This window comes from Spinacia oleracea, chromosome 1 (assembly GCF_020520425.1).
Source record: "Spinacia oleracea cultivar Varoflay chromosome 1, BTI_SOV_V1, whole genome shotgun sequence".
Lineage (NCBI taxonomy): Eukaryota > Viridiplantae > Streptophyta > Magnoliopsida > Caryophyllales > Amaranthaceae > Spinacia > Spinacia oleracea.
This window is the reverse complement of record NC_079487.1, coordinates 17565710-17634854: the sequence shown is the minus strand read 5'-3', so window position 1 is coordinate 17634854 and position 69145 is coordinate 17565710. Positions and strand designations below refer to the sequence as shown.

Genomic DNA, 69145 nt, shown 5'->3' with positions numbered 1-69145 from the left:
GAAGTATAGAAATGTAATTTTAACTGTAAAACAATTACTATAAAAATAAGAACAATTATATATTCATTCTTGCAGACAAAAGGAGTATATTATAGAAACTATAGGTTATGTAAAGTAACTATATCTTCAGAATAGTAACTATGAAAAATAATAATAATAATATAGTCATTTCGATAAGAATAATTATTCTATTCAAAGAGTAACTATATCATATAGAAAATTAATTTTAACTATAAAACAATTACTATAAAAATAAGAATAATTATATATTCATTCTAGTAGACAAAAAGAGTAAATTATAGAAACTATAAGTTCAGTAAAGTAACTATATCTTTTTTTTTTTTTGACGGGCTGTAAAGTAACTATATCTTCAAAATAGTAACTATGAAAATAATAATAATCTAGTCATTTCGATAAGAATAATTATTTTATCCAAAAAGTAACTATATCATATAGAAAAGTAACTTTAGCTGTAGAACAGTTACTATATTATAAAATAAACAATATGATATATAGATTCTTTAAAGGTCATATAGTAACTTTTTCTATTATATAGTTACTATTGTATATCACATAATTACTGAAATAAAAAGAGTAACTATATCAAAAGTAACAGTAATTACAACTCCTGAACAGTAATAAAGAAAACATTAACTACTTGGTTAGTTATTATAACTACGACATTATAATTATTTTCATCTATTAAATAAACCAGGTTAAACTCAAATATTTTTTGAACTAAAAAATACTAATCGTCACGTCCACGTCTCTTTTTTCCACCAGCACGTCCTCTCCTTCCTCTACCACGTCCTTGGTTTCCATTGTTGTTAGTGATGTGGGTAAAAATACCCCACCTACGTGGCGCCTGCGTCACGTGACACGTGGCTCCTAATCATTGGCCAACCGCCCAATTTGGCTGCCACCTAAGAATCATCATAGACTGATGTAGGGTTACTTAATATGCTAATCCCTTTTGAGGCCCATGGCCCTTAGGGAATGTTGTGATAGTGACACATGTCATTATCTGGTAAACTAGCCAATCATGTGAGAGGACTCTAGGGTTTTCTCCCCCAAAAGGGGGAGACTATAAATACACCCAATTCCCAAGAAATGTACACAGAATACTAGACAGAGAAACATGATAGGTTATGATACATATGACAATACATAAATCATGCGGAAAAACCTTAATTGCCAGGAAACATATTATTAACACATAATCATATAGCATAATTTAGGTGCATACATTTGTAGCGTGCCCTCCCTTGCTGCGCCCGAACCGAATAAGAACAAGTCTTTAGGACTCCAAGTGTCGTCCCTCCGTAGATAGTCCACAGCACGTCCGGATCCGCCTTAAGATTGACCAACTAGAATCGCCCTTAAGGGACTATGTGCTTCGGTTATTTTATGCAAAATATGTGACTGAATTTTTCACTCAAAATTCTCACTTTTAGAATACTTCAATTGATGTATATAAATTGTGACCCTAGGCACTTATTTATAGAGGTATGGAAAGGGAACTAGAAACCTATTAGGATATTAATTAATTAAACTTAGAATCCTACAAGAGCTCTAATTTAATTAAATAATCCTTTTAGGAATAGGAATTTAATCATATCCTAATATCTTTAAGAATCGTGCATGAACACAAACACACACGAGCACGACCCGCAAGCGTGCAGGCCATGCCCACGCACAGCCCACACAGCCGCACGGCCCACGCGAGCATCAAGCCCACGCGAGCAGCAGCAAATGTCGCAGCCCACTGCTTGCGTGCTGCGCGCGCTGCCACGGCCTGCTGGGCCTGGCCTTGCGCTGGGCCTGGCGTGGCCTTGGCTGTCCGTGTGGCGCGCTTGGCTTGCTGGGCGATGGCCTGGCTTCGTGCTGGGCCTTCGTCCGGCAGGCCTCGTCCGATGCTTATTCGTACGATGCGCTTCGATTAAATTCCCGGTTCCGGAATTCATTTCCGATACGAACAATATTTAATATTTCCGATTCCGGAATTAATTTCCGTTTTGAACAAATATTTAATATTTCCGTTTCCGGAATTATTTTCCGATTCCGATATTATTTCCGATTCTGACAATATTTCCGTTTCCGGCAATATTTCCGATTCCGGCAATATTTCCATTTCCGATAATATTTTCCAATACGTACCATGTTTCCGTTTCCGGCAACATCTACGACTTGGATAATATTTATATTTTCGGTACGATCCATATTTCCGTTTCCGGTAATATCATCGTTTCCGGAGTATTCATTTCTTGCTTGTGACGATCTCAGCTCCCACTGAAACCAAGATCCGTCGATTCTGAATATCCATAGATGGAGTATTTAATGCCATTAAATACTTGATCCGTTTACGTACTATTTGTGTGACCTTACGGGTTCAGTCAAGAGTAAGTTGTGGATTAATATTATTAATTCCACTTGAACTGAAGCGGCCTCTAGCCAGGCATTCAGCTCACTTGATCTCACTGAATTATTAACTTGTTAATTAATACTGAACCGCATTTATTAGACTTTATATTATATGCATACTTGGACAACGTGCATTATTTCCTTCAGTCTCCCACTTGTCCTTAGGGACAAGTGTGCATTTCCTAATTCCTTTGTCGCTCGATGCTTGCTCTTGAACATAAGGTAAGAGTTGTTATCCTTATTATGTCCAGAGGTGTTTCTCGGTTTCAGAGTTCAACTGATCAAATAGACAGATAATCATAGCCTATGATTCATCTGAGCACGGCCATGCATTTCACAGTTTCTAGCTCTCCGAGTGGCCTTGTACAACTTTTAGCATCTCATCCCGATTTATGGGAGGACAATCCCAATCTTGCGATCTTGAGATTAGACTTCGTTTAGTAGGTGATTACCTGAGCGTTGCCTTTATAGCCTCCTTTTACGGTGCGACGGTTGGTCAACGTCAAAGTAACCAGTTCTCAAACAAGTAATCTCAAATCACTCAGGTATTGAGGATTTAGTGTCTAATAACTTTAATGAAATTTACTTATGACAAATTTTCATCTTTTACAGTAAAGTTTCATAGGTCTGTCCGATACTAGTCTTCCCAAAGTAAGTATCTATGCAAATGATTATGACATTGCCATGTCCACATAGTTCAAGAAACAGAACTACTAGTCATCTTGCATTCTAGTCGTCTAACGTTTTCTATGCGTCCATCTTTATAGAAAACTCCGACCAGGGACCTTTTTCAACTTTTGACATTCAAGTTCACTTGATAGACATTTCATAGTCACAGGACTGGTCCTGCCAGTCTATCTTGAATATTTCGTCAATTTGAAGGGACTCATCATTTAACACTAAACCAAGATTAAATGAAATATGAAAATATATATGATTAATGTTTAACCCCAATGTTTTACAACCATGGGCCTCGAACCCATCTTTAAAACAATTCATGGAATTCAAAGCTATGCTTGATTTCCAGTGCCACAATGTGAGTGTTGTTCCTCACTTGTTGCATAGGTTTAGTTATCATGCTTTGCCAATCTTAATATCCTTTTTCATCGAATATTCTTCGAGGTAGATGATAAGATCTTTTGAGTATGTTTATTTCGTGATCTAGTCTTTCTTGCTACAAGAGTGGTTCTACGCATTTTGCAATGAAGAACTATCAAGCCAGCAGACATGTGATCTACCCGAGTTCAGTGAAGAACTCTTTAACATAAACAACCCTGTTTTATTGCTTCTTAGTCAATAAGTACTTTTACTTCAACTGTATAGGTTGCTAGTGATGCTTTGGTTGGATTTACTTATCCAAGCAGTTCACAGATATGTGGAAGACTTTCCAGCTGTATCTTAGAACATTGAAATTAATATTTAATTTCCCACACAACAACTCATGGTCTCCAATCCATGTTGCCATTTCAAAACACGATGCATATAGCTCGTTCTTGCCAATGGTTAACTCCAAAGGGATCTTGCTTGATCCTTTGCCAGTGTTTATGCGTGTAGCATCAACTATTTAGCATATCTTTATTTCCTTGAATCAAGAACTATTCCTATGTACCTTTTCAAGTACCATAAGTTTTTCTTGATCTCAATCTAGTTGATCTTCACTTAGATCAATAGAGATTGGTATATGTTCGTCATGCCTGAAGTCATACGATATGTTTTTGGCGATCCTCATATTATATCATACATGATAAATTCTTTTGAAGAATTATTCTAAATTGAATTCTATTCATGTAACTTTAGCTCATTCAATTCCCGTAGATACTGAATCCAGCTAAACTCTTTGACATATAATATAGGTTTAAGAATCTCACTTGGATCCTTTGATGTTTAACTTAGTAAATGCTTATACATAGTTCAAATATTCTTTACTTAGATTTATTCATATGGGTCGAATATCTCCTATGGAGTCTTTCGTGTCTGATTTAGTAAATGCCATTACTTAATCTAAAACAATATCATAAGATCTTTGTAAATAGATCTTAATACCCAGTAATCCAGTATGTACTAAGTTTCGCCATGGTCCATCATTGATGAATAATCTCAAATCTAAGCCATTAGCATTTGAATGTTATTTCACAATAGTGAGATATGTGTGTGATACACATAGGACCAATTAAGTTTTATGTACTCCCACTAAACTTCTTATATATCTATAAGAATCACGTACATTTTATGAAACTAAAATACTTATTAGTTTCACTAAAATACATTTCCAATTCCCAATTGCTTGCTTAAATATGTACTTAGATTCCATAAGCTAGCTATCATTTTCAAGCATTTATTTGGATCCACAAATCCTATGACATGCCATGTACATAGTTTCTTCCAACATTTGACTGAGGAAGATGTTTTGTCATCCAATTGCCATATTTACCATTATGCAATCATTGCTTGAATTATAGACTTGAGCATTACGATTATGCATGAGGTTTCAACACAATCCATGCCATGAATTTGCTTGTAACCTTTAGCAACTAATCTAGCTTTGTGTTGTGAACACAATTCCGTGTTTGATGGTTTTTATCCTTAAAACTAATTTGCAACCAATAGGTGTTTAATCTATTCTTGCAAATCAACAAAATTTCAATTTTGTCATCAAAACATTGAGTATGTTTTATGGCCTCTAACCATCTAAAACTTTTGAGTCTATATATGGCCTCTAACCATTTTAGGAAATATATATTTCTTCATAGCTTTCTTGCAAATCACAAACTCATTAATGACAATAGTTTGACTGCAAGTTGTAGGTTTCTTCACTATCTAATAGAAGAATCTCATAGTTTCATTGACCTGAACTTTATGTTTCTTCACTATCTAATAGAAGAATCTCTTAGTTTCAGTGACTTGAACTCCATGCCTACTTGGGTATAGAACATCAAACAATAGAATATCAACAACCACTTGAAAGTCCTTTGAATATTCTGTTCTCCTTGAAGCACTTGTAAAGTCTTCTAAGAGATGTCTATTCTTTAAAGCCACTTCTAAAGTCCTTAAAGAATAAATTCGGATTTTCTGAAGCACTTCGAAAAGCCTCCGGAATGTCCGTTTATGTTTGTTGTTCGCCTCGAAGACTTTCGAGGTCTATTTTCTCCCACTTGTCATTTTGAAAACGAATCTCCAAAAGGACATTATTTCGAGCAAACAAACATTATGTTCTCAAAAATTCGTGGTAGAAACAATACCCTTGTGTCTCATTTGAATAAATCACAATGAAACATATATCTATACTTGGGCCTTAGTTTGTTGAATAACAAACGCTAAGCTCCCACTGAGTTTGGCAACTCTCTAGATATATATTATGAAAAGATATTCTGAAATTACTTTTCAATAGCTTTGACGAATTTGGTTTAGTTTGGTGGTAGTTGAGCATTTAGTTTTAGAAATTATAGGAAAATTCTTTATGAATCATCATTGATCGAATAAAGTACTAATTGACTTCGATCATTCCAACTTAGATATGCCATATCTTATGGAGTTAGATCGTGAATTTTACTACACACAATCATTGATGATCATTTTTGACTTAAGTAATCATCAACATGATCTAACCTAGATCTTTATGATTTCTTGCCAAGTGGGATTTATACTTCTGAATCTTTGCACTAGCCAAACAGATTCAAACTTATATCACATTGAGTAAATAAACCTATATTCACTCAAATCTATGTGAAATAATAAAGTCATAAAACCTTTCTTTATCTTTGAATTCTATTGTCTAGGCGTTCTAACAATAGTTCATATCTTTTGTTACTTTCAACAAGTAAGACTAGCTTGTCTTGAATTGATCAACTTTCAAAAGTCCATCAAAATAGAGCTTTTGAATGTTAACTTGTTGATATGGTCTAAGTAACAATGCCAAAGATTAGTGGAACTCAAATCAAGGGGTTGATTTGAACCTAGTAAAGTTTTATTGCTAAAAAGTTGTTTGTTTTAATCAAGCATATTGACTCAACCCGTAATTGACCATTTCATTCAAATAAACAAACAAACATTGTTTTTGTTTTCGTTGAATGTGAGTCTTTCTGTGTTTGAAGCAGAAATATAGGTATGCTGATTATGGAACAAAATAGCCATTAGGTTCCAGCCTTTGAAAGGACTTAAAACAAACTAGATGACCCTACAACTAATGTAGCAATGCCATGCTTCATTTCCCACTTGTAGGTCATTAGTGTAGCCTAGCTTCCATTGTTTGAGTTTTTACCGAAGTAAGAACCTCAAGTGGTATATGATACCAAGGAAGTTTGATTGCTAGGTCACTTCTCTTTAAACATTAACTTTTAGGTAGAAACAGAATTATAAATTCCTTTCACTTGTTCCTTGTTTTCCTATTTCTTGTACCCTTTCTTATAGTCTTAAGAATTGAATTCTCTAGTGTTGACTTTTATACTTTGTTTAGACATGTCCAATGTCACTCCAACAAAGTTCTTACCATTTCAATTTATGTTGAATATTTATTTCAACTAGAATGATCTTACCAGAAGCTTCTAAAGTTCTCTAAGCATCGATCTATTCGAATGTCTAGGGATTAGACTCATTCGAGAATTAAATGGACAAAGATATTTGGTTGTTAACCATTGGTAAGGCTGAGCGTTTAAACTCAATGCTTTATGATCTCAAAACTACATTGTAATTTGAGTTCACAAGAACCAATCGGTTTGCCATTCGACTTTGATACTTGAAAACAACCATAAAAGTCGCTATAAGAAACGTACATTTAAATTGCTCATTTTCTCTCATTTCCGTGAATCGTTCTTAGATTCACTACCAATCGAGAAAATTTACTGTTACCTTTCTAAAAGGATTTACTGCAGTGCAAGATATTTAATTATAAACAATAATTAAAACATACATCGAAGCATGCAACGTCTAAACATTTATCATGAGTAATAACTTGAAATTAAAGCAATCATGCAATTTAAACAAGTTATTGGCATTTTATTCGAATTTATTGTTCCGGCAGGTGTGAATAAAATGATTCCAAGCTCCTAAAATCCTTTGAAGAATTAAGCACATTATGTATTTAGACTCAATTCTAAAATCTTTTAGGTAAGCAAACGCTTTTTGCTAATAGTCTAGAAACTACTCTTGGTTGATAGGTACGTCTAAGAACTTATTAGGTAAACCTATCGATTTTTCCACGACATAAAAGGACTCCTTACTTATATCGTTGAGTTTCACCAAAACTAACATGTACTCACAATTATTTGTGTATCTTACCCCTTTAGCGTCAATAAGTAACACCTCGCTATGGCGGAAAACTATTACTAAGATCGATGTTAAAGGATATCCAAGTAAGTGTTATTTTGGCATGACACCTTTTAACTCAATTTTTAAGTTTGGAACTTAAGGCTCTTACTATGTTGGTTAGATTTTAAGTGAACTAAAATCCTTAATCATGCAACATAATCAAGCCACAATCTCATGCATAATTAAGACATATTTAAAGCAATAAATAACTTAAAACATGCATAAGATAAATGTGATCTAGTATGGCCCGACTTCATCTTGAAGCTTCAACTTCAAAGTCCGTCTTGAAAATGGATCGGAAACTCCGTCTTGAATTTCACCGTGGGAGGCGCCATTTTCTCCAAATAGGATAAGTTATAATTAAAACTAATTACAACTATTTGATGGTACACAGACCATATTTAAATTGAAAAACAAATTTGGTTGTTTAGACCAATTACATTCAAATTAATAGTACGCAGACCATATTTTCTATCCTATTTGGGCCATACTAGTCACTCCATAACCTGCAAAATAGTACATATACAATATATACCATTCACCCATTCATTATCATGAATGACCCACATAATTGGTTAGTTAAAACACATTGTATGCATCACATAAATATTTGCAGCAATTAATTAAGGGCACCAATAATCTACAAATTATTCAGTCCTTATTAATTCTAATCAAGTTGTTTTAACCTTAAGGATTTGTAGACCTAATCAAGAGTTTATGACTAAAAAGGGCTCCCACTTAAACCAATAAATTCATATGCTTTACTAATTTTAAACATAAAAATGTATTTCTAGTCTAACCGGAAACATACAAATTTAATTAAAATTTAAAGCTCATATAAATTTATCATTGAATCCTTATATTTAATTTATTTTCAGTCGCATTTAAATTAATTCAAGATTTTAATTTTAGTAAAATAATTAGAATAAATAAAATTTATTATAATTATGATATTCAAAATTAAAATCCAAGAAAACAATTTAAATTATTAATTTTAAAATTAATTAAAATTACATAAACTGAAAATTTCAAATTAAAATTTTAAAACGATTTAATCGTAACACAAGGTACGCAACATCACCATGCAACGCACAGCCATAGGCCACACGCACGCAGCCATCACTGGCCATGTGCGCGCAGCCTATGTGCTGCGTCGCATCTGTCGCTGCACACCATCGCAAGGCACCATCGAAGCACGCTTGCCAACTGCTCGCTGCGCGCACCTGCCCTTGACGCACGCGAGCTTGCGCTCGCTGCACGCGGCAGTGCTCGTAGCACGCGAGCAAGCGCTCGCTGCGCGCGAGTGTTCGATGCTGGGCGTAGCGCTCGTCGCATGCGAGTTTGCGCTCGTTGCGCGCGAGGCTTCGCTTGCTGCGCGAGGCAGTTGCGTCGTGACGCAGCTCGCCTGCTGCCCACACGCGACTGTCGCTGCCTTACTCTCGCCCTTGCCCACTCGCCCATTGCCATAGCACACGACACAAGGCAGGGCTGCTGCCTTGTGCTCGTGCACCATTGCCTTGCTCGCTGCATTCGTACCGCATGGGCGACGAGCTCCCTTGCTCGTCGTCGCATGCCCGCACTATACAACACCCCTTAAGGGTAACACGTAGCGTCCATTGCTTTGGGCGTGCAAGTTATATGGGCGAATTGCATAAAAATTAAAACTTTTATTTCCAAAATTAATGACAAATTAATAAATCATATTAATTTCATAATTTTAGGGCGAAAAATCTAAAATTTATTAATTAATTAATTTCCGATTAACATGGATTCAAATCTAGGTCATAAAAATTTAAAATTTAACATAAATTAACAATTTTTATGGTGGTTTTTATTCATAGGAATCTAATTAAACTATTAATTAATTATGAAAATCAAATCAATTCTAAATTATTCGAATTTCAACAAATTAATCATAATTACAAATTAGGTTGCATAATTAACAAGGCTAGGCATTCAAACTTGTTAAACATATACAGTAGGTCAATCAAAAATTCAAGATTTATCAACAAGAATCGCAAATAATTAATTTAACATCTTAAATTTACAAACTTTTGCGTTCGAAAAACTAAAACCTCCGAAAAGTCATAGTTAGGCATCGAATTTGGAAATTCTAGGTTTCGGCGAAAAATATATTTTTTGTCAAAATTTTAGAATGCCTTTTACATGCGGAATTGACTCAAAAATCACTCAATTTGGTTGAGTAACGAACATTCTGCCGAAAAAACTGCGTACATATAATTAAATAAACGCAATTTGCAATTAATTAACAATTACGAAAATTAATCACCCCTTTTAATTCTTGCAAATTTGTATAATTTAACCATGTTCATGGAATTTAGATTATGATAATAATAAGAGGCTCGTGATCCCACTGATAGGTTATGATACATATGACAATACATAAATCACACATAATCATATAGCATAATTTAGGTGCATACATTTGTAGCATGCCCTCCCTTGCTGCGCCCGAACCGAACAAGAACAAGTCTTTAGGACTCCAAGTGTCGTCCCTCCGTAGATAGTCCACAGCACGTCCGGATCCGCCTTAAGATTGACCAACTAGAATCACCCTTAAGGTACTATGTGTTTCGGTTATTTTATGCAAAATATGTGACTGAATTTTTCACTCAAAATTCTCACTTTTAGAATACTTCAATTGATGTATATAGATTGTGACCCTAGGCACTTATTTATAGAGGTATGGAAAGGGAACTGGAAACCTATTAGGATACTAATTAATTAAACTTAGAATCCTACAAGAGCTCTAATTTAATTAAATAACCCTTTTAGGAATAGGAATTTAATCATATCCTAATATCTTTAGGAATCATGCATGAACACAAACACACACGAGCACGACCCGCAAGCGTGCAGGCCATGCCCGCGCACAGCCCACACGGCCCATGCGAGCATCAAGCCCACGCGAGCAGCAGCAGTGGTCGCAGCCCACTGCTTGCGTGCTGCGCGCGCTGCCACGGCCTGTTGGGCCTGGCCTTACGCTGGGCCTGGCGTGGCCTTGGCTGTCCCCGCGCTTGGCTTGCTGGGCGATGGCCTGGCTTCGTGCTGGGCCTTCGTCCGGCAGGCCTCGTCCGATGCTTATTCGTACGATGCGCTTCCGATTAAATTCCCGGTTCCGGAATTCATTTCCGATACGAACAATATTTAACATTTCCGATTCCGGAATTAATTTCCGTTTCGAACAGATATTTAATATTTCCGTTTCCGGAATTATTTTCCGATTCCGATAATATTTCCGATTCTGACAATATTTCTGTTTCCGGCAATATTTTCGATTCCGGCAATATTTCCATTTCCGATAATATTTTCCAATACGTACCATGTTTCCGTTTCCGGCAACATCTACGACTTGGATAATATTATATTTCCGATACGATCCATATTTCCGTTTCCGGTAATATCATCGTTTCCGGAGTATTCATTTCTTGCTTGTGACGATCTCAGCTCCCACTGAAACCAAGATCCGTCGATTCCGAATATCCATAGATGGAGTATTTAATGCCATTAAATACTTGATCCGTTTACGTACTATTTGTGTGACCCTACGAGTTCAGTCAAGAGTAAGCTGTGGATTAATATTATTAATTCCACTTGAACTGAAGCGGCCTCTAGCCAGGCATTCAGCTCACTTGATCTCACTGAATTATTAACTTGTTAATTAATACTGAACCGCATTTATTAAACTTTATATTATATGCATACTTGGACCAAGGGGATTATTTCCTTCAAAACACCCTTTACTTTCATACAATTAATGCTTTCTTTAATTACTCCTTTCTAAGAACCCATATCTTACTTAAGCATCGGAGGGAGTATTCCTTCGGGAATATTCTTGTTTTATAGTTTTGCCGCCGACGTGGACTGGACTCGACTTACGTGGAACCTAATACCTCCTCGTCATCAACCAAAGGAAAAACTCCCACAACATTTGGCGCCGTCTGTGGGGAGGTAAGGTAACATGGTAGACGTCCAGCACTTCGGAGACTCGCCCGTCAATCGAAACGAAATTGACGAGACTGCTATGAATGACGAACGTCCTCCTCGAGGGAGGGACGATAGGAGTAACCAATCTATGGGGCAAGGCAGCCGTCCTGAACCCCCGCCTGAATCACAACCTGAGCAAGTCCAAGTGGAAGACGAAACGGGCCAGCCCTCACTTCCCCCAGGCGGTCACTTGAGGGCTGACGCCGATACAGTCAGGGAAGAGAACCCAGATCTGCCGGTGTCTGCTGGGCAACTCAAGGATATTTTAGCCGGATTCAAGGCGCAGGTGGACACTCTCCAAGATGAGATCAAGATCAATCGTTCTCAGTCCCATGGGACAGGGATTCCATTCTTTAATGGACTCACTCGGTCTAATATCTGGCGGCAAGACCAAGCTCGAAATGACGATCATGGCAGGCGTCATGATAGGACCAGGACTTCTTTCCAGCCTATGGCTCCGCGGCGTATCTTGACCACTGCTCATGAGCCGGGACAATCCAGAAGGGTGCCCGTCATCTAGCTAGACCGGCCTCAAGAAACTGAGTTGTCAGACACAGGCTCCACTTCTGTCATAGAAGATTCACCCCTTGCTGCTCCTTCACGCCGTCTCACCAGAACTCATGTAAGTCGCGCGGACAACGAGCGGCGTAGAACATCCCATAATAGAAGGCAAGACCCGATATGCCATATCCAACAGGGAGTAGCCGGCATCATCCTCGATTACACCACCCCATTCTGTGTTGATATCATGAATGCTCCCAAGGAGCCTAAAGTGAAGCCGCCAGCTATTGACGCCTATGATTGCACGTCTGACCCTGATGTACATCTCTTGGCCTATCGGCATCATATGTATGTCCAGGGAACTACTGATGCAACTTGGTGCAAATACTTCCCGTCCACGCTGAAAGGAGTTGCCTCAAAATGGTTTGAGAAGTTGCCCCTGGGAACGATCAACACTTATGCAGAATTAGAGATGTTATTTTCTGCAAGATTTATGGCTTATAAAGAAGAGAAGAAGACGAGTATGCATTTGGGCCGAATACCGCAAGGGAAAGATGAATCCTTGCGAAGTTATGTTCGACGTTTCAATTTGGAGTCAGGACAGATTCCAGATCTACCTGACGGGGTGGCCTTTGATAATTTCTTTAGGGGACTTAAGAAGGGGTCCTTTAAGTTCGATTTGGTGAAGAAAAGTGTGAGAACTATGGCCAACGCTCTGGATGAGGCCGAGTCCTTTATTCATGCCACTAAAATCTGCTCCGTCCCTAAGGAGTCTAAGGGAACAGAGACCACTGACCATCCGCAGCGCAAGGAAAAATCAGATAAAAAGACCAGCCGTCCGAATGGGACATGGGCCATTGAAAAGAAAGGATATCAGGCAAACCAGTCCCAAGGACAGAAGAGAGGACGACCCTATGACAAAGAAAGGTTCGAGTACAACACCGACTTGTATACGATACTGCTAGATGTCAGTGATAGATATGAGATTGATCGCCCGTTTCCCATGAAGTCGCCGGTAGAAACTCGGGACAGCTCTCTTTACTGCAAGTTCCATTGTGATGTAGGACATGAAAAAAAAGATTGCAAGAGTCTCCGTAGAGCTCTTGATGGATTAGCCGCTAAAGGATTTCTGAAATCTTATCTCAGCTCGAGCACAGGGGGAAGTGGTAAAAAATTCTACAAGAAAAGCAAGTCACCGTCATACCGCCGTGATGACAACGACACTGATCCAGAAATTGTGGCCGTCATTTCAGGGGGTCTAGCCGCTGGGGGCCCAACAATGAGAGGTCAAAAAGACTATGCAAGCCGGTTGGGGCAGGTCATGTTGTCTGGAAAAGCTCCAATGGACCACTTCCCTAAAGTGGAGATTTGTGAATCTAACAGGGGCAAGATCGCCACTCCTCACGACGACCCCCTGGTTATTGAATTGAAGGTAGTAAACCTCAAAGTAAGGCGTATTTTAGTAGATACGGGGAGTTTGTCAGACATTATCAGCACAGCTTGTCTAAATCGTCTTGAGCATGATCCTAAGACAATTGAAAAGATATATTACCCGATCATTGGATTCGGAGGCGGCATAATTCATCCCCAAGGGATAATCACTCTGCCCCTACGAGTAGGAGGCCGGCATCAGAGTAAGAACCTGAACGTCCGATTTCTAATTGTGAAAGACCTCACCGCTTACAATATCATACCGGGGCGCCCAACTTTAAATCAAGCCAAAGCAGTGGTCGTCACTCATCTTATGCTCATGAAATATGTTTGTGATAAAGGCCAAGTCGGCACTATTCATGGTGATCAACAGCTAGCAAGAGATTGTTATCTTACTACGGTAAATCCCGAGGCTTGGGGGAAGACTGACGAAGCACGAACAAGCTCGAAAAGAAAGCTAGACAAAATAGAGGAGAAAGTCAAGAAAGAAACCTTCACCATTGCCACGGCGCACATGGAGGCAAGGCGACCTGAGCCGGTTGGTGGACATTATGAAATCATCCTCGATGAAACACGTCCAGATAGGACGGTGCCAGTAGGGGTCTCTCCTGACTGTTAGGTTATGATACATATGAATAAACATAAATCATGCGGAAAAACCATAAAGCCAGGAAACATATTGTTAAAACATAATCATTTAGCATAATTCAGATGCATACACTTTCTAGCGTGCCCTCCCTAGCTGCGCCCGAACCGAACAAGAACAAGTCTTTAGGACTCCAAGTGTCGTCCCTCCGTAGATAGTCCACAGCACGTCCGGATCCGCCTTAAGATTGACCAACTAGAATCGCCCTTAAGGTACTTAGAATTTTCGGCTATTGTAGGCAATAATGTGACTGAATTTTTGCTCTCAAAAATCACTTTTTGAATACTTGAATTCTCACTCTAAAATTGTGAACCTAGGCTCATATTTATAGAGTTATGGAAAGGGATTTAGAATCCTATTAGGATACCAATTATTTTAATTAGAATCCTATTAAAATTCTATTTAAACAAATTCTATCTTTATTAGGATTAGGATTTAATCATAGAACGAATTCCATTAGCTTTAGGATTCGTAACGAACACAAGCGTTGCACGAACACAAGCCCAAGCCCGAGCCGCACACCCCGCGCAAGCACTCGGTCCACGCGAGATGCACAGCCCGCGAGCTGAGGCTCCGCGGCCTTGCTGGGCCTGGCCTCCGCGCTGGGCTTGGCGAGGCTTCGGTTGCCTGTCCGTGGCTTGCTGGGCGATGGCCCGGCTTCGTGCTGGGCCTTCGTATGGCAGGCCTTGTCCGATGCTAATTCGTACGATACGCTTCCGATTATATTCTCGATTCCGGAATTCATTTCCGATACGAACAATATTTAATATTTCCGATTCCGGAATTAATTTCCGTTTCGAACAAATATTTAATATTTCCGTTTCCGGAATTATTTTCCGATTTCGATAATATTTCCGATTCTGACAATATTTCCGTTTCCGGCAATATTTCCGATTCCGGCAATATTTTCCATTTCCAATAATATTTTCCGATACGTACCATGTTTCCGTTTCCGGCGACATCTACTACTTGGATAATATTTATATTTCCGATACGATCCATATTTCCGTTTCCGGCAATATCATCGTTTCCGGAGTATTCATTGTTTGCCTTTGACGATCTTAGCTCCCACTGAAACCAAGATCCGTCGATTCCGAATATCCATAGATGGAGTATTTAATGCCATTAAATACTTGATCCGTTTACGTACTATTTGTATGACCCTACGGGTTCAGGCAAGAGTAAGTTGTGGATTAATACCATTCATTCCACTTGAACTGAAGCGGCCTCTAGCTAGGCATTCAGCTCACTTGGACTCACTGAATTAATAACTTGTCAATTAATACTGAACCGCATTTATTAGACTTAACATTAAATGCATACTTGGACCAAGGGCATTATTTCCTTCAGTCTCCCACTTGTCCTTAAGGACAAGTGTGCATTTCCTAATTCCTTTGTCTCTCGATGCTTGCTCTTGAACATAAGGTAAGAGTTGTCATCCTTATTATGTCCAGGGGGGTTCTTCGGTTTCAGAGTTCAACTGATCAAATAAATAGATAATCATAGCCTATGATTCATCCGAGCACGACCATGCATTTTACAGTTTCTAGCTCTCCGAGTGGCCTTGTACAACTTTCAGCATCTCATCCCGATTTATGGGAGGACAATCCCAATCTTGCGATCTTGAGATTAGACTTTGTTTGATAGGTGATTACCTGAGCGTTGCCTTTATAGCCTCCTTTTAACGTGCGACGTTTGACAACGTCAAAGTAAGCAGTTCTGAAACAAGTAATCTCAAATCACTCAGGTATTGAGGATTTAGTGTCTAATAACTTTAATGAAATTTACTTATGAAAGATTTTCATCTCTTACAGTAAAGTTTCATAGGCCTGACCGATACTAGTCTTCCCAAAGTAAGTATCTATGCAAATGATTACGACATTGCCATGTCCACATAGTTCAAGAAACAAAACTACTAGTCATCTTGCATTCTAGTCGTCTAACGTTTTTCTATGCGTTCATCTTTATAGAAAACTCCGACTAGGGACCATTTTCAACTTTTGACATTCAAGTTCACTTGATAGACATTTCTTAGTCACAGGACTGGTCCTGACAGTCTATCTTGAATATTTCGTCAAATTGAAGGGACTCATCATTTAATACTAAACCAAGATTAAATGGAATATGAAAAATACATTTCATATATGATAAATGTTCAACCCCGATGTTTTACAACCATGGGCCTCAAACCCATCTTTAAAACAGTTCATGAATTCAAAGCTATGCTTGATTTCCAGTGCTACAATGCGAGTGTTGCTTCTCACTTGTTGCATAGGTTTAGTTATCATGCTTTGCCAAATCTTAATATCCTTTCCATCGAATGTTCTTCGAGATAGATGATAAGATCTTTTGAGTATGTTTATTTTGTGATCTAGTCTTTCTTGCTACAAGAATGGTCCTACGCATTTTGCAATGAAGAACCATCAAGTCGGCAGTCATGTGATCTACCCAAGTTCAATGAAGAACTCTTTAACATAAACAACCATGTTTAATTGCTTCTTAGGAAATAAGTACTTTAACTTCAACTGTATAGGTTGCTATTGATGCTTTGTTTGGATTTACTTATCCAAGCAGTTCATTGATACGTGGAAGACTTTCCAGCTGTATCTTAGAACATAGAAATTAATATTTAATTTCCCACGCAACAACTCGTGGTCTCCAATCCATGTTATTTCAAAACACGATGCTCTTTAGCTCGTCCTTGTCAATGGTTAACTCAAAAGGGATTTTGCTTGACCCTTTGCTAGTGTTTATGCGTGTAGCATCAATATTTAGCATATCTTTATTTCCTTGAATCAAGAACTAATCCTATGTACCTTTTCAAGTACCATAAGCTTTTCTTGATCTCAATCTAGTTGATCTTCACTTAGATCAATAGAGATTGGTATATGTTAGTCATGCCTAAAGCCATACGATACATTTTTGGCGATCCTCATATTATATCATACATGATAAATTCTTTTGCAGAATTATTCTCAATTGAATTCTATTCATGTATCTTTAGCTCATTCAATTTCCGTAGATACTGAATCCAGCTAAACTCTTTGACATATAATATAGGTTTAAGAATCTCACTTGGATCCTTTGATGTTTAACTTAGTAAATGCTTATACATAGTTCAAACATTCTTTTACTTAGATTTATTCACATGGGTCGAATATCTCCAATGGAGTATTTCGTGTTTGATTTAGTAAATGTCATTACTTAATCCAAAACAATATTCTAAGATCTTTGTAGATAGATCTTAATACCCAGTATGTACTAAGTTTCTCCATGGTCCATCATTGATGAATAATTTCAAATCTAAGTCATTAGCATTTGAATGTTATTTCACAATAGAGAGATATGTGTGTGATACACATAGGACCAATTATGTTTTATGTACTCCCACTAAACTTCCTATACATCTATAAGAATCATGTACATTTTATGAAACTAAAATACTTATTAGTTTACTAAAATACATTTCCAATTCCCAATTGCTTGCTTAAATCTGTACTTAGATTTCATAAGCTAGCTTTCCTTTTCAAGCATTTATTTGGATCCACAATTCCTATGACATGCCATGTACATAGTTTCTTCCAACATTTGATTGAGGAAGATGTTTTGTCATCCAATTGCCATATGTACCAATATGCAATTGTTGCTAAGACTTGAGCATTACGATTATGCATGAGGTTTCAACACAATCCACACCGTGAATTTGCTTGTAACCTTTAGAAACTAATCTAGCTTTGTGTGTGAAAACAATTCCATGTTTGATGGTTTTTATCCTTAAAACCAATTTGCAACCAATAGGTGTTTAATCTATTCTTGTAAATCAACAAAATTTCAATTTTGTCATCAAAACATTGGTTATGTTTTATGGACTTTAACCATCTAAAACATTGAGTCTATTTATGGCCTATAACCATTTTAGGGAATCTGGGTTTCGTCATAGCTTTCTTACGAGTCAAAATGATAATAGTTTGACTGCAAGTTGTAGGTTTCTTCACTATCTAATAGAAGAATCCCACAGCTCCAGTGACCTGAACTCCATGTTTCTTCATATCTAATAGAAGAATCTCATAGTTTCAGTGACTTGAACTCTATGCCTACTTGGGTAGAACATCAAACAATAGAATATCAACAGCCACTTGAAAGTCCTTTGAATATTCTTTTCTCCTTGAAGCACTTGTGAAGTCTTCTAAGAGATGTCCATTCTTTTAAAGCCACTTCTAAAGTCCTTAAAGAATACGTGTTCGGATTTTCTAAAGCACTTCGAAAAGCCTCCGGAATGTCCGTTTATGTTTGTTGTTCGCCTCGAAGACCTTTCAAGGTCTATTTTCTCCCACTTGTCATTTTGGAAACGAATCTCCAAAAGGACATTATTTCGAGCAAACAAACATTATGTTCTCAAAAATTCGTGGTAGAAACAATACCCTTGTGTCTCATTTGAATAAATCACAATGAAACATATATCTAGACATGGGCCTTAGTTTGTTGAATAACAAATACTAAGCTCCCACTGAGTTTAGCAACTCTTTAGACATATATTATGAAAAGATATTCTGAAATTCCTTTTCAAATAGCTTTGACGAATTTGGTTTAGTTTGGTGGTAGTTGAGCATTTCGTTTTAGAAATTATAGGAAAAGTCTTTATGATTCATCATTGATCGAATCAAGTACCAATCGACTTCGATCATTCCAAATAAGATATGGCATATCTTATGGAGCTAGATCGTGAAATTACAACACACAATCATTGATGATCATTTTTGGTCTCAAGTAATCATCAACATGATCTAACCTAGATCTTTATGATTTCTTGCCAAGTGGATTTTATACTTCTGAATCTTTGAACTAGCCAAACAGATTCAAACTTATATCACTTTGAGTAAATAAATCCATATTCACTCAAAACCATGTGAAATAATAAAGTCATAAAATCTTTCTTTAGCTTTGAACTCTATTGTCTAGGTGTTCTAACAATAGTTCATTTCTTTTGTTACCTTAAACAAGTAAGACTAGCTCGTCTTGAATGATCTAGAAATCAATCAACTTTCAAAATTCCATCAAAATAGAACTTTTGAATGTTAACTTGTTGATATGGTCTAAGTAACAATGCCAAAGATTAGTGGAACTCAAATCAAGAGATTGATTTGAACGTACTAAAGTTCTTATTGTTAAAGAGTTGTTTGTTTTTATCAAGCATATTGACTCAACCCGTAAATGACCATTTCATTCAAATAACAAACAAACATTGTTTTTGTCTTTCTTGAATGTGAGTCTTTCTGTGTTTGAGACAGAAATTTAGGTATGCTGATTATGGAACAAAAATAGTCAATAAGTTCCAGCCTTGAAAGGACTTAAAACAAACTAGATGACCCTACAACTAATGTAGCATTGCCATGCTTCATTTCCCACTTGTAGGCCATTAGTGTAGCCTAGCTTCCATTGTTTGAGTTATTACCGAAGTAAGAACCTCAAGCGGCATATGATACCAAAGAAGTTTTCTTGCTAGGTCACTTCTCTTTAAACATAAACTTATAGTTAGAAACGGAATCGTAAATTCCTTTCATTTGTTCCTTGTTTTCCTATTTCTTGTACTCTTTCTTATAGCCTTAAGAATTGAATTCTCTAGTGTTGACTTGTATACTTTGTTTAGACATGTCCAATGTCATTCCAACAAAGTTCTTACCATTTTATTTATGTTGAATATTCTATTTCAACTAGATGATCTTACCAGAAGCTTCTAAAATTCTCTAAGCATCGATCTATTCGAATGTTTAGGGACTAGACTCATTCGAGAATTAAATGGACAAAGATATTAGGTTGTTAACCATTGGTAAAGCTGAGCGTTTAAACTCAATACTTTATGATCTCAAAACTACATTGTATTTTGAATCCACAAGCACCAATCGGTTTGCCATTCGACTTTGATAATCGAAAACAACCATAAAAGTCACTATAAGAAACGTACATTTTAAATTGCTCATTTTCTCTCATTTCCGTGAATCGTTCTTGGATTCACTACCAATCGAGGAAATTTACTGTTACCTTTCTAAAAGGATTTACTGCAGTGCAAGATATTTAATTATAAACAATAATTAAAACATACATCGAAGCAAGCAACGTCTAAACATTTATCACGAATAATAACTTGAAAATTAAAGCAATCATGTAATTTAAACAAGTCATTGGCATTTTATTCGATTTTATTGTTCCGGAAGGTGTGAATAAAATGATTCCAAGATCCTAAAAACCATTGAAGAATTAAGCACATTATGTATTAAGACTCAATTCTAAAATATTTTAGGTAAGCAAAAGCCTTTTGCTAATAGTCTAGAAACTACTCTTGGTTGATAGGTACGTCTAAGAACTTATTAGGTAATCCTATCGATTTTGCCACGACATAAAAGGACTCCTTACTTATATCGTTGTGTTTCACAAAAACTAACATGTACTCACAATTATTTGTGTACCTTACCCCTTTAGTATCGATAAGTAACACCTCGCTATGGCGGAAACCTATTACTAAGATCGATGTAAAGGATATCCAAGTAAGTGTTATTTTGGCATGGCACCTTTTAACTCAATTTTTAAGTTTGGAACTTAAGGCTCTTACTATGTTGGTTAGATTTTAAGTGAACTAAAATCCTTAATCATGCAACATAATCAAGCCACAATCTCATGCATATTTAAGACATATTTAAAAGCAATAAATAACTTAAAGCATGCTAAAGATAATTGTGATCTAGTATGGCCCGACTTCATCTTGAAGCTTCAACTTCAAAGTCCGTCTTGAAAATGGATTGGAAACTCCGTCTTGAATATCAGCGTGGGAGGCGCCATTTTCTTCAAATAGGATCAGCTATAATTAAACTAATTACAACTATTTGATGGTACGCAAACCATATTTGAATTGAAAAACAAATTTGGTACATTAGACCAATTACATTCAAATTAATGGTACGCATACCATATTTTCTATCCTATTTGGGCCATACTAGTCATTTCATAACCTGCAAAACAGTACATATACAATATATACCATTCACCCATTCATTATCATGAATGGCCCACATAGCTGGTTAGTAAAAAAAATACGTTGTATGCATCACATAAATATTTGCAGCAATTAATCAAGGGCACCAATAATCTACCAATTATTCAGTCCTTATTAATTCTAATCAAGTTGTTTAACCTTAAAGGATTTGTAGACCTAATCAAGAGTTTATGACTAAAATTGCTCCCACTTAAACCAATAACTTTATATGCTTTACTAATTTTAAACATAAAAATGTATTTCTAGTCTAACCAGAAACATACAAATTTAATTAAAATTTAAAGCTCATATAACATTATAATTGAATCCACTTATTTAATTTATTTTTCAGTTGAATTGAATAAATTAATCCGAGGTTTAATTTTAGTAAAATAATTAGTATAAATAAAATTTATAATAATTATAATATTCAAAATTAAATCCGAGAAATAATTTAAATAATTAATTTTAAATTTAATTAAAATTATTTCCGAACTGAAAATTTAAAATTAAAACGAAACGCATCAATACTTTGCAAGACGAGGCACTTGGGCTTGCGCCCAAGCCCCATCGAGCTACGAGGCCCATGCCCCGTGCCTATTGATCGTCGCACATACCCCGCACAACCATACACACCCACGCCCAAGCCACGCACACACGCAACCCTTGCGGGCTACGTTGCGCGCAGCATTGCTGCGTCATGGCTGCTACTTGTTGGCGCGCATGGTGCGTTGTGGCGCAGCGTGCTGCTGCCCACACGCATCGTGCTATGCCTTTTGCCTATGCCCTCATGCACGCCTAGGCTCAGGGCCTTGCGTGCCGCATAGATCGTTGCTCGTTGCATTCGTACCGCACGGGCGACGAGCTCCCTTGCTCGTCGCCGCGTGCCCGTACTATACAACACCCCTTAAAGCATGAACATTGGGGAGGATATATCATCCTCCCTTACACTCTCTCTCCTCCAAAGTAGTATCCTCTTTGATGTAGAAATGGAAGAGAGGATACTACCTTGGTAGAGGATTACAATATATCCTCCATGTGAAGAGGATATATGGTAATTGGGAGAGGATATATTGAGCCACGTGTCATTTAATAATTGGCTAGTTTTAGACAATTTTACATACGGTTATAATTTTATAACGGTAATAAATAAAAAATGGTAACTTATTTGTAAATAAAAAAACACCAACGATTATATATATTTTTTCTCTATAAAATGAACCTAATTTTAACCATATTTCACACATCTCATCTTTTTCATGATGTACTTGAAGCACACATTGTTAGTTAATTATTGTCATTGTATTGTATTGTAATATTATTAATGTTATTTTAACAAAGTTTATTATTGTCAAGGTTACAAATCGATTTATTCTATCAATAGTAATAGAAAAATAAATTATTAGGTTAATTTATTTTGTAAATACTTGAAATATCCCTAAATTAAATGTTTTAATAAAAAGATAATATATAGTGGGGTATGTAAAGTAGGAGAGAGGAAACAAGAGAGGATCCTCTTTGATGTGTGGAAAAAAATAAAAATAGGAAGATGAAGAGGAAGGAGATAGTGGAAAATGATGTGGAAGAAAGAGAACATGATGTGTCAAAAGGAGAAAAGGAAAGAGAGTTGAAGAGAGGATATATAAATCCTCTTCAATAATCTTGCTCTTAAGGGTAACACGTAGCTTCCATTGCTTTGTGCGTGCAACATTTATGGGCGTTTTCATAAAAATTTAAAATTTTTAAATTAAAAAATAATGACAAATTAATATATCATATTAATTTCATATTTTTAGGGCTAAAAATCGAAAATTTATTAATCAATTAATTTCCGATTAACATGGATGCAAATCTAGGTCATAAAAATTTAAAATTTAACTTAAATTAACAATTTTTATGGTGGTTTTTAATCATGGGTACCTAATTAAATTATTAATTAATTATGAAAATCAAATCAATTCTAAATTATTCGAATTTCAACAAATTAATCATAATTACAAATTAGGTTGTATAATTAACAAGGCTACGCATTAAAACTTGTTAAACATATACTGTAGGTCAATCAAAAACTCAAGATTTATCAACAAGAATCGCAAATATTCAATTTAACATCTTAAATTTTACAAACTTTTGCATTCGAAAAACTTAAACCTCCGAAAAGTCATAGTTAGGCTTCGAATTTGGGAATTCTGGATTCGGCGAAAAAATTTATTTTTGTCAAAATTTTAGAATGCCTTTTACATGTGGAATTGACACAAAAATCACTGGATTTGGTTGAGTAACGAATATTCTGCCGAAAAAACTGCGTACATATAATTAAATAAACGCAATTTGCAATTAATTACGAAAACTAATCACCCCTTTAATTCCTTGCCAATTTGTAAAAATTAACCATGTTCATGCAATTTAGATTATGAAAATAATAAGATACTCGTGATACCACTGTTAGGTTATGATACATATGAATAAACATAAATCATGCGGAAAAACCATAAAGCCATGAAACATATTATTAACACATAATGATTTAGCATAATTCAGATGCATACACTTTGTAGCTTGCCCTCCCTAGCCGCGCCCGAACCAAACCAGAACAAGTTTTTAAGACTCCAAGTGTCTTCCCTCCGTAGATAGTCCACAGCACGTCCGGATCCGCCTTAAGATTGACCAACTAGAATCGCCCTTAAGGTACTTAGAATTTTCGGCTATTGTAGGCAATAATGTGACTTAATTTTTGCTCTCAAAAATCACTTTTAGATTAATTGAATTCTCACTCTAAAATTGTGAACCTAGGCTCATATTTATAGAGTTATGGAAAGGGATTTAGAATCCTATTAGGATACCAATTAGTTTAATTAGAATCCTATTAAAATTCTATTTAAACAAATTCTATCTTTATTAGGATTAGGATTTAATCATAGAACGAATTCCATTAGCTTTAGGATTCGTAACGAACACAAGCGTTGCACGAACACGAGCCCAAGCCCGAGCCGCAAGCACTCGGCCCACGCGAGATGCACAGCCCGCGAGCTGTGGCTCCGCGGCCTTGCTGGGCCTTGCCTCCGCGCTGGGCTTGGCGAGGCTTCGGCTGCCTGTCCGTGGCTTGCTGGGCGATGACCCGGCTTCGTGCTGGGCCTTCGTCTGGCACTCCTCGTCCGATGCTAATTCGTACGATACGCTTCCGATTAAATTCTCGATTCCGGAATTCATTTCCGATACGAACAATATTTAATATTTCCGATTCCGGAATTAATTTCCGTTTTGAACAAATATTTAATATTTCCGTTTCCGGAATTATTTTCCGATTTCGATAATATTTCCGATTCTGACAATATTTCCGTTTCCGGTAATATTTTCGATTCCGGCAATATTTTCCATTTCCAATAATATTTTCCGATACGTACCATGTTTCCGTTTCCGGCAACATCTACGACTTGGATAATATTTATATTTCCGATACGATCCATATTTCCGTTTCCGGCAATATCATCGTTTCCGGAGTATTCATTGTTTGCCTTTGACGATCTTAGCTCCCACTGAAACCAAGATCCGTCGATTCCGAATATCCATAGATGGAGTATTTAATGCCATTAAGTACTTGATCCGTTTACGTACTTTTTGTGTGACCCTACGGGTTCAGTCAAGAGTGAGTTGTGGATTAATATCATTAATTCTACTTGAACTGAAGCGGCCACTAGCTAGGCATTCAGCTCACTTGATCTCACTGAATTTATTAACTTGTCAATTAATACTGAACCGCATTTATTAGACTTAATCATTAAATGCATATTTGGACAAAGGGCATTATTTCCTTCAGGTTGGTCCGCCCGAAATTGGCGGCCCAGCCATGGTTGGTCCGCCCAATGGTTCGGGCCGCCAATTCTGGGCGGACCAACCATGGTTCGGGCATTCACTTCCGGGCGGAATAACCATGGTTCGGGCCGCCAATTCCATGGTTCGGGCCGCCAATTCTTGCGGACCAACCATGATTCGGGATGCTAATTCTGAGTGACCCTTGTCTTTTTTTTAAAAATGAACTTTTTCTTCCGCCATTTAAAAACGAATGTAATAAAAATAAAATTTTAATTTATTATCTCGTTTTTAATTTCGGATATTTAAAAAAGTGTTGTCAACAATTAAATTGAACAATTACTGAATTTCATAATTAAAATAATTAATATAATGGATAAATTGCTTTTTACCACCTAAAAAAATTGATAAATTGTTTTTTACCACCTAAAAAAATAAAAATTGTCTTTTACCGCCTAAAAGTAAAATAAAAATTGTTTTTTACCACCTCTTGACCGAAAATGTGGACGGAAACGTTATGCGATCTCATTTCAACGAATATATTTTTTATTTTCCTCTCTTATCTCACAATTTTCATGTATATAAGCTATAATTTTCGCTTACTTCCCATTAATTTTCATAACGTTTTCATCTATTTTGTAGTTAAGAGGTGGTAAAAGACAATTTTTATTTTATTTTTAGGTGGTAAAAAACAATTTTTATTTTTTTAGGTGGTAAAATACAATTTATCAATTTTTTAGGTGGTAAAAAATAATTTAACCTAATATAATTGAAAAAAAATAAAATTGTTAGAATTTTTTGGTTAAAATTTTTATTGTTTAAATATATTAATTCGTTTCAAAAAAAGTTTAAAAGATGCGAAGGGGAAGGGTGGAGGGAGATAGGGGTAATTTTCTTTAAAAGGTTAAAATCGTCATTTCACCCCAAATACGCGGGCGTTTTTAGCGTTTGAGGACGTCGGATAAAAACCCCCTAATTTAAAGGGAATAAAGGCCAATGACATACAAAAAATATCCATAATTAATATACGTGGGCTACAATTTTGGCTCTTCTATCTAAAATTTTAAATTTTAAAATTATATCCGGGTCATCGTTTCTGACCGGGAAATTCCGGTTTTCAACCGGACCGGACCGAAAAACCGAAATCGTATATTTTCAAGGACCGGACCGGAGACTATTGATCCGGTCCGGACCGGTCCAGTCCGATTTTGGTCCGGTCCCCATCCAATTTCCGTTCCGGATCGGACCGGATACAGCTCTACATCCACGAATGATGGATGTGGAATTGTGGATAAAGGGTAAATCGGTTGATGAATGGGTTGAATGACGAATGGACCCACCTTCGATCCATTGCCGGATTTGCCACCCTTTGACTTACTGGACAATGCATCAAACCCACTTGTCTATGCTGAAACAAAATAGGTAAAAAATAGGTGGATGGAGCTGGGTGATGAGAATTCCTTTTTTTATATTACTCATTGTAAGCATCAACCAAGACGAGACAAAAAAAAAAAAAAAAAAAACAAAGAAAGTATCTCAATTCTTTATCCCCAACCAAAACATGTACACGTTTCAAGATCAATGTTCCTCTACAGGCGGCACCCTAATCCATACATTAACACGTTTTTCTCCGGTGCTGGGCTGAACTGATTGGTCTTGAGCCACCGGCTTAATGGTGATTGCATCTGAAGAAATTGGTAGCTTAAACTGTTCCTGCAAAATTTGAAGCAAAGGAAATAATGACAAGATAGGGGACTAGGGGAGTCCAATCAAAATTAAACAACTACTTCTACAGAGTATAAGGTAATAAGGATTCGGAAAACCCTTTACTTTATTACACAGATGTGGATCCAGGATTTCAGTTTATTATAAAGTTTGGCAAACAAATTTTTTTTATTTTTTTTTATGAATGGGGAAGGGGACCCCCCTGACCCCAGAAGAGACTCCGTAGAAGTAGTTGTTGTAGAGTAGGTCTCAAATGAGTGACAGCCATTTGCATAAAACTCCTAATGCCAGCATTTACGTAGTAAAAAAGTAACTATTCAATTTGAAACCATAACTACTTATTTTACTATAAAGTGTAACTATTTGATTGTTGAGTATAATTAATAATGGTAAAACTTAATTATTTGATCTTTGATTAAAAAGTTCAAATATTGGGTAAGAAGTTAATCTTATGCATAAGACTGTCATATGTAAGTTTTTGTAATGTTGGGATGCTGTGAATCAAAAAGAACGTGACACTCAAAAGATAGGTCCAGCCTAAGGGGTAAGTGCCAAGCCGAAGGGGGGATAATTGAACTTACATTGCTAGGTGATAATTGAACTTCAAACTTCACTGATGAAAGGGGGGATATTTTACTCCTAAGCTCCTACATGTAGTACAGCTGCAACATATCAGAAAAGGTCACAAATAGAGTTGAACCAAGTTACATTTCTAACACCATAATAACAGTAGGATCGGGATATCATCACCCTCCGAACCAGACATGAAGGTCTGATTATTCTCTGTAAGCAAACCTACCATAAATAGAAGAATACAACCTTGACCATATCCATAAGACCGTTGTTACAAGAAAGCACAGGCATTGCACATCCAAAGTGGTTATGAACCAGCGAACTTCCAAAGAAAAAGTTTAATGTTAATCAACTCTGTATTTTGTACTGCAGAAAACTCGTATGCTTCGCAAAAATGAAAAAATTATAAATAAATCAATAATAAATAAATAAAAATAAATAAAAACAAAAACTGAAGTATCTATGAAAGCATCCTACTGAAGCTAAAGTATCTAAGACAGTAGGCTACTGAAGCTAATAATAGAGTACCAACATCAGTAAGCATTTCTAATAGCATCTGAAACAATGTCCATGTAAACCATTGTATGAAACAAACATAATAGGCTAATTAACAAGTTAATCAAACTTATAAGGGAAAATTAATAATAATAATCCAAACTACTGGTCACCTTCTCATCCCAACTACTCTACACTTTAATCTAGAAGAATCCTAACTATTGGGGAGCCCTTCTCATAACCTTAACATCCGGTAATTTTTTTTGTTTTTGAAGCTCTCGCATCTCACCTCTCTCCCATCACCTCTATTGAGTAACACTAATAATAGACACCTCCACTTCCACCAAAACTTGCCACTAGGCTCACCAAGTACCAACCACTACCACCTTCCTCCCTCTGCAACTCTCTCCCCAATCTAATATGACCGTCTTCTCATACTCCTCTGTTTCCCACCTTTCTTCATCTTCCCATTTTCAACATCAACAAAATACAATCCCAAATATTCAGACTCAAACCAAAAAACAAAGGGCAGAAAATCCAGAAAAGCTTCAAATAAATTTTAGTAGACTGGGAAATGTTGAAGATGGAACCAGAGGAACTCAAGGAATCCCAGAAAGAAGAGCGACGACGCTACGACTGGCCGTCATCGTCAGTCGTCCTTCTCCTCATTGTCATCTTCATGGTGGCTATTGTGGTTGTTACAACATCCCTCTGCGTATTTATCCCAGCAGTCGATTACGAATTGGAAATTCGCCAGACATATTCGTGTATCATATCTCCCTATAATGGTAGTGGTGGTCCAGAAATTGGGATGTTGGTTTGGCAGTTGGAGACGGTTAGGATAGTGGCTATATGATTGAAGAAGTATGAGGTGGTGGTTGGGAAAACGAAAAAGGAGACAACAAAAGAATGAAGTATAAGTTAAATAAAAAATAAAAGAAGTATAAAACCATAAACCTATTAAGTAGTGAAACGTGGACCTTTAACCTACTTTAACAGGTCAGAAAATAAATTAGACTAATATGAGAAGGGTTATCGAATAGTTAGGATTATTCTAGACTAAAGTATTTTTGGGATTAAAATGAGAAGACCACACATACTTGAGATCAATTTTGTTAATTTTTCCAATTTTTAAACAAAAACAAAAGCCACATTCACATCAACCTGACAATTCTTTCTCCAAATTTACTAGATGAGACATGAGATATCTTTGCTTCGGAACAAAACAAGATTTGATAGGATTTGGGTCGCGGTTGTCGCGGTAGGAATTTGATTTTATCATTTTTAGAAGTAATAATAGAAATTAATAAAGAAGAATGTTAAATAAGCTTTGTACTTCAAAATCATAAAATTTTGGTGAGTAAGATAGGTTATTTTAGTTTGCCTAGTGAAAATATAGATGTCATGTATTTAGAAGTTTACTTCCTCATTCCCTTAAAGATTTCCCCAATTTCTTTTTTATCCGTGTTCCTCACATATCTCCTGTCACATTCTATTATTTTAATTAGGAAAAAGAAAAGACTAGCAACCCACTTGCTTATCTTTACCTTCTTTCTTAATACAGTAAAAAATGTGGTTTAGGGCAATCTTTTAGTGAGTGAGGGAGTAAAAAATAAGTGAATTTTACACCCCCAAAAAAAGGACGTAAATTCCTATTCCCAAACACCATCAGGTGATTCTGGAATAAAAGAGTTCCATTTTTCACTGTGGGGTCAGAGGTCAAAAGTTTAAAAAAGAAAAAAAAAAAGATAATTGAGTCTAAGCCTCTGTTCTTCTGAACTTTGTTTGGCTGAACTGAACTGAATGGAGTTGAGCTGAACTGAATGGAGCTGAGCTGAACTGAATGGAGCTGAAACTGAACTGAATGGAACTGGATGAATAGTAAATAATAAATAATGAATAATAAATAATGAATAATGAATAATAAATAATGAATAACAAATAACAAATAAAAAATAAAGTATAATATATACTACCTCCGTTTCAGAAAGTTCTTTACAATTACTATTTGCACGGACTCCAATGCAATATTTAACTATTAATACATCCAATTTCGTATGTGGAAAAAATATAAAAAGTTGATATTTTGAAAACACATACCAAGACCAATCTAACAAGATTTTACATGTAAAGTTTTGATGTATATAATAGTGAGAATTTACGGCCAAAGTTTTTATATTTTGGACACATATTCCTAAGCGTAAAGAACTTTTAGAAAAGGAGGAAGTAGTATAAAATATATAATAAATCATTAATAATATATAATATATAATATATAATAAATAATAAATATAATGTTAATATTTATAACATACTCATAATAATAAATAATGATTACAATAATCATAATTATTTATTAATAACAATAATAACATATATTATTAATATAATAATAGTAATATTTAAGTAATAATAACGATAATAATAATCGGGATCTGGTGAGAACCAACCCTTAAGATGAGAACTAAGAACTAATCTCAGCCGTTGATGAAATGAATCCAACAGCCCAGGATTCACCCAAAAAAATCAAAATATTAAGGGCAGTATGGTAATTGTGGATGGCTGAATGACATCCCTCTTTCAATCTAATTTTCAGATTTTTTTCCTCTCTCTTCCTTTCGTTTTCTCTCTCCTATTTTCTCCCACCTCTTTCCCCTTCCTTTTTCCACCATTATTGCAGTGAAGTTTTCCTCATCCTTCAACTTCTTCCTCCATTATTGATCGACTTTCCCTCTGTTTTCTCAATTTGTCCCGCGAATTACCTTCTAGGTATGTTTTATTTTTCGATTGTTGATTATTCTATTTTTCGATTTTGATTGTTGATTGTTTTATTAGGGTTCAATCAACTATTTTTGTTGTTTAACATGTTCGATTGTTGCTCGAGTTTTTCTCTGTCCTCTACAAATTTGGCGATTCAATCTTTCTTTGTTCTACTCGAATTTGTGTGTTTTATTCTATGTTGAAGAGAAATGAAGAACTTATGTCTCACTTTGTCTTGTCAACAGGCTAGGTAATTTCTTACCTTGCAATGTTTTAAGTTGATTCAATTTTAGTTTTGCAATTGGTATATAATCTTCAATTTGTAGAATGTATTCGGTTAATTTTTTGACTATCCCTTTGGTATGATTGATTTTTCTGGACAAACTTTCTGACTGAAATAATTAAACTCAAGTGTTTAAAAGGTATTGGCTTAGCTTTGTTTAATGTTAGTTCATTCTAAGAAATCACTTTGCTCCATTCGATAGAAATTGGAGTTTCTTTTGTAATAATTCAGGTCTTTAGTTCTTGTTTCTCTTTCTCATATTAGGCTATCAATCTCTAGTCTCAAGTAACCAGAAAAAATGCCTATTACTGAAATCAGTAGTCTCTCAAGGAATCTGGCTGCAGTGGTGGGTGTCTTTAGAAACCTGAGGCATCGGAATTTAGTCCCACTTAAGGGATGTTGCATGGTTGATGATGATTATGGAGGAAAACAGAGATACCTTATTTATGAATACATGGTGAATGGTAATCTGGATGACCATCTCTTTTGGGGTTCTGCAAACCAAAGTGGGGCACTTAGAAAACCATTAACATGGCCCCAAAGGAAGTGCATAATATTGGATGTGGCAAAAGGGCTAGCTTATCTCCATCATGGAATAAAACCTGCAATATATCATCGGGACATAAAGGCTACAAACATTCTTTTAGATTCAGAAATGAGAGCAAGGGTGGCTGATTTTGGGTTGGCAAAAGAAATCAAGGAAGGGCAATCTCATCTCACAACCAGAGAGGCAGGCACTCATGGCTATTAGGCCCCTGAATATGCACTTTATGGGCAGCTAACTGAGAAGAGTGATGTCTACAGTTTCGGGGTAGTTGTTTTGGAGATAATGTGCGGAGAAGGGCCCTTGATTGTCAGCTTTAGGTTCCTCTACGACTGTTTTAATAACAGATTGGGCATGGTGTTTGGTTAAAGAGGGGAGATCATAAGAGGTTCTTGACCTTTCTTGTTAAGAGAGGGGGATAACTTGGAGTTAAATCCAAGGGGAATTATGGAAAGATTTGTAGGAGTTGGTATTTTGTGTGCCCGTGTTATGGTTGCATTAAGACCTACAATATCAGATGCACTGAAAATGTTGGAGGGTGATATTGAAGTTCCTCAAATTTCAGATCGGCCTATGTCATTTGGACATCCATCTTTCCATAGAGGTTACAGCATATCACCGGTCTTGAGTGGCCTGCATTTAAATTCTGGTGAGATGTTTAGGTAAATAAGAATTATGAGATCCATTTTCCACTTTGATGTTCGACTGCATCATCCCACCAGCTTCTGAGTTCTGATGTTGCTTCATAAAGTTGCTTCAGTATCTATAATAGAGCAGTCACAATCAAAAGTTACTAGTAGTGAGGATGATCTTGACCCATGAAGATGACTTCATGATAGAGGACGACTACCATGAAATTGATTGTTGAAATTAGGTTTTACATATTTTTTTATATGCAAGCTCTATTCGTGTTTGCAGTGCAGAGATGCTCGTCATTGGGTATTTGATTGGTTGATCCTTGGTCATTTAGAGAGACTACCCTATCAAATGAGACAAATGATGTATGATGTGCCACCTTCAGAATCTTTTACTGCTTTCTTGTTGTTCGATATATTACTATGGCATGCTTTGTTTACTAAGGTGTCTTTTTTGAACTTTCGTTCTTTATCTTCCACTTTGTTGCAGACAAGGTTGATTATGCACTAACCCAAGGCCTGGAAGTGATTACTTGCGTAGGTGAAACTTTGGAGCAGCAAGAAGGAGGGACTACAATGGAGAGTGGTTTGTAATTTGTTTTGTGTTGGTTGTTTCTTTTTTTTTTTTTAATTCTGTTTTTGGCTTTTGTGGGATTCAACAGTTGATGGGCTTCATACTAGATTTGGTTGTTCAGGGGTTTTGGCCTTGCAGGGATAGTGTAGCAGATCTCATCAGGTTAAGTGTGTGCATTTGAAGGAAATAATGCCCTTGGTCCAAGTATGCATTTAATGATAAGTCTAATAAATGCGGTTCAGTATTAATTATGCAAGTTAATAATTTAGTGAGATCAAGTGAACTGTATGCCTAGCTAGAGGTCGCTTCAGTTCAAGTGGATTAATAATATTAATCCACAACTTACTCTTGACTGAACCCGTAGGGTCACACAAATAGTACGTAAACGGATCAAATACTCTATCTAATCAATATTCGGAATCGACGGATCTTGGTTTCAGTGGGAGCTGAGATCGTCAAAGGCAAGTAAATGAATACTCCGGAAACGATAATATTGCCGGAAATGGAAATATGGATCGTATCGGAAATATAAATATTATCCAAGTCGTAGATGTTGCCGGAAACGGAAACATGGTACGTATCGGAAGTGGAAATATTGCCGGAATCGGAAATATTGCCGGAAACGGAAATATTGTCATAATCGGAAATATTATCGGAATCGGAAAATAATTCCGGAAACGGAAATATTAAATATTTGTTCGAGACGGAAATTAATTCCGGAATCGGAAATGTTAAATATTGTTCGTATCGGAAATGATTTCCAGAATCGGGAAATTAATCGGAAGCGCATCGTACGAATTAGCATCGGACGAGCTTGCTAGACGAAGGCCCAGCACGAAGCCAGGCCCGCGTCCAGCAAGCCAGCGCGCCACACGAACAGCCAAGGCCACGCCAGGCCCAGTAGGTCGTGGTTGCGCGCGCAGCTGCGTGCAATGGGCTGCGAGCAATGCTGCTGCTCGCGTGGGCTTGTAGCTCGCATGGGTCGAGTGGCCGTGTGGGCTATGCGCGGGCATGGCCTGCATGCTTGCGGGTCATGCTCGTGTAGAGTTTGTGTTCACATACGAAACCTAAAGCGTTTAGGATTCGTTTGATGATTAAATTTCCTAATCCTAAAAAGATAAATTAATTAAATAAGAGTTCTACTAGGATTCTAATTTAATTAATTCGTATCCTAGTAGGATTCGATTACTTATTCCATGGCCTATAAATATGAGATCAAGGCTCATAATTTATAACGAGTTTGAAGTATTCAAAGGTAAGAATTTGAGCCAAAAATTCAGTCAAACACCTTGCCCATATAGCCGAATATTTTAGTACCTTAAGGGCGATTCTAGTTGGTTAATCTTAAGGCGGATCCGGACGTGTTGTGGACTTTCTACGGAGTGACGAAACTTGGAGTCCTAAAGACTTGTTCTTGTTCGGTTCGGGCGCAGCAAGGGAGGGCACGCTACAAAGATTATGCATCCTAATTATGCTAATTGTTATGTGGCAATTAATTTGGAATCCTGGCATTTATGGTTTTTCCGCATGATTTATATTCGTTTATGTGTATCATAACCTAACAGTGGTATCACGAGCCTCTAATTAATTCCATAATAATTTCTTAACATGGTTAAATTTTACAAATTTGCAAAGAATTAAAAGGGGTGATTAATTTTCGTAATTGTTAATTAATTGCAAATTGCGTTCATTTAATTATATGTACGCAGTTTTTCGGCAGTTTCTTCGTTACTCAACGAAATCGAGTGATTTTTGTGTCAATTCCGCATGTAAAAGGCATTCTGAAATTTTGACAAAAGTACTATTTTTCGGCCGAACCCAGAATTCCAAAATTCGAATCCTAACTATGACTTTTTGACGTTTTAGTTTTTCGAACGCAAAAGTTTGTAATTTTTAGATGTTAAATTGAATATTTGCGATTCTTGTTGTTAAATCTTGAATTTTTGATTGACCTACTGTATATGTTTAACAAATTTGAATGCCTAAGCTTGTTAATTATACAACCTAATTTGTAATTGTAATTAATTTGTTGAAATTCGAATAATTTAGAATTGATTTGATTTTCATAATTAATTAACGATTTAATTAGCTATCCTTGATTAAAAACCACCATAAAAATTGTAAATTTATGATAAATTTCAGATTTTTATGACCAAGATTTGAATCCATGATAATCAGAAATTAATTGATTAATAAATTTTCGATTTTTCGCCCTAAAATTATGAAATTAATATGATTTATTAATTTGTCATTAATTTTGAAATAAAAGTTTTAATTTTTATAAAATTCGCTCATAAAACTTGCACGCACAAAGCAATGGAAGCTACGTGTTACCCTTAAGGGGTGTTGTATAGTGCGGGCATGCGACGACGAGCAAGGGAGCTCGTCGCCCATGCGGTACAATGCAGCGAGCAAGGGCCATGGCACACGAGCACAAGGCAGCACGCTGCCCTTGTGTCGAGTGATGTGTGCAGCGTGGGCGAGGGGGCGAGGGCGTTGGGCATTGGCGCAAGCCAGGCGAGCAGTCGCGTGTGGGCAGCGAGCATGCTGCGCCACAGCGCGTGCTGCCGCGCCCAGCGAAGCAACCAGACGCGTCGAGTGTGCGGGCTGCGCGCAGCGTGGCCTGGGCTTGCTGCGTTGCGTGTGGCCTGCTCGTGTGATGCCGTACAATCAGTCGAGGGGCGCTGCTGCCTCGTGCACTCGATGGGGCTTGGGCGCAAGCCCAAGTGCCTCGTCTTATTACGATTGATGCGTTTTAATTTTAATTTTGAATTTTCAGTTCGGAAACGATTTTAATTAATTTTAAAATTCGTAATTTAAATTGTTTTCTTGGAATTTAATTTTGAATAATCTAATTATTATAAATTTTAATTTTTACTAATTATTTTTCTAAAATTAAAACCTTGAATTAATTTAAATTCATTTAATCAACTGAAAATAAATTAAATGGATTCAATTATAAATTTATATGAGCTTTAAATTTTAATTAAATTTATACGCTTCCGGTTAGACTAGGAAATACATTTTTATGTTTAAAATTAGTAAAGCATGTGAATTTATTGGTTTAAGTGGGAGCATTTTAGTCATAAACTCTTATTAGGTCTACATTCCTTTAAGGTTAAAACAACTTGATTAGAATTAATAAGGACTGAATAATTGGTAGATTATTGGTGCCTTGATTAATTGCTGTAAATATGTATGTGATCGATGCATAACATGTTCTACTAACCAGCTATGTGGGCCATTCATGATAATGAATGGGTGAATGGTATATATTGTATATGTACTGTTTTGCAGGTTATTGAAAGTGACTAGTATGGCCCAAATAGGATAGAAAATATGGTATGCGTACCATAAATTTGAATGTAATATTGGTCTAATGCACCAAAGTTTATCAATTTAAATATGGTCTGCATACCATCAAATAATTGTAATTAGTTTAATTATAGCTGATCCTATTTGAAGAAAATGGCGCCTCCCATGGTGAAATTCAAGACGTAGTTTCCAATCCATTTTCAAGACGGACTTTGAAGTTGAAGTTTCAAGATGAAGTCGGGCCATACTAGATCACATTTATTTCTTATGCATGTTTTAAGTTATTTATTGCTTTAAATATGTCTTAATTATGCATGAGATTATGGCTTGATTATGTTGCATGATTAAGGATTTTATTTCACTTAAAATCTAACCAATATAGTAAGAGCCTTAAGTTCCAAACTTTAAAATTGAGTTAAAAGGTGCCATGCCAAAATAACACTTACCTGGATCACCTTTACATCAATCTTAGTAATAGTTTTCCGCCATAGCGAGGTGTTACTTATTGATTCTAAAGGGGTAAGTGTAGACACCTACTTTTGTCCCCGTTCCCGCAAGGGAAAGGTTCGATGATGAAAGCATAAAAACTCCACTTGACAACGCATCTCCTATAAAGTAAACGAATCTCGATTCCCCATTTCATTTCACCCGAAACCTGCTATTTATGGAAACCTGCTAAAAATAGTAACTGCCGTAAAAGGTAGCGTCTAAAAGTGGCAAATCATAAAAGATAGAAACCTGTCAGAATTAGGTGTTGCACTCCAACATAAATCCTAAATGAGATAGAAAACTGCGAGAATCCTATTCCTAATAGGATTCGGAAATAGGAGTCACGTATTAATTAAAATCCTAACGAACCTAGAGTTCGTAACGGGCCCAGACGCATTCCGTCCCAAAATTGATACGCGCTAAAAGACTTGAATTAATCTCAAACTCTACGGATTTTAGGAATCTGAATCTGACTAAACAAAACTGCCCAGACCCTATTTTCAACGCCTGGCTCTGGGCGCCGAAATCTTCGGCGCCCAGGCCTGGGCGCTGAAAGTACCTGGGTACGTGTTTTTTCCTAACTCTTTGCGGATTAGAACTCTGCAATTCTATCTTTCCACGAACTCTTCCCTATAAATAGGCCCCTAGTTTCGACGTGAAACAACACACAACAACACATAATATATTCTGAGTATTGACTCTAAACCCCTTAGCCTAAGCCTCTCGCTGCGAAACTGTTCACGCGTTCTGTCGTAATTGATCCATAAATCGAACAGAACGTATCCTGTCCCATAATTGGGATTTGTTAAATAAAAAGGAGAAATAGCAAAGTCAAAGTGGTTAGTTTTCTGGAAACCGTGACGCAGCTCTCAAGGGTGCGTCGTAATGTGTCCCTCTTCGATGATTTAATTGCTTTCCTCGCCCTTTTTATGAACTGTTAAACTAACCTAATATGATTGTTCTATCACGCCTGACAAATATAATATTTTTGGGAAATCGGATTATCATGCTAGGTCCCTTAATGTTATTTAAATTAGATAATCACGATCGAATTAGTATTATATGTTGCATATTGCTAAAATCAACTCAGATTAGTTTAATAGTTAACGCATGTCCCTTCAATTATTTATGCTGAGCTAGTAAGGATATCCTGCCTCTGGAGTTATCGACGAGCGAATTACTCCTCTCGGTAGTTACAGTCCCCCGAACCCTCAATCTCTACCTTGCGGGTGTATATTGAGAGATCCCCACACCAGGGATCACAAGGGAACCTACGGCCGTCGTGGTCAAACATAATTGCACTCCCTTTATGTCACGATAACCGGGTTTTGTCAGTTTTTCTCATTGTCGTTAAAAACTGAATGGCGACTCCTATATTACTAGTCAATTGGGTGTATACTCACAGGAAATCCAATTACACTTGATTGAATAAAAAGAATCGTCACACCCACGAGGGACAAGGTCACGCACTAGCCTCGCGCTTTTTCGACCCCCTCACAGTGGCGACTCTACTGGGGATAGTGAAGGAAATACTCGTGCTTGTAGGTAATCAAAATAGCCGAAGGGTGAAACGATCCTACCCCGCGTTTATTTCCCCATCAAGTTGGGACGACCTGAAAATCAGCATATTAATGTGAACGGGCAGAACCTCATAACGAATCTCGGCTCCCTCGGGAGTTGGGACTAAGGATACCTTTTTTCGCCAATAGGGGGGTGCATACGCCGCGCATGTTTCCCACTCGGTACTTGTGCAGGTAGTACACCTATCCCGAACCCAATCGCTCGCCCATTAGGTCCCTCTCGCCTGCATGCCCCCTTGGCTTGCACTTGCGGGTTGGCCTCTTGAGCGAAATTCGTCTGTTGACGACACTACCTCGACCGGGGCATGTGTTGGATCTACGATAGAAGCGGTACCAAGCCAGGCGCAAATAAACTACCCATAGAAGCCTATCATAAACTACGTGGCATTTAATTTTCAAATCCATGTTTGTATTGTAGTTATGTATAGCGAAATATGTGATTGTGTGTGACAAACTATCCTAGAAAACCAACGACCTAAAAAACTGCCCAAACATTCATAGACTAATTTGCCAAAGAGTTATACCGAAACACGTGTTCCGCAAACCCGAATGATCGCCACAAAATAAGCGACGCTCGGGATGGCCTGTAACGAATCCCACAAACGCTGCACAACGCGTAAAGGACGTTATTAGGCAAGCACGCAAATCGAAGTCGCATAAACAAAAGTAGACGTAAACAGAAAACGAGAACCAGCCAGGGACGCTTTTTAAACGCCCATGGCTGGGCGCCAGAATTTCTCACGCCCCTCGCTGGGCGCTGAAGTTGCTGCTTGGCCTTCTGGTCAAGCGCAGCAGCCTCCGTGCCCGCGCAAAGGGAAAATACGTAGCACAAAAAAAAAACGTTCGTAAAAAGAACTGCTACGAGGGGGTAAGAAAAGCACTCGATTTCAAAAGCGACTTGTAAAAAATTAATAACTCTCTACATCGTTGTTGGGCCGCCTACGACGACAATGCTCGACACTAAAAACCGAGCATGCTGATTAAATGACCTTAAATGTCACATGGGCGAAGTATTCAAAAAATAAATGTTCGAATAAAGTCTTCAAGAAAAAAATAAATGTTCAAATAAAAAATAAATAAATCCGAGTCTAGACTAGGCTATGCCAAAGTACAATCCAAATCCTAAGTCTTAGTTGTCTTATCCATAGAATCGGTCCTAATGCTTGGTGTCGTTCTGCAAATAAAAAGGTTAAACCATATTGAGTCTCCCTTCCTAACATTTAAATCAGTAAGCACCCATATGTAATTGTCATCCCTTGCTAAGAATCCACGGCCTCAATACTCTCTGTCACCAATAAAAAGAACATATTATTTAATTCAAGTATTTGCAAAATGGAAACCGTCATATTATGAAAATCATTCCTCCATAGTCGCACAACCCCCAAAGTGAACCTAAGGTGTCAATACCGTTAGCAAGAAATTAATGGCCTCAAGGCTTAGGATCACATTGGGTCACGACTATCATAGTCCTCTCGAGTCACTCACTCCTTGAAATACTACTAAGTACGGACTAAAGATTTTCCATGAATGCAACACGACCAACCATGAAAATACCCAAATCGGCATACCATAAGGCTACCATTGGGGTAAAAGCAATACACACTAAGAGAGAAGCCGCACTAATGATTCTAGTCTTGCAAAAATAAAAATTCGATCTCCCCAATTAACTACCTTGCCAACATTAAGTAAAACGGCGCTTGACAAATGAACACCCAAGGGTTAAAATCTAAAGTGTCAACCAACGAAAGTTATGGTCCAATTAGCCTAAGTCTGAGAGTCGCTTGGTCAAGTATTATAGGCTTACGCCACGTCATTATTTTGAGTCTAGGCCACCTCCTTGTATTCATACACGGGTTATAATCAGAAAGATTAATGAAAGTTTGAGTCTAAATCACAACTTCCAATTAAATCCCAGAAACTGGAATCTCAAAGAAACAAAAAATTACTTTCGATGTAATTCTTTCGTTAAAATTCAATAAGGTAAAAACAACATTTTGAATCTACGCTATTTGCATATTTTAAGAAACGACTAAATACGCTTGCAAAGTAAACAATTTAAAGGTCCACCCTAGGCCTACTAAAATTAAAGGTCCACTATAGGCCTACCAAACGAGGCTCACTCAGTCTCGCCTCGTGACTCAAAGACCACAACCATCTACCTTTTAGCCCAAATTAAAAATTGAAGAATTTATGTTGGGGAGGAATCCCAAGAAAAAAGAAAGAAAAAATAGAAAGAGAAAAGGGAGAGCGAAAAGAGCAAGCCAGGGAATACTTATCCCGTAGTGCAACATTTTATCCGCACATGCACGGAAAAATAACGAACACTTGGAGGGGTACAACACGTATTCAGGTATACGTACCAAAAAAATACACATGAAAAGAAAATACATGTACTCAAAAATGTAAAACAAATTATTTTTTTTGGCTTACGGCAAGGCAGCAGATTTAAATAATAATAAACTTCACTTATTCTACCGTTTCAAATAATATGTTTCCACCTCAGAACATACTTGTTTAAAATCGGCATTCTATGAAACCATTTTCTAGGCTAAGAACTACGCAAGACCTGATTCCAAATTAAAATTATTTAAGGCGGATACGTAGGCAATCCATGATTCGGTCCAACCAATTTGCAAAAATATTAAAAGCCTATAGAATAACAAGAGTAAAGAATAGAAGTCCCTTATTGAAATTTAATTACTTGCAATCCAAGTCGAAAGAAAAATTTAAGTCAAAGCAAGAATCCAAGTAATCAAAATGCCAAAATTAATGAGCACACATCGAAAAATAATAAGGGCACGTACCCTTGCCAGAAGGAGCACTCACACTCCTAGGCACTTAGCCAAGACTCAAAAGACCGCTTTGCCTCAATTAAGTGGGGGCTAGCGCAAGCGTCCATGCCCTCTAAAGTACTCGACTTGACCCTCCCTAAAGCGAACTAACTCACTTAAAAACCTTCTTTCACCCCTAGACATAGTCGTTCGCTTAAAAACCTTCTTTCACCACTAGACACAGTCATAATCGCCAACAAATAGTAAAGGCAGTAAGCTTGCAATAAAAAGGATTGTTCTACGGCATCACCCCATCGTTCCTTCGAACTCAGGGCACCCGTTCATGGTAATTCAAATGCTTGCTAATCCCCTTTGGAAAAAATCAGACATTGTCAATAGAACTTGGCACTTAACCAAGTCTCACCCTACTCAGACATATGACACGGACATCTAAAATCGAAATTTAAAAAAGCATCGTTAATGGGAAGACATAATAGCAACTGGGGGCTAAAAGATTGAAATGAAAGAGCTAGGGAAAGAACTAAGTATACCTTGACCTTTTGTACAGACATACACCAAGTAAATCTAAGTCAATTTGAAAACGGTTTATATTCCCGCAATTCTGGAAAAGATGGCCCTAAAAGCCCAAAGCATGCCAAACGGGCACAAGTATATCTTGACGCCTGCACCCTGGCTTCCAGCAAATCCTTAGACAGCATTCCAAAAATCGTAACAGTATTTTGATTCATGTAATCCTGTACGAACCCTTCTATGAGTCAACTTACTTAGGACACCTCGGATTGTACACAGTAGGACTCGGATTTTAAATAACTTTCAAATGATTTCAAAAGACTTCTTCGAACATAATAAAGTGTCGTTGGTTTAAGCTAAGTGTGCGTTTATCTCAATGTTGCAAGTGAGTCAAAAAGATTTCTAAATATGATTATGGGTAAAGAAAGGCACCTAACTTTTGGTCAAGGCACACTTCCACATGTTACTACCTTGACCATGGCGATGTCGCATAATACGACACTTACAAGAGAAGTAGCAGGTCACTACTCGAACGTACCTCGCACTAAACGAGTCTGGTTCAAACTATTCATGATCCCTGTCACCATGAATGCATAAAGACGTATGCAAAGCATTATAGCACCAAGCCAATCCCGTAGCTACAATTGGGGCTTGAGAAAAACACTCTAAAAATGCTCGAAATAACGATTTTATCGCAAATTCTCGACGCTAATGCTATACATACATCATAGGGGCACAATCCTAAGCTTTAATCATGTAAAACAAAACTTAGAATGGCTACAACCCCTCCCAAATTCTAAACACTACTTAGAATACATAAAGTCACCCCACTAACAAGCGTAACTGAAAATCGCGAGTCACCAAAACTCCGATCAAACTACTGCACCTAACGCTCGCCCTATAAGCGCCCGTTACACAGTCTACCTCGTTCCAAGGCAAAAGCAAAAGAAAAATCAAGGATAATAACCATCAAAATATACCCAGAAATCATTTTCAACGCCCAGAGCTGGGCGCCGATATCTTTAACGCCCCAGCCTGGGCGCTGAATCTTTCTGCTAGCCAAGTTTTACCCAGATATAAAAATAAGAAAGAAACACCTATGAATCCTCGCATCGAACGAAGTAATAAGCCGTGCAAACCCACGCAGAAGTGCTACACTTATTCGAGCACCTGAACAAGGCATGATGAAATACTCCAATGCAAATGATATCCCAACACTTGGAAGAATGTTCTAAGACACGTCGTTAGGCCACACAAGCCTACGTCGCACCATAAGTTCAACCGTCCCACGGTACAAGTCTAAAAGAAGAGTAAGGCATATTGCACTAATGTAGGCACGACCAAGAGCATGTGGAAAAGAGGCAAAAAACTACTTATCGCCCAAATTCAAAATGCAAGCCACACTACTTCTACATTAAGGATTAAAGGTAGCAAAACATTACCTACCACAGAAGGGATAGCTCGCACCTACACGAGCGGAACCCCAAGGCGTCTTTCTCGAAAGAACCTACAAAAATCGTACGCCAAAAGGAAGCATCCCAACATGCATACTTGGGGGCCCCAAGCTACGAAACAACCATAGCAAAATAAAAAAATCTCGAAGCGAATGTTTGAACAATCGAAGGGTACGATGTTTGAGCCCACTTCATGAACGGGTCTGAACCTTATCAAGCTTCTAAGCAAACTATTCAAAATCAGTCATTGCTCAAAAAAAAATGATTCAAGCAAACTGATTAATGGACCGCACACAACGGCCATTCTATGAACGCTCTTTCGTACATACATATAATCATTCTAAGTATCGAACATTCACGAACACGTTCAAAAGGAAAGATATACAACAACAAGAGCGGTCAAAGTCTTACGCCTCAAGGTATATTCCTCGGGCCATATAGACTCGCCCAACTATCACAATAACCGTACGTCTTAAGAGCAACAGTTCCTTAAAGTAATCGCCCCAAAGCGACAAGCACCGTAGTCCACCAATCGGCTACGGCTTCTCAAGAAAATCATCACGTTCTAAAAACAAAAAAAAAACAAAAGAAAAGAGAATACATAGAACTTCCAAGTGAAATAAACGAATGAACAAGAGGCCAACTGTGTCATCAAAAGACCAGCCCAAACAACACTTTCAACGCCCCATCTGGGCGTGAATTATTTCAGCGCCCAGGCCTGGGCGCCGAAAATGAACCCGGGCTCAAAAAAGGCCCTAACTTCTATTGGGCCCTGCCATACTCATTCGACTTGAAAATTGCTGAAAGTCGCACCTCACGACTTTGTTAAGAGTAGCACACCACTACAAAGGTCGCTCGCACATACGAGCATGACCCCAAACATGATTACAAGATGCGAAAAACAACCGACGAGCCCCAGTGCTTGGGAGCTCGCGAAAAAATAGACTCCAACGAGGAGCGCGCAATCAAAATCACATTCCCGGACTGCGCCATGCACCATGTCATGTTTGGATATCTCAAAAAATATATTGTTAAACAAAAATATACACAGTGTGGACCCACTTATAGGACACATCTAAAAATATTACGACCCACCAACAGGTTGTAATCACAAAAGCCCTTCTACATAGACAAAATAAGAAATTCAAAATGGGCTCGCCCACCCTCAGCGGGCGGGGTCTGCGTCTCTAAGCCGCACAGGTCCTCAGTTTTCGAAAAATAAAGTCTTCAAATTTAAAATAGGCTCGTCGTCTTCAGCCGGCGGGGTCTACGGCGCAAACCACGTAGGTCCTTATTTTCAAAAAAAAAAACAAAAAAAAATTTCAAAACAGATTCGTCCACTTCTATCGGACGGGGCGTCCACCCTCAGCGGACAGGTTCGCCATCTCCAGCCGGCGGGGTCTACGTCACAAACCGCGTAGGTCCTTATTTTCAAAAACATCAAAACAGATTCGTCCACTTCTATCGGACGGGGGGTCCACCCTCAGCGAACAGGCTCGCCCACCTTCAGCGGGCGGGGTCTGCGTCACTAACAGCGCAGGTCCTTAGTCGCTGCAGCGATAACTTTTATCGGTTTTCCCTTTTTCCGAAAATTAAAGGATCGGTTTTCCCTTTTTCCGAAAATTAAAGGATCGGTTTTCCCTTTTTCCGAAAATTAAAGGATCGGTTTTCCCTTTTTCCGAAAATTAAAGTATCGGTTTTCCCTTTTTCCGAAAATTAAAGGATCGATTTTCCCTTTTTCCGAAAATTAAAGGATCGGTTTTCCCTTTTTCCAAAAATTAAATGATCGGTTTTCCCTTTTTCCAAAAATTAAAGGATTGGTTTTCCCTTTTTCCAAAAATTAAAGGATTGGTTTTCCGTTTTTCCAAAAAAGAACGATGTGCTGGATTTTCCTTCGTTTTACGTCCTATAAAAACAAGGGGGTTTTCTCGTTTAGCTAGCCCTGAAAATGAGAATCTTTAAAAAGGTTTTACCTCGTGATTGGGCTTGGCCAGGCTCAATTACACTTTATAGCTTTGATTTCGAAAAACTCTGTAGCTACTCCCAATGACAAAGTGAGGGAGTTTCTACGCACCTTTAGATCCTTCCAATGACAAAGTGAGGAAGTTTCTATACTATCAGTTGACAAATCCCAATGACACGTGAGGGATATGTCGACACTTCAAGTGATGACCCTTAAGTCAAATGTTATCACTCGGGGGCTCGTGAGACCCTCGCAAAACAGGTCACATACACCATGACTTGTGTGACGCACTCCGTCTAATACTTTGACCATCGTCTTACTCCAAGACTCAGTCAAAGTGGGGGCTAACTGTAGACACCTACTTTTGTCCCCGTTCCCGCAAGGGAAAGGTTCGATGATGAAAGCATAAAAACTCCACTTGACAACGCATCTCCTATAAAGTAAACGAATCTCGATTCCCCATTTCATTTCACCCGAAACCTGCTATTTATGGAAACCTGCTAAAAATAGTAACTGCCGTAAAAGGTAGCGTCTAAAAGTGGCAAATCATAAAAGATAGAAACCTGTCAGAATTAGGTGTTGCACTCCAACATAAATCCTAAATGAGATAGAAAACTGCGAGAATCCTATTCCTAATAGGATTCGGAAATAGGAGTCACGTATTAATTAAAATCCTAACGAACCTAGAGTTCGTAACGGGCCCAGACGCATTCCGTCACAAAATTGATACGCGCTAAAAGACTTGAATTAATCTCAAACTCTACGGATTTTAGAAATCCGAATCTGACTAAACAAAACTGCCCAGACCCTATTTTCAACGCCTGGCTCTAGGCGCCGAAATCTTCGGCGCCCAGGCCTGGGCGCTGAAAGTACCTGGGTACGTGTTTTTTCCTAACTCTTTGCGGATTAGAACTCTGCAATTCTATCTTTCCACGAACTCTTCCCTATAAATAGGCCCCTAGTTTCGACGTGAAACAACACACAACCACACATAATATATTCTGAGTATTGACTCTAAACCCCTTAGCCTAAGCCTCTCGCTGCGAAACTGTTCACGCGTTCTGTCGCAATCGATCCATAAATTGAACATAACGTATCCTGTCCCATAATTGAGATTCGTTAAATAAAAAGGAGAAATAGCAAAGTCAAAGTGGTGAGTTTTCTGAGAACCGTGACGCACCTCTCAAGGGTGCGTCGTAATGTGTCCCTCTTCGATGATTTAACTGCTTTCCTCGCCCTTTTTATGAACTGTTAAACTAACCTAATATGATTGTTCTATCACGCCTGACAAATATAATATTTTTGGGAAATCGGATTATCATGCTAGGTCCCTTAATGTTATTTAAATCAGATAATCACGATCGAATTAGTATTATATGTTGCATATTGCTAAAATCAACTCAGATTAGTTTAATAGTTAACGCATGTCCCTTCAATTATTTATGCTGAGCTAGTAAGGATATCCTGCCTCTGGAGTTATCGACGAGCGAATTACTCCTCTCGGTAGTTACAGTCCCCCGAACCCTCAATCTCTACCTTGCGGGTGTATATTGAGAGATCCCCACACCAGGGATCACAAGGGAACCTACGGCCGTCGTGGTCAAACATAATTGCACTCCCTTTATGTCACGATAACCGGGTTTTGTCAGTTTTTCTCATTGTCGTTAAAAACTGAATGGCGACTCCTATATTACTAATCAATTGGGTGTATACTCACAGGAAATCCAATTACACTTGATTGAATAAAAAGAATCGTCACACCCACGAGGGACAAGGTCACGCACTAGCCTCGCGCTTTTTCCACCCCCTCACAGTAAGGTACACAAATAATTGTGAGTACATGTTAGTTTTGGTGAAACTCAACGATATAAGTAAGGAGTCCTTTTATGTCGTGGCAAACAGGATAGGTTTACCTAATAAGTTCTTAGACGTACCTATCAACCAAGAGTAGTTTCAAGACTATTAGCAAAGGCTTTGCTTACCTAAAATATTTTAGAATTGAGTCTAAATACATAATGTGCTTAATTCTTCAATGATTTAAGGATCTTAGAATCATTTTATTCACACCTGCCGGAACAATAAATTCGAATAAAATGCCAATAACTTGTTTAAATTCCATGATTGCTTTAATTTTTAAGTTATTACTCATGATAAATATTTAGACTTTGCATGCTTCAATGTATGTTTTAATTATTGTTTATAATTAAATATCTTGCACTGCAGGAAATCCTTTTAGAAAGGTAACAGTAAATTTCCTCGATTGGTAGTGAATCCAAGAACGATTCGCGGAAATGAGAGAAAATGAGCAATTTAAATATACGTTTCTTATAGCGACTTTTATGGTTGTTTTCGAGTATAAAAGTCGAATGGCAAACTGATTGGTGCTTGTGAATTCAAAATACAATGTAGTTTTGAGATCATAAAGCATTGAGTTTAAACGCTCAGCTTTACCAATGGTTAACAACCTAATATCTTTTTCCATTTAATTCTCGAATGAGTCTAGTCCCTAGACATTCGAATAGATCGATGCTTAGAGAACTTTAGAAGCTTCTGATAAGATCATCTAGTTGAAAAAGAATATTCAACATAAACAAAATGGTAAGAACCTTGTTGGAGTGACATTAGACATGTCTAACAAAGTATAAAAGTCAACACTAGAGAGTTCTATTCTTAAGGCTATAAGAAAGGGTACAAGAAATAGGAAAACAAGGAACAAATGAAAGGAATTTACGATTCCGTTTCTACCTAAAAGTTTATGTTTAAAGAGAAGTGTCCTAGCAATCAAACTTCCTTGGTATCATATACCGCTTGAGGTTCTTACTTCGGTAATAACTCAAACAATGGAAGCTAGGCTACACTAATGACCTACAAGTGGGAAATGAAGCATGGCAATGCTACATTAGTTGTAGGGTCATCTAGTTTGTTTTAAGTCCTTTCAAGGCTGGAACTTAATGGCTATTTCGTTCCATAATCAGCATACCTAAATTTCTGCTTCAAACACAGAAAGACTCACATTCAAGAAAGACAAAAATAATGTTTGTTTGTAGTTTGAATGAAATGGTCATTTACGGGTTGAGTCAATATGCTTGATCAAAACAAACAACTCTTTAACAATAAGAACTTTACTAGGTTCAAATCAATCTCTTGATTTAAGTTCCACTAATCTTTGGCATTGTTTCTTAGACCATGTCAACAAGTTAACATTCAAAAGCTCTATTTTTATGAACTTTTGAAAGTTGATTGATTTCTAGATCATTCAAGACAAGTTAATCTTACTTGTTGAAAGTAACAAAAGATATGAACTATTGTTAGAACGCCTAGACAATAGAGTTCAAAGCTAAAGAAAGATTTTATTCACATGGATTTGAGTGAATATAGGTTTATTTACTCAAATGTGATATAAGTTGAATCTGTTTAGCTAGTTCAAAGATTCAGAAGTATAAAAATCCACATGGCAAGAAATCATAAAGATTTAGGTTAGATCATGACGATGGTTACTTTAAGACCAAAAATGATCATCAATGATTATGTGTTCACGATCTAGCTCCATAAGATATGGCATATCTAAATTGGAATGATCGAAGTCAATTAGTACTTGATTCGATCAATGATGAATCATAAAGACTTTTTCTATAATTTCTAAAACAAAATGCTCAACTACCACCAAACTAAACCAAATTCGTCAAAGCTACTTGAAAAGTAATTTCAGAATATCTTTTCAACAATATATATATCTAAAGAGTTGCAAAACTCAATGGGAGATTAGTGTTTGTTATTCGACACACTAAGGCCCAAGTGTAGATATATGTTTCATTGTGATTTATTCAAATGAGACACAAGGGTATTTTTTTTTTCTGTACCACAAATTTTTGAGAACATAATGTTTGTTTGCTCGAAATAGTGTCCTTTTGGAGATTCGTTTCCAAAATGACAAGTCGGCGAAAATAGAACAATAAACATAAACGGACATTCCGGAGGCTTTTCGAAGTTCTTTAGAAAATCCGAACACGTATTCTTTAAAGACTTTAGAAGTGGCTTTAAAGAATAGACATCTCTTAGAAGACTTTACAAGTGCTTCAAGAAGAACAGAATATTTGAAAGACTTTCAAGTGTCTTTTGATATTCTATTGTTTGATGTTCTATACCCAAGTAGGCATAGAGTTTAAGTCACTGAAACTATGAGATTCTTCTATTAAATAGTGAAGAAACATGGAGTTCAGGTCACTGAAGCTATGCGATTCTTCTATTAGATAGTGAAGAAACCTACAACTTGCAGTCAAACTATTATCATGTAGATTAATGAGTTTGTGACTTGTAAGAAAGCTATGACGAAACCCAGATTCCCTAAAATGGTTAGAGGCCATATATAGGCTCAAATGTTTTTGATGGTTAAAGGCCATAAAACATAACCAATGTTTTGATGACAAAATTGAAAATTTGTTTTGCAAGAATAGGTTAACACCTATCGGTTGCAAATTGGTTTTAAGGATAAAAACCATCAAACATGGAATTGTGTTCACACACAAAGCTAGATTAGTTGCTAAAGGTTACAAGCAAATTCATGGCGTGGATTGTGTTGAAGCCTCATGCATAATATAATCTTAATGCTCAAGTCTATAAATCAAGCAATGATTGCATATTGGTACATATGGTAATTGGATGACACAACGTATTCCTCAATCAAATGTTGTAAGAAAGTATGTACATGGCATGTCAAGATTTGTGGATCCAAATAAATGCTTGAAAAGGAAAGCTAGCTTATAAAATCTAAGTACAGATTTAAGCAAGCAATTAGGAATTGGAACTGTATTTTAGGGAAACTAATAAATATTTAGTTTCATAAAATGTACATAAATCTTATAGATATATTAGAAGTTTAGTGGGAGTACGTAAAACTTAATTGGTCCTGTGTGTATCGCACACATATCTCTCTATTGTGAAATAACATTCAAATGCTAATGACTTAGATTTGAAATTATTCATCAATGATGGACCATGGCGAAACTTAGTACATATTGGGTATTAAGATCTATTTACAAAGATCTTATAATATTGGTTTGGATTAAGTAATGGCATTCACTAAATCAAATACGAAATACTCCATTGGAGATATTCGACCCATGTGAATAAATCTAAGTAAAGAATGTTTGAACTATGTATAAGCATTTACTAAGTTAAACATCAAAGGATATGATCTAAGTGAGATTCTTAACCTATATTATATGTCAAAGAATTTAGCTGGATTTAGTATCTACTGAAACTAGATAAGCTAAAGTTACATGAATATAATTCAATTGGGAATTATTCTGCAAAAGAATTTATCATGTATAATATAATATGAGGATCGCCAAAAATGTATCGTATGACTTTAGGCATGACGAACATATACCAAACTCTATTGATCTAAGTAAAGTTCAACTAGATTGAGATCAAGAAAAACTTATGGTACTTGAAAAGGTACATAGGAATAGTTCTTGATTCAAGGAAATAAAGATATGCTAAATAGTTGATGCTACACGCATAAACACTGGCAAAGGATCAAGCAAGATCCCTTTGGAGTTAACCATTGGCAAGGACGAGCTATAGAGCATCGTGTTTTGAAATGGCAACATAGATTGGAGACCATGAGTTGTTGCGTGGGAAATTAAATATTAATTTCTATGTTTTGAGATACAGATGGAAAGTCTTCCACATATCTATGAACTGCTTGGATAGGTAAATCCAAACAAAGCATCACTAGCAACCTATACAGTTGAAGTAAAAGTACTTATTGCCTAAGAAGCAATAAAACAGGGTTGTTTACGTTAGAGAGTTCTTCTCTGAACTCGGGTGGATCACATGTCTGCTGGCTTAATGGTTCTTCATTGTAAGATGCGTAGAACCACTATTGTAGCAAGAAAGACTAGATCACAAAATAAACATACTCAAAAGATCTTAATATCTATCTCGAAGAACATTCGATGAAAAGGATATTAAGATTGGAAAAGCATGATAACTAAAACTATGCAACAAGTTAGAAACAACACTCACATTGTGGCACTGGAAATCAAGCATAGCTTTGAATTCCTTTAATTGTTTTAAAGATGGGTTCGAGGCCCATGGTTGTAAAACATTGGGGTTGAACATTTATCATATATGAAATGTATTTTCATATTCCATTTAATCTTGGTTTAGTATTAAATGATGAGTCCCTTCAATTTGACGAAATATTCAAGATAGACTGTCAGGACCAGTCCTGTGACTAAGAAATGTCTATCAAGTGAACTTGAATGTCAAAAGTTGAAAATGGTCCCTGGTCGGAGTTTTCTATAAAGATGGACGCATAGAAAACGTTAGACGACTAGAATGCAAGATGACTAGTAGTTATTTTTCTTGAACTATGTGGACATGGCAATGTCGTAATCATTTGTATAGATACTTACTTTGGGAAGACTAGTATCGGATAGACCTATGAAACTTTACTGGAAGAGATGAAAATCCGTCATAAGTAAATTTCTTTAAAATTATTAGACACTAAATCCTCAATACCTGAGTGATTTGAGATTACTTGTTTGACAACTGCTTACTTTGACGTTGCCAACCGTCACACCATAAAAGGAGGCTATAAAGGCAACGCTCAGGTAATCACCTATCAAACGAAGTCTAATCTCAAGATCTCAAGATTGGGATTGTCCTCCCATAAATCGGGATGAGATGCTGAAAGTTGTACAAGGCCACTCGGAGAGCTAGAAACTGTAAAATGCATGGCCGTGCTCAGATGAATCATAGGCTATGATTATCTGTCTATTTGATCAGTTGAACTCTGAAACCGAGAAACACCTATGGATATAATAAGGATGACGACTCTTACCTTATGTTCAAGAGCAAGCATCAAGCGACAAAGGAATTAGGAAATGCACACTTGTCCCTAAGGACAAGTGGGAGGCTGAAGGAAATAATGCCCTTGGTCCAAGTATGCATTTAATGATAAGTCTAATAAATGCGGTTCAGTATTAATTATGCAAGTTAATAATTCAGTGAGATCAAGTGAACTGTATGCCTAGCTAGAGGCCGCTTCAGTTCAAGTGGATTAATAATATTAATCCACATCTTACTCTTGACTGAACCCGTAGGGTCACACAAATAGTACGTAAACAGATCAAGTATTTAATGGCATTAAATACTCTATCTAATCAATATTCGGAATCGACGGATCTTGATTTCAGTAGGAGCTGAGATCGTCAAAGGCAAGTAAATGAATACTCCGGAAACGATGATATTGCCAGAAACGGAAATATGGATCGTATCGGAAATATAAATATTATCCAAGTCGTAGATGTTTCCGGAAACGGAAACATGGTACATATCGGAAAATATTATCGGAAATGGAAATATTGCCGGAATCGGAAATATTGTCAGAATCGGAAATATTATCGGAATCGGAAAATAATTCCGGAAACGGAAATATTAAATATTTGTTCGAGACGGAAATTAATTCCGGAATCGGAAATGTTAAATATTGTTCGTATCGGAAATGATTTCCGGAATCGGGAAATTAATCGGAAGCGCATTGTACGAATTAGCATCGGACGAGCTTGCTAGACGAAGGCCCAACACGAAGCCAGGCCCGCGTCCAGCAAGCCAGCGTGCCCCACGAACAGCCAAGGCCACGCCAGGCCCAGCAGGCCGTGGCTGCGCGCGCAGCTGGGAGCAATGCTGCTGCTCGCGTGGGCTTGTAGCTCGCATTGGTCGAGTGGCCGTGTGGGCTGTGCGCAGGCATGGCCTACACGCTTGCGGGTCATGCTCGTGTAGAGTTTGTGTTCACATGCGAAACCTAAAGCGTATAGGATTCGTTTGATGATTAAATTTCCTAATCCTAAAAAGATAAATTAATTAAATAAGAGTTCTAATAGGATTATAATTTAATTAATTTGTATCCTAGTAGGATTCGACTACTTATTCCCTGGCCTATAAATATGAGATCAAGGCTCATAATTTATAACGAGTTTGAAGTATTCAAAGGTAAGAATTTGAGTCAAAAATTCAGTCAAACACCTTGCCCATATAGCCGAATATTTTAGTACCTTAAGGGCGATTCTAGTTGGTCAATCTTAAGGCGGATCCGGACGTGCTGTGGACTTTCTACTGAGGGATGACACTTGGAGTCCTAAAGACTTGTTCTTGTTCGGTTCGGGCGCAGCAAGGGAGGGCACGCTACAAAGAGTATGCATCCTAATTATGCTAATTGTTATGTGGCAATTAATTTGGAATCCTGGCATTTATGGTTTTTCCGCATGATTTATATTCGTTTATATGTATCATAACCTAACAGCATTGTGGTGACGAGACTCTTTATTGTAGTTTACTTGTGTATTCAATTAGTTTCTACTTTTATTTACTTTTTGTATTGTTTTATTTACTTCTAATAGGAAAAAATTTACTTTTAATATTTTGAGAATTACAATGAAACATTATGCATGTCTGTAGCAAGCTAGTAACTAGCTACTGCCAACAGATCTCAAAATAGCAGACCAGAAGTGTTTCTGAAAGGCTGGTCTGAACTGTTGTTTGTTTCTGCAAGTGCTGGTATTAATTCAAAATCTCAAATGTTTAAAGTTGAACTTTTGTAGCAGGGTCGATTCAGGTTTCCTCTTAAAAACACCATGTCGTCTTTCTTATTGTAAAGCCTATTAGCTCAATTGGTAGAACTTTGTGCATTGCACAATGATGTAGGTTTGAATCCTACATAGGCAACTTTTGGTACTTTGCATATGATGTTAATTCTACTATTTGATAATTCTTTACTTTTGAATCAGTTATATTTACTTCTACTAGTTCTTTATTTACTTTTAAATTGAGCAAAAGGGAAATTACATAAACGGATAAACTTATCTTAGAGCAAAAAGATTAACAATCTTTACCACTCTGACCTGGTAAATTCTTCTCAAAGTTGAGACTGCTGCTTCTTCTAAACTTCCAAAAAGACTTTGATTGTGTCTTATCTTTCTGGACTAATGTTGTATAAACAACATTTTTACAGGAAGTTAATTGGTGCAAGATTCTACATCCACCAAGGCGGCTTTGGAAAATACAGCAACTCCAGTGCCACCAAGTCAAATGTCTCAGCAAAAGACCATGACAGTCACGGTACCTATACAGCATCGACTGTTGTAGGTGTCCAAGTTAGAAATGCTAGTTACTTTGGGTTGGCACAAGGCATAGCCAAAGGAGGCTTACCGTCTGCTGGGATTGCAGTTTACAAGGCCTGTAATTACATTATTGTGTTGGTTCCACTATATTAAAGGCTATTGATGATGCTGTCAAAGATGATGTCCACATAATATCAATATCACTTGGCATGGATATAATCCTACAAGCTGATTTTTTGAGTGATCCAATAGCCATTGCACCATTTCATGCTAATCAAATGGGGGTTATGGTGGTATGCTCAGCAAACATATTAACAATCTTTACTTTTAAGATTTTCTTATTTACTTTTGAGTTTCTTTAATTTACTAGCTTTTGAGTTTATTATCTACTTTTGAGTCTGTTTACGCATGTAAATCACCAACCTACGTAGGATTTGAACCTACATCCATGTGCCATAACACATTGCTCTCCCATTTGAGCTAATAGGTTACGATTTAATGTTTTATAACAATCCAAGTTCCATTATTATTCAGTTTACTTTTAGAGAGATTTAGTTTACTTTTAGAGAGATTCGGTTTACTCTTGACAATAATTGTACCTTGATGACCTATGGAATTGAACTACACATAAATAAAAATATCAAGACTCGGATAACATGCATAAATAAGATTCATAAGTACCTTAAACAGCAAGAAAACGGTAACTATCAAATGATTAATGAATCAGATTATATTACGAATAAATTGGTTAAAGCAGGAATAATATTGGAATCTAGAAAGCAAGCAACATTCCATGTACAACAACTAGTGCAAGTGACTGAAAATCCTACATTTTATAAGTGTTAAACTTAAAATCTTAAGTACAACAGGGGTAAAAGCAGCCAATCATCAAGGGAACTACGCAACATCTTTGTCCCAACTTGCCCTTTCTTCTCATAGTTAATCTTAATGTACACAAAAACAGAAAAAGAAAATTGGTTACCAATCAATCAAAAGTATTAAATAAATTCGTTTCCTCGAAGAAAAGAAAAATATTAGCATGCTTAACCTCCTCCCGATCCGTGGTAATCCTCACCAACAACATCTCCCTCGTCGCAGTCTTCCTCTCAATTGTCTAATTGTCCTAAATAGGAAAGCATGTTCCTAAATGCGGTTCCCATCCTGCAAAGAGTATTGGCCAATCACCCTTTATTTATTCAAGGCCATACAATTACACGATTACAATTTCAGTTTACTTTTAGAAATATTCAGTTTACTTTCACATATATTTAGTTTACTAATTCAAGGGTTAAAAAATTACCTTTTGGCAAGCCTTTCGTCATTTCTTTTCTGCAAAACAGGGTAAAAACAAAGGTTTGTGTTAGAACAAAAACACAACTCAATCTTCTTATATCGTTTTCAATACGGAGTATTTACTTTTAAGTTTAATTTATTTACTTTTACTAATTATTTATTTACTTTCTTTATCTGTTGTACTATTCAAAGAAGAACTTAGAGGATAAAAATAGAGGATCATATTAGGTTTTTTTGGTAAAATATAGAACTTTATTACCGAAAGGTTAAAAAAAAAGCTGAATCCAAGCAAAGAAACAACAAACAACAAACAACATATAAGGGTTCACATACCGCAACCTTGACAAAACAACACAACTAGTAGATGCGAGAGAGCAGCTAGAAGCACAAAAACAAGAAACAACAGGATCGACCAAACTGAAGAAGAGCATAATATAGCCTACAAACAACAAGTCAATCCACAACAGCAGCCCTCGCAACTAGTAGTTGGTGGACAAACAGAAGCAATAGCTGCACTTAAAACAACCTGCAATCAGCAAACCAACCAAGCAACAGGAAGCAGCAGCTGCAACAAACAATCACACTTTCACTGCACACTGTAGAATCACGGCAGAAGACATCCAACAACAGAAGCATCAGCTGGAACAAAAAGATTTTTTTGTTTACTTTTAGAAGGATTGAGTTTACTATTAGAGAGATTAAGTTTACTTTTAGTCAATTTGGTGACTTTCATTTTGTGTCAATACACACAACTGTCATACCTCCAAGAAAACATAATATTAAACAATATTAATATTATGTACAAGGTTTAAATTGAAGTTATGATCTTTCCGCGAAGAAAGACATCACCACATCATTCATGAGAGGCACTCAACAAAAACACCACCAACTGAAACCCAACAACAACATCTCAACAGCAGCTACTCGTAGAATACAAGAGAACATGTTGCAGAAGAACTCTAGTCCAAAGGACATTAGGCCCACCACAAGAACAGATTAACTATCCACCAATAAACACGATGCAACACTGGCAGTAGTTGGTTATCGATTTACTTATAGATTTTGTTTACTTTCATAAAGATTTTGTTTACTTTCATAGAGATTTCGTTTACTTCATAAGTCTCGTCACCACAATGCACACACTTAACCTGATGAGATCTGCTACACTATCCCTGCAAGGCCTGAACAACCAAATCTAGTATGAAGCCCATCAACTGTTGAATCCCACAAAAGCCAAAAACAGAATTAAAAAAAAACAACCAACACAAAACAAATTACAAACTACTTTCCACTGAAGTCCGGTAAATGGATCTCATAATTCTTATTTACCTAAACATCTCACCAGAATTTAAATGCATGCCACTCAAGACCGGTGATATGCTGTAACCTCTATGGAAAGATGGATGTCCAAAAGGCATAGGTCGGTCTGAAATTTGAGGAACTTCAATATCACCCTCCAACATTTTCAGTGCATCTGATATTGTAGGTCTTAATGCAACCATAACATGGGCACACAGAATACCAACTCGTACAAATCTTTCCATAATTCCCCTTGGATCTAACTCCAAGTTATCCCCCTCTCTTAACAAGAAAGGGTCAACAACCTCTTCTGATCTCCCCTCTTTAACCAAACACCATGCCCAATCTGTTATTAAAACAGTCATAGAGGAACCTAAAGCTAACAATCAAGGGCCCTTCTCAGCACATTATTTCCAAAACAACTACCCCGAAACTGTAGACATCACTCTTCTCGGTTAGCTACCCATAAAGTGCATATTCAGGGGCCAAATAGCCATGAGTGCCTGCTTTTGTGGTTGTGAGATGAGATTGCCCTTCCTTGATTTCTTTTGCCAACCCAAAATCATCCACCCTTGCTCTCATTTCTGAATCTAAAAGAATGCTTGTAGCCTTTATGTCCCGATGATATATTGCAGGTTTTATTCCATGATGGAGATAAGCTAGCCCTTTTGCCACATCCATTATTATGCACTTCCTTTGGGGCCATGTTAATGGTTTTCTAAGTGCCCCACTTTGGTTTGTAGAACCCCAAAAGAGATGGTCATCCAGATTACCATTCACCATGTATTCATAAATAAGGTATCTCTGTTTTCCTCCATAATCATCATCAACCATGCAACATCCCTTAAGTGGGACTAAATTCCGATGCCTCAGGTTTCTAAAGACACCCACCACTGCAGCCAGATTCCTTGAGAGACTACTGATTTCAGTAATAGGCATTTTTTCAGGTTACTTGAGACTAGAGATTGATAGCCTAATATGAGAAAGAGAAACAAGAACTAAAGACCTGAATTATTACAAAAGAAACTCCAATTTCTATCGAATGGAGCAAAGTGATTTCTTAGAATGAACTAACATTAAACAAAGCTAAGCCAATACCTTTTAAACACTTGAGTTTAATTATTTCAGTCAAAAAGTTTGTCCAGAAAAATCAATCATACCAAAGGGATAATCCAAAAATTAACTGAATACATTCTACAAATTGAAGATTATATACCAATTGCAAAACTAAAATTGAAGCAACTTAAAACATTGCAAGGTAAGAAATTACCTAGCCTATTGACAAGACAAAGTGAGACATAAGTTCTTCATTTCTCTTCAACATAGAATAAAACACACAAATTCGAGTAGAACAAAGAAAGATTGAATCGCCAAATTTGTAGAGGACAGAGAAAAACTCGAGCAACAATCGAACATGTTAAACAACAAAAATAGTTGATTGAACCCTAATAAAACAATCAACAATCAAAATCGAAAAATAGAATAATCAACAATCGAAAAATAAAACATACCTAGAAGGTAATTCGCGGGACAAATTGAGAAAACAGAGGGAAAGCCGATCAACAATGGAGGAAGAAGTTGAAGGATGAGGAAAACCTCACTGCAATAATGGTGGAAAAAGGAAGGGGAAAGAGGAGGGAGAATATAGGAGAGAGAAAACGAAAGGAAGAGAGAGAAAAAAAATCTGAAAATTAGATTGAAAGAGGGATGTCATTCAGCCATCCACAATTACCATACTGCCCTTAATATTTTGATTTTTTCGGGTGAATCCTGGGCTGTTGGATTCATTTCATCAACGGCTGAGATCAGTTCTCAGTTCTCATCTTAAGGGTTGGTTCTCACCAGATCCCGATTATTATTATCGTTATTATTACTTAGATATTACTATTATTATATTAATAATATATGTTATTATTGTTATTAATAAATAATTATGATTATTGTAATTATTATTTATTATTATGAGTATGTTATAAATATTAACATTATATTTATTATTTATTAAGATTATATATATATATATATATATATAATAATTGTCAATTTTAATTGCAATATCAAGAATAAAAATAATTACAAAGAAAGATGAATTTGTTCTTTTGAATTGAATGAAGCTGAACTGAACTCAACTCAACTGAATGGAGCTGAACTAAACTGAATGGAACTACAATAAAGTCCAAAAGAACAGTGCCTAACTAGCATACAACTGTCCTACAACCAACCACCCCAAAAGTTTACCACTTAAAAATGCAAAACCAATACAACTTTTTAAGTGAGAGAAAAGTAGTCGACTTTCCTAGAGAACTCAAAGTCGACTCGGAAGCCCTCGACGGAAAGCCGAGTTAAATCTCGGTCCATAACGTTTAATCGGGCTATTTTAGAACGGAACAACCGGAATGGACGTGATCTCGTTGTTTAAGAAAACGACAATCTGAATCGGCGTATATCGTATAGCCAACTTCCAAATCCGGTACAGAGCGGAGGTACGAGTTGACTCGGGCTATTTTTTACTCCCTGTTGCATCCTCTAAAAAATAAAGTCAAAACGTAACTACTCCGTACTTTGTATTTGATAGCAGACATTGACATAGAAAAGGGGCAGATTCTCTTCAATTATACAGCAGTTCAGCACAGAGGCACTGTGATTTGTAAATCTTGACACATCAGAGGCTCAAATTAACCAATAACCCATTTTTAATCCCCAAAATATCCTTAAAATAACACCATGATATGCATTTTAAACATATCACAAGATATTCACAACAGAAATTGAAACTTGTTTACTTCGTTTTCTAAGAAGATGCAAGAGAACCAGTATTTTAATAGAAGCAAATTCACTTCAATTGGACATAACAAGAAAGTACAATAAAGTAAAGCCACGATGTATACCTCAAATTCCCTTCCTTTCGTCATTATCTCCTTATAGACATCGGGGTCTCTTGCCTTAAGTAGCTTCCATAATACGCCTCCCCCTGATTTATTACGGTCACCTGAAGCAATCCTCTGACCTCCATTAGCTTGGATAACAAGTACCTGCAATTCACAAATGCTATTGAGAAAAAAGCACGAGATAACTTCTTGTATGAGAAAAAGGGGACATAATGGCCAAACTATTGACAGAAAAAAAATGCAAAAAAAACACACTACATAGCAGTAAACCAAACAAAAAAAAACATAAATATGAGTAAAACGGGTTTCTGAATAGTAAACCAAACAAGACAAACATAATACTCCAAATAATTAAATCACTCAAATTTGAAAATGTGGGATTGGGGAAAAAACATTTGCAGATGAAGCACAATAAAGTAATGAAATATAAACCAAATCGTATAAAAAACAAAAATCGCAACCTAATGCATGCACGAACAATTAAGTAATTCACATCACATAAAAGCTTTTCAATATATGCTTTTTCAAATAACTCAAATTAGAACTATACAGGGATTGGGAGACCATAATACTATATGGAAATCCATAAAGGAAATAAAAACAAAGTGGAATAAAGAAAGAGAACCCTTTCATTCAATACGTAAATGTTTTCCAAAAAAGGCAGATAAGAACTGAAAATTGAAAATGAAAGAATTTGTTTCCCAGAGAAGGTGGTTTTAATAAACTCCTTATAATTCAAATAATGTGCAATTTCCTATTCCAAGTTGGATATAAAATTAGATTTATGAAATCTGGTGTCAAATCTCAAGATGATAGATTTTAATCTTATGATATTTTCAATTTGTATGTAAGAAGAGTAATTGCAAGTCCTTTGGAGGAATTATTTAATTGACAACGCAAGTAACAATCTACCATTAAAGGGAACAAAATAAAGGACTTGATAAGGCAAAATGAAACCTGTTAAGAGTGTTAACTCCAACATCTAATCTGGGTACGCCATTCTTGCTCTTATTCTTCTCTTCCTCTTCCTCCTTGTCTTCTTTGCCGGTTGAAGATTTCCGCCTTCTGAATACATCTTTACTTCCTTGTCATTAGTTTTCCCTTCTCCTCCAGAATCCATCATCTCAACATCATCAGATTCATCACTAACTCCAAAGCTCACCTCTTCATCAAAAACATCTAATATGCTCTCCATTACTCCTAAACAAAAACAACATACATCAAACGCATGTCTGTCCCAAATATCAGGCAAAATCCACCATCCCTAGAGAAGGATAATATGATTTTCAAGTAAAATTATGAAGTGAACAAACTCAAAAATAAAACCCAACAAAAAATAATTTACGATTTGAAACAATCATATAAGGCAAAATCCAATCTCCCAAGAAAAATCAACATATAAAAACAACACATAAAATCGATATAAAATGGATAAGCGAAGATATTAAATACCGAGAATAGCAGTGGCAGAGGCGCCGACGACTAGAGGTGTTAATACGCCGATTTTGGAAGGAGCGGGGCAGAAGAGAGAATCTGGAGTGGAAGCGCCGGCGGGGGAGAGGGGTTGGAGCCAATAAGGCGCGTTTAGGTCGGGAGACGGCTCGTTCTGAAGGAAGAAGGCGAGCAGCAGAACGTTCGGCGGTGAAGCTTCTGCGAGCAGCGGCTCGTTCACGCATTCTTTCTTTCCCTATCGGTCGAGCTATTTCATAACCTGACTTGATAGAGTCAGTAAGATGGATCTTCTCTAGTCTTTCTTATATGTGGTTGGTCACGCCCATTAGTTCTTATATATGCCCTCAAGCAAGTTGATTTGCTTAGTTAAAGACCAATAAAAATGAGTGACTCCAAATGACAGAGAAGTTTTCATATTTATACCCTTTTTTGTTGGAGGGGCGACCGTCCGTTAAACTATCAAAGAAAAAAAGGGTAAATCAATGTGATCATGACATTGTAGGTGCTTGCGATGGAACGGATGCGACTTCCTCAGTTGGTTTGGGTGGCATAGCCCGTTACGGAAGTCCCCCCCCCCCCTTTTTTTTGATCCATATTGAAAACGCTCCTAACCCAAGCCCTTCCTTCGTAGAGCCGTGTATTGTAAGTGATCCGAACCTGCCCGGAGCGAGCCTCCCATACCATAGAGGCAAGTGAAGTTGGTGAGCCGTATGATGGGAAACTATCTCCTGCGGTTCGGAGAGGACTCAACTGTTAGTTAGTACCCTCTTGGTTTCGGAGTGGACCCTTTCACTCTATTTTATTATATACGTTTAGTGAAAAGGTCATATAAGTTCCAATAAGGTCGTATAAGTTCCTATAAGGTCCTATAAGTTCCTATAAAGTCCTGTAAATTCAGATAAATTCAGATAAATTCAGATAAGATAAGTTCAGATAAATTAATGCCTTATAAGTTAAAGAGAACACACCATAAATGTACGTCAGGTTGCATGTTAAAAGTAAGAAAATCTAGACTGCCCGATCTACCATTCCATAACACAAATAAAATGAAAAATTAAACAATGGGGACATAAAGGATGATTTAGTAATGACTAGATTTGAGAATGATGTAGTACAAGTTAAGCATAAGATAATAAGATACGATGAGCGGATGAGATCATATTCATAACTCAAATAAATATAAATAAAACAACAAAGGCGCATGCAGGAGTGCAGGAGGCCGCCTTATATTGTCCTTTGCTTGGAACTCCACTAAAACCCCAAAACCCCAGTCCTAATTCGTGATTTGTGAGTGATATTTCCAAGGAAGAGAGAGAAAGATGGCTCAATCGCATGCCTTCTCTGCTGCTACAGTTGCTCCTAAATCTTCAGGTATCTCCATTTCTTTCTTATTCTTGAAATACCGATATTTTTTTAAGTTTTTCTGGGTATTTTTTATGAATTCAAATGATGCGCATTAGTGAATTGCTGATAAGATTATTGCTGGATATAAAAATGGAAATGGTGAGTGATTTTTTTAGAAATTTGATGATGAAATGGTATTGGGGTTGCGTTGACATTACAAAAAAAAGGGTGTCATTTTGATGGATTTTTATGGAATACGAAATATTTGATTCTAGAATAGCAGAAGAACTTAAAACTTTGGATGCTAAAGTTAGGTAGATACTAAATTGAAGGGGAAGGAAGATTGAAATGTTGTTAATTTTGATGTACTAGTCTGACTGATAAATTGGTCATTTTTTCGAATGTAGCTAAAAGTATCGTGCTAAAGTTAGGTAGATACTAAATTGAAAGGGAAGGAAGATAGAAATGTTGTTAGTTATGATGTTGTTTTCTAGTCTGACAGTTAAATTGGTCATTTTCTCGAATGTCACTTAAAGTATCGTTATAGTTATCGAGATTTTGTGGATGCCGATCAGCTTAGTTGGGTCGAAGTCTTGGGGGTGGTATTATATCTCATCTACATCAATGCCCCTCCCTATACACCAAATAAAAATAGCTTTTGAGATTCTTTTTAATCAAATCTCCTTGTTGCTGTCAAATTTATTCTATAGGTTTTCTCCAGGTTCATGAGAAGCTATGTTGTTCAAGAAGATTGTCTTTGTCTAACAAGGTACTTAAGTTTGCCTTTTTCACTCTGCTATTTAGCTCAATTATGAAGTGTTCCTAATTAAAGCATAGTGTTTTTGGATCATCTATTCCTTCATTTTACTGTTTTTTGCCTGCGGCAAATGGGGGCAATGCTCGAATTTATTTTCTCTGTTGTCCTTTGTTAGTTTGGTGCAAATGTCAGTGAGTTCTGTGGCAATGCTGTTCTTCAAAATAGTAGGTGCGCAAGTGAAGCTCGGAAGAATCATGGTGAGCTTTTAGACATATGTTGATGTTGTATACTATGGACTTTTTAAAAAAAAGGATGGGCATTATTCCATTTGTATCTTGTGTGACCTGGCTTAGAGACTCAAACAGAATGCTTGTTTATGATCTCGTTTTTTCTTTTCTTGAATGGTTGGTCTGCTTTTTAGATTTGATTGTCTACTAGAAAATCCACTTTGCAATCCCTTTGACCTGAGATGTTTGATACAGCTATCAAAGCAGTTCTTTCAAGTGACAAAGAGGTGGTCCAGGTGGAAACCAATGGTAGAGGTCTGCGTGGCAAGTTGAACAAAGTGGTTCTGGCTTACAGTGGGGGCTTGGACACATCAGTTATTGTACCATGGCTGAGGTAAATTCGAATTATTATGTGTTAATGTGATTATTTGGAATTTTAGTTCGGTTAATGACTGAAAGGCTGAGAGTACAAGGAAGAAATGGAGGGAAATTTTAAATCTTGTTTTCTAAGACGAAGCTACTGTAGAGAGGAAATTCATCTGCATGCTAATTCGGAACTGATCCAGTTGATGCTAACAAAAACATAAGGTCAATAACTATTAGAAATCAATACTTAGGATGCTTTCTTTGCTTGAACTGAATCTCAGTAAGCTTTGAGAGAAAGAGTTCAAAGAACTGAAACAAATAAAGATTTTATTATTGAATGAACGATGAATCCTTACAGCAAGCATACTATATATACATTCTAGTGATGATTTGTTTCATCCAATGAGATTACTCTATAAGTACACATCAGCAACTACATTTAACTAGGTGAAGCTTATTACAAGAATGCAGCTTAACTGAATGGCTAACTGATTCCCTAGATTTAAGGCACTCTGTTAGAGCTGTAGTAGTTGGTTGAAGCTGATCATTTGAAGAGCTTCTAGAATGTTGTAATGCTGGTGGTATAAGATGAGTAAGGACACTGCTGGCACTGCTGCGCATTGCTGTGTAGTTGTTGTGTAAGACAGAAGAGAGAATAAGATTAGCAGTAGTAATAGGAGAGTGTACACCAACAATAACTAACCGATGTTAAAAGAATGCTGAACTTTACTAACCTTATCAGCTTACTAGTTGCTACTTATAACTCCTAGGAAGAGAACTGCCATGAAAAAAAGTTCATTGCAAATTGTCTTGAATTGGGTGGCAATGAGATCGATTGCAGATTATTAGTTGGCGGAAGCTTACCCTTTTCCTACTAATCTTATAACCCATCTCTGTTAAATACTTTAGTCGCTTCCTTGCTCCATTTTTGTAAATCATTGTTAAGACTCCTTAAGAGTATTTAGCTTTCCCGTGTATTACAAAGTTTGATGATATGAAACTGTCACAGGAGCAGTGTACTTTGGTGCTCCAATGACTGTCGTCTCACCATAAGGTTCTACTGAATTGTCAGTGGTGGTGCTAGGAATTTCCCATTAAGGGTTCGGAGTTTCCAATAATTGATCGAATTTTTCAAAAGAAAATAGCCTCCTAAACTACCGAGATTAAAAAGTACCAAAAAAACAAAGAACAATGACTATAAAAAATAGAAAAGCAAAGGATAAACAAAGAACAATAACTAAAAAAAAAATGGAAAACAAAGAATAATAACTATAATAGCAAAACTAAGAACAATAAGTAAAGAAAATAATTCATTGAGTATTAAGGAAAAACAAAGAACAATAAGTATAAACAAAAAAAGGGAAGAAAGGGGTTTAGTTTGGGTTTGATCCTGTGTCTACAAGGTATTAGTGAGGGAAGTGGACCACTGCGCCATTTCTTCTCATCAATAGCAATTATGCACACAATTGTATATATCTATTGTTTTATTTATTTATTTTTCCACATTCACAAAGTCCAGTAGGGGTTCAGTTGAACCCACTGAACCCCTACTAGCACCGCCACTGTGAGTTGTAATGTCAACTCAGAATTTTTTGTTGATCGTGAAGTGATGAACTGATTCATTATGAACAGTACTGCACATATTGGAGTCTATGGTTGACATTTGTAGATGGAATGGGTTGTTGTCATGCACACATGATAACAGTTGTGTGCCAAGAAATATTTACCCTGAGTACTTATATTTCATGTCTGTCTTTATTCATAATAAGAGGTTCTGTTTTAAATGATGTGTATGCTTAGAATAGTTGCTCTCTGTTCCAGGGAAAACTATGGCTGTGAAGTTGTTTGTTTCACTGCTGATGTTGGTCAGGTATATCTTTGTTTTTCACTACTTGTTGGCTTGTTGCTCTTCTATATGATTATGGTTTCACTCTTTTTCACCTAAATTTCCCTAATTCGAACTACGGATAGCAATAATACCCTGTCCAACCCTACCCTAATTTTTTGGACCTAGGGTATGGGTCTATTTGATACCGTGTAGGGTTTGGGTTTTAGACTTATGGGTCCAATGTTCTACCCAAAGACCTGCCTAATCCAAATCCTTACGACAAACCCACCCAAGTTAAAATGAAGTACCATTTATGAAAAAAAAAAAGTTGTACGGTCTTGACAATGATATGAGCTTCAACTATTCAATTAAGTACCATTTAAGAAAAAAAAAAGTTGTACGGTCTTGACAATGATATGAGCTTCAACTATTCAATTGAAGCTTTGTTACATTGTTGTTAGTAAATTGTTTATGTTGTATATGTATGCATTTCTATGAGCAAAACGTTGTTTTATGTGGCTACTACTCTACTAGCCATTTTAAGTTGTAAAATTATGTCGAACTAGATTAGGTTGTACACGCACAAATATTCTAAAATTATTATTTGACTATTTTTTAAAATAAAATATTTAACTGAAATATTTCTCCTCCTAAAGCTATTTAGTCATCTAATATGCAATTTTTGTTACTACTTTTACATATTTTATATGTTTTATATGCTAATTTGAGTGTTTGAAAAAATTATTAAATATGCTTAATATGTTAATTTGACCAAAATATTGAGTAAATATATTTTCCATTATTAATATTTAGTATATCTGTTTGAATAAAATATTGCCGAAAATCATTTTTAGCAAATTGTTATTACGTCAACGTGATGTCTATTATTGCCATAATGTATACACTAATATTTTTTTTCCATGCATAAATAGTTTATAAGAAAAATGGGGAAATAAAATAAATACATTCACCGTACTACCGTAGTAGATGTTTTAGGAATATAATTTTTTGCACTAAGAAGTGACATGTGTCATTCCTAGTGTCTGTTTTATTAGAAAGTTATAGATAGAGTGAAAATGTATTAGCTTCTGCAATGCCTAAAATTTGACGATAACAAAAATTTAAAGAAAATCAGGTAAAATACCCATTTTGGATCCTAGACCCCACCCATAACCTACTAGATGTAGATCAGGTAAGGGTCTATGATTGTAACCCCTATGGGTGGGTATACTCGTGTACATAAAAAAAACTAGGGTCCGATTCAGGTATTAGGGTATTACTAGACTGCACCCATTTTTTGGTAAATAGAGATTTTGTTAACCTGAATAATAGGATTACAAGCTAAACAGCTAAAACCAAAACAAACAGGTGCTTAATAAGAACCCAAGCAAGGAACTGATAACAACCTTGTAATAAAATGAATTTGTCTAAATACTTCCTCAAAGAAAAACGTTTACAGAAAGTAATAAACTGAATTTGTCTAAATACTTCCTCGGCAGACTTGGTGCAACTTCTAAACAATCTTTGATTTCTCTCTGCCCAAATGCAAAAATTTACTGCAACCATAAAAACCATTTGATATACCTGACGTAGATCAGTCTTCCCCTTAAAAGCAGAGGCTAAAGCCAATTCCTTGCTCCAGTCCTCAGCACTTCTCAACCAACACAAGACCTTGTTCCAAATTTCAGCAGTGTAGGAACAAATGAAAAATAAATGATTGACACTTATATTTTCTGTCATACAAAGAGCACCCACGTCACCCTTTAGGTATATCTTGCACCAGCTACCCTTCTCTTGCTATGTGATTTGTTTGTTGAAAGTCCTTTTCCTAATTCAGGGGCTGCAAGAACTAGAGGGTTTGGAACAGAAGGCAAAGGCGAGTGGCGCGTGTCAATTAGTGGTGAAGGATTTGAAAGAGGAGTTTGTCAAAGATTATATATATCCTTGCTTACGTGCTGGTGCTGTCTATGAGAGGAAGTATTTGCTTGGTACGTCAATGGCACGTCCCGTCATAGCAAAGGTATGCTTATTAGCTCGCCTGGTTGCACTTGTCCGATAAAACCGTTTGTTTGTCAATACGTACACCAAGAAATCTTTATAATTAGTAGTATTTATGTGTTTCTGGTTAATTTTCCAGGCTATGGTGGATGTTGCTAAAGAAGTTGGAGCTGATGCTGTTTCTCATGGGTGCACTGGGAAAGGAAATGATCAGGCATGATATTTTCTCTCCATACAAAGTAGGATGAGAACTCTGTTTCAATCTCTTCCTCTCTGATCAAACCACTATTACTATTCATTTGCAGGTCCGTTTTGAGCTTACATTCTTTGCTCTTAATCCTGCTCTTAATGTTGTTGTTCCATGGAGGGAGTGGGACATCACAGGAAGAGAAGATGCTATAGAGTATGCTCAAAAGCATAACGTACCTGTTCCTGTAACAAAAAAATCTATTTATAGCAGAGACAGGAACTTGTGGCACCTTAGCCATGAGGTATTATTCTTATATTATATCCGTTCATGTTCTACAGTTTCTAGATGTGCCTCGTATTAAGGAATGTTTCTGGTAGAGTTGCATACTTGCATTTGGTAAAGCCTACAGAATCTTGATGTTAGTTTCTTGGGTGGAGATGCAGAACTGCTGACTATATTAATGTGCTGTTGTGGTTTGGTTTCATAAGAAATGTAGAGTCACCTATAATTCATGTTGTTATCCATATAGGCATGTGAAATACAATAAGAGGCTTGAGTTATTTCGATGCGAACTGCCTGGGTTTATTTCTTGCAGTCTTGCATGCATGTAATTGTGCTTTCACGATTATTGATTGGGTAATTGTCTGTGAATCTGTGACTAATCTATTTAAACTTATGTAGTAGCTAATCAATTGATTCCCTTTCAATACTCCGTATACGAGATTTTTAATTCAAAATTTGACTAATATATCAAAACATATGTTTTCATGTTACGTGTTTTGGATTAGTCTCAATATACGAAGTATATTTTAAAATATCTGCTTTTTATAATTTTTACTAATACGAAGTATATAATTTGGGATATTGATGGTCAAAGGTAGGCATTGCAAGCGTGAGTCAAATTGGTGCAACTATTAAGAAACAAAGAAAGTCTATAACTACCACGTAGTATATTATAAAGAAAATACGCAACAGAAATCCGAATATTGAAGGAGCCTGATGTTTGATAGCTGTCTCCTGCATCGCCCTATTTTTTTCAAACTTAAGCTTAAGCTTTACACTTTAGCATTCTCTGCAAAAGAAGGGACCATTAGGTGTTAGTTGCTCTGTTGTAGATGAAAATTCAAATCCTACATTAATGAGTGAACTTTTCCCTTTGATGTTGAAGGGAGACATCTTGGAAGACCCAGCGAATGAGCCGAAGAAGGATATGTACATGATGAGTGTTGATCCAGAAGATGCACCAAACACGCCTGAGTACGTTCTTCATTAAAACGTCTTTTAGATTTGTGATTAAGTAGTTGTTTCTCCATTTTCTTTGTCCTAATCGCTATTTAATGGTGCAGATACATTGAAATTGGCATTGTTTCTGGAATCCCTGTATCTCTCAATGGAAAGGAACCTTCTCCAGCAAACTTGTTATCTGAGCTCAATGAAATTGGAGGAAGACATGGAATTGGACGAATCGACATGGTTGAAAACCGGTTGGTAGGTATGAAGAGTCGTGGGGTGTATGAAACTCCCGGTGGAACCAT

The 69145-nt window shown here is 36.8% G+C and overlaps 4 protein-coding genes and 1 pseudogene across 4 annotated transcripts in view; 3 read left to right on the top strand and 2 right to left on the bottom strand.

Annotated features, from left to right (window-relative positions):
- Positions 1 to 12481: 12481 nt before the first annotated feature.
- On the top strand, positions 12482 to 14284 carry LOC110775951 (uncharacterized). Its single transcript, XM_021980545.2, has one exon. The coding sequence runs from the start codon at positions 12482 to 12484 to the stop codon at positions 14282 to 14284; it is 1803 nt and encodes a 600-aa protein (XP_021836237.2).
- Positions 14285 to 31282: 16998 nt separating this feature from the next.
- LOC110781478 (probable receptor-like protein kinase At1g11050) lies at positions 31283 to 32194 on the top strand. The gene is given in 3 exon segments (XM_056832020.1): positions 31283 to 31833; positions 31835 to 31926; positions 31929 to 32194. Coding segments are annotated over 3 exon segments (909 nt in total).
- A 24392-nt stretch (positions 32195 to 56586) lies between these two features.
- On the bottom strand, positions 56587 to 57499 carry LOC110779246 (probable receptor-like protein kinase At1g11050; annotated as a pseudogene).
- Positions 57500 to 59339: 1840 nt separating this feature from the next.
- Positions 59340 to 60643, bottom strand: LOC130462995 (uncharacterized). The gene is made up of 3 exons (XM_056832009.1): positions 60455 to 60643; positions 59449 to 59592; positions 59340 to 59351 (listed from the first exon to the last, which is right to left on the bottom strand). Exons 1-3 carry the CDS (start codon positions 60641 to 60643, stop codon positions 59340 to 59342), a joined length of 345 nt encoding a protein of 114 aa, XP_056687987.1.
- A 1367-nt stretch (positions 60644 to 62010) lies between these two features.
- LOC110780527 (argininosuccinate synthase, chloroplastic-like) overlaps positions 62011 to 69145 on the top strand; it is a 7638-nt gene continuing 503 nt past the window's right edge. The window contains exons 1-10 of the mRNA XM_056835116.1: positions 62011 to 62271; positions 62955 to 63013; positions 63177 to 63258; positions 63484 to 63622; positions 65416 to 65464; positions 67260 to 67442; positions 67560 to 67634; positions 67726 to 67911; positions 68779 to 68867; positions 68957 to 69145. The exon at positions 68957 to 69145 is cut by the window's right edge and continues 503 nt beyond it. Of these exons, the coding sequence (XP_056691094.1) occupies positions 62220 to 62271; positions 62955 to 63013; positions 63177 to 63258; positions 63484 to 63622; positions 65416 to 65464; positions 67260 to 67442; positions 67560 to 67634; positions 67726 to 67911; positions 68779 to 68867; positions 68957 to 69145 (1103 nt within the window). The 5' untranslated portion in view covers positions 62011 to 62219. The remainder of the gene's footprint in view (positions 62272 to 62954; positions 63014 to 63176; positions 63259 to 63483; positions 63623 to 65415; positions 65465 to 67259; positions 67443 to 67559; positions 67635 to 67725; positions 67912 to 68778; positions 68868 to 68956) is intronic.

What these genes read in the sequence shown, in the direction of transcription:
- LOC110775951 (XM_021980545.2), top strand. Translation starts at nt 12,482, where the DNA reads ATGAATGCTCCCAAGGAGCCTAAAGTGAAGCCGCCAGCTATTGACGCC.
- LOC130462995 (XM_056832009.1), bottom strand. Translation starts at nt 60,643, where the DNA reads ATGGAGAGCATATTAGATGTTTTTGATGAAGAGGTGAGCTTTGGAGTT. An exon ending in AGAGGAAGAGAAGAATAAGA is followed by an intron (nt 59,593 to 60,454) that starts GCAAGAATGGCG and finishes TGTGAATTGCAG; the next exon opens with GTACTTGTTATCCAAGCTAA.